This window comes from Oncorhynchus masou, chromosome 19 (genome assembly GCF_036934945.1).
Source record: "Oncorhynchus masou masou isolate Uvic2021 chromosome 19, UVic_Omas_1.1, whole genome shotgun sequence".
In the NCBI taxonomy this organism is placed as follows: domain Eukaryota; kingdom Metazoa; phylum Chordata; class Actinopteri; order Salmoniformes; family Salmonidae; genus Oncorhynchus; species Oncorhynchus masou.
In genome coordinates this window covers 10,879,746-10,951,834 of record NC_088230.1, presented here as the reverse complement: position 1 = coordinate 10,951,834, position 72,089 = coordinate 10,879,746, and the positions used below count along the sequence as shown (strand labels likewise).

The window sequence follows — 72,089 nt, the reverse complement described above, 5'->3', positions numbered from 1 at the left end:
GGGGACATCAACAACTGTCCGTGCTCAAGCAGGAAAACAAGACCAAGCCATTTTTCATCAAAACCTGATTCAGTGGCGTGCCGTGGGCCTTCAGTGAGGTCCTACACAGTCCCACCCGAATTAATCCACCTCTTATTACCATCATTATGATGCCATGGCTCTAGACACTATACATTTAGACAGAAACGCAGTATAAAACCAGGCGTTGCGTCACCTTGAAATTGACATTTTTATTCATAGAATTGCAGGGGAAGAGTACAATACCTTTTTATTGTGCAGCTCCCGTTGCCCTGCGTGCTCGGGTGTCCCCAAAAGTTTTCAAAAGCACCATTGCTTGTAATTGCCCAGCCGTGTCTCATTGCTGCCTTGGTTAGACAACTCAAGTTTGCAAAGCCAGTGTGGCTCCAAACATCAAATCTATCACTTGCAAATAATAGTCATTCCCAGCAGTACAGTTTGCAGTGCTTCTCGGAGCCTGTGAGCCATTGATAGCGCTCGTAGTTGGAACTTTGAAAGTGGTGAACGAACCCCTTTCCCGCCTGTGACAGGCTTTGTAGCGTCATGTTTGGGCGACCTCTCCTGACAATGTCTAACTTTTCTTGAAAAGTTTGTCTTGAGAATGGCGTTATAATTATATCCTCGACCAAATCGATATCTTCTCCTCCTTCCGCCATTGTGGGTTAAAAAAACAGCTTAGTAGTACGCAAATTAATTAGTTTATCAAATTCCTAGTTCTGAGGTTTGCATAGACCTGCCCATATAGAACCTGCCTCTCAATATTGGTAATCCAATCAAAAGACGTGCACGCACTACGCCTGCTAGCTGGCTCCTGTGTAACACAGGCGTACAATAGCCAACTCTAAAGCTGATTGGTTGACACTAAATTTTAATTTCCATTCACTTTAAGCTACAAGCGCCCGCACTGTTGATTCTGAAGGCCCTGAGGGCAGATTTTAGACCCCTGGCAACACATGATGGCTGAATATGATTGGATAAAAGATCTAACATAAAGACCAGCCCTCCAAATCTCAACCTGGGGCTGGAAGCAGTGCAACCAAGAGGAAAGCTATGAAATGAGTATAACTCTTACTCTGAGGAATAATTTAATACATATTTGTGGGAAAATATATTTAAAAAAAAAATTATATTCTGATGATGTTTAGGCCAGTAGAGAAGGCCTTCCTTTTAACTGATGGTAAAGACTCAAGGTAGTGGGAGTAGTAGACGCTGACCAGACCTCCAGTTGTGCGTGTCTCTGCCTAATGGCTCTAATCATGGGAGGAATGTTTCTCTGAATCAATCAATTTTATTTATAAAGCCTTTTTTAAATCAGCTGATGTCACAAAGTGCTATACAGAAACCCAGCCTAAAACCCCAAACAGCAAGCAATGCAGATGTAGAAACACATTGGCTAGAAAAAACTCCGTAGAAAGGCAGGAACCTAGGAAGAAACCAAGAGAGGAACCATGCTCTGAGGGGTGGCCACTCCTCTTCTGGCTGTGCCAGGTGGAGATTATAAGAATACATGGCCACTTAAGGCCAAATTGTTCTGCAAGGTAGGCCGTCATTGTAAATAAGAATTTGTTCTTAACTGACTTGCTTAGTTAAATTAAAGTTAAACAAAATCAATAAATACAAGATGTTCTGGTGAATCCCCCAGAGTTCTAATCGCACCTGCCTCTTTGCGAATGAAAGGAATCATGAACAGTGGTTTGTTTGTTATGTTCACCTTCGTCCCCTGGATTTGCCTTGTTGAGCAGCGCATTCACCTCTCTCACAAACGGCTAACTGCACACTCTCATGGCACAGGCCGAAGGCCTGAGACGTGAAAAGAAACTACCCCAGTTAGATTCTAATAATTCATGTGAATAGGATCATCTGTGTGCTCCATTAATGTCTGTTTGTGCAGAGCTTGATTAGTAATGCCTGGGGAAAACAAATATGCAGTCGGTAACCCGACTGCTCGGAGGCGTCCGCATGGTCCTAAATCACACAGTTGCCTTGTTTTGTATCTCATTCCAATGAAAACATTTGGGGCGACAAAAAATGCCTGATGAAGAGCATCTGGCCTGACTGACATTTCTCCCTGGCCGTGCTATCTATGCTCCGCCTTCTCAAGCTACTGCCTATCCAAACTGTCTCAATGCTCTATCATCTGAAGCTGTGGAAGCCAATCACCCAAGAAGCCAGATCCTTAAATTAGTTTTTGTGTTTTAGTAAAGCAACTTTGTTATCCAGTTTGTAATGAAAAGCACAATATAACAAAAATCTATCACCATTATTACTATTCATATTTTCTTCCGTTGTTGAATACTGTTACTGAGTTTTTGTTTGGCATTTTGAGGAGTAGCTGTTTCCAAAAGCCTGCCAGTGTACACGGTGCTATCATCAGTGTCTGGCAGAGAATGGCCTCTTCTCCATTTGGCCTTTCACTTATTATTGTCCTGCAACAGATTGTTTTGTTGACAGCCTGGAATTTCAACTATGAGCGAACAGGTAAAGTGAAAGCAGAGCAAGTGGCAGCAGAGTCTAAGGCAATTTCAACATTTCAGTTCCTACCTCCGATTTCTCCTTGTGTGTTTGGGGCCATTGCGTCACAACCCCCAGGCAGCTGTTTACACAGACACATTCTCCCTGACCATAAAAGTCCTTCCTCCTGTCAGGACTAAGGCTGGGATGTCTCAGAGGAGACGCTGCACCTCCTCCTTATCATTTTAGTCTGGCCTACGCAGAACACAGACAACCAGTAAAAGCATCAAAACAAAGCCATTTTTATAGACATTCATCGACACTCAATCTCACCAGTAACCAAAGGAATTTTATGACCCACTTGTTAGCTCTTCCGGCTTTATTCTTAGTGCTCTGTGGGCGTTGGTGTTAATTTCCAGTAACAGGAGGAAGTTTCTATATATGTGTCGTAGCAACTACACAGTCACAAGGTGACCTGGACCTGGAGCTTGAGGCGAATGAAAGCATACAGTGTCAGTCTTTAGGTTGGCTACACAGGAGGTGTTGGTGGAGAGGCAGACAATCTCATTCAATATCAAAGAGCATCTAGTTAAAGAGAATAAAGGCTTGCCCCGGATCTGTTTGTTCTGTGTAGTTAACTATACATAGGAGTTGACCAGACGGCACAATCAAATCAAACTTTATTTGTCACATGCGCAGAATACAACAAGTGTAGACCTTACTGTGAAATGCTTACTTACAAGCCCTTAACCAACAGTGCAGTTCAAGAAGAGTTAAGAAAATACTTACCAAATAAGCTAAAGTAAAAAATTATAAAAAGTAACACAATAACATAACAATAACGAGGCTATATACAGGGGGTACCGGTACCGAGTCAGTGTGCGGGGGTACAGGTTAAAGATAATTTGTACATGTAGGTAGGGGTGAAGTGACTATGCATAGATAATAAACAGTGAGTAGCAGCAGTGTACAAAACAAATGGAGGGGTGCGTGGTCAATGTAATAGTCCGGTGGCCGTTTGATTAATTGTTCAGCAGTCTTATGGCTTGAGGATAGAAGCTGTTATGGAGCCTTTTGGTCCTAGATTTGGCGCTCCGGTACTGCTTGCCATGCAGTAGCAGAGAAAACAGTCTATGACTTAGGTGACTGGAGTCTCTGACAATTTTATGGGCTTTCCTCAGACACTGCCTATTATATAGGTCCTGAATTGCAGGAAGCTTGGCCCCAGTGATGTACTGGGCCGTATGCACTACCCTGGTGTTTAGTCCCAGGATCCTTAGCGGACTGATGAGCATCGTGGGCACTATGGTACGCTGAGTTGTAGTCAATGAACATCATTCTCACATAGGTGTTCCTTTTGTCCAGGTGGGAAAGAGCAATGTGGAGTGTGATTGAGATTGCGTCGTCTGTGGATCTGTTGGGGCGGTATGCGAATATGAGTGGGTCTATAGGGTTTCCGGGAGGATGCTGTTGATGTGAGCCATGACCAGCCTTTCAAAGCACTTCATGGCTACTGACGTGAGTGCCACCGGGCAGTAATCATTTAGGCAGGTTAACTTCGCTCCCTTGGGCACTATGGTGGTCTGCTTGAAACATTTAGGTATTACAGACTCAGTCAGGGAGAGGTTGAAAATGTCAGTGAAGACACACAGTTGGTCAGCGCATGCTTTGAGTGCACGTCCTGGTAATCCATCTGGCCCTGTGGTTTTGTGAATGTTGACCTGTTTAAAGTTCTTGCTCACATCGGCTACTGAGAGGATTATCACAGTCATCCAGAACAGCTGGTGCTATCATGCATGCTTCAGTGTTGCTTGCCTTGAAGTGAGAATAAAAGGCATTTAGATCATTTGGTAGGCACGCATCACTGGGCAGCTCACATCTGGGATTCCCGTTGTAGTCAGTCATAGTTTTCAAGCCCTGCCACATCCGATGAGCGTCAGAGCCGGTATAGTAGGATTCAATCTTAATCCTGTAATGATGCTTTGCTTGTTTGATGGTTCATCTGAGGGCCTAGTGGGATTTCTTATAGGCGTCCGGATTAGTGTCCCACTCCTTGAAAGCAGCAGCTCTAGCCTTTAGCTCGATGCGGATGTTGCCTGTAATCTATGGCTTCTGGTTTGGATATGTACGTACAGTCACTGTGGGGACAATGTCGTCAATACACCTATTGATGAAGTCGATGACTGAGGTGGTATACTCTTCAATGCCATTGGATAAATCCCGGAACATATTCCAGTCTGTGCTAGCAAAACAGTCCTGTAGCGTAGCATCTGCATCATCTGACCACTTCCATATTGATCTAGTCACTGGTACTTCGTGCTTTACTTTTTGCTTGTAAGCAGGAATCAGCAGGATATAGTTATGGTCAGATTTGCCAAATGGAGGGCGGAGGAGAGCTTTGTATACATCTCTGTGTGTGGAGTAAAGGTGGTCTAGTTGTTTTTTCTCTGGTTGCACATGTGACATGCTCGTAAAAATGTGGTAAAACTGATTTAAATTTGCCTGCATTAAAGTCCCCTGCCATTAGGAGCGCTGCTTCTGGGTGAGCATTTTCTTGTTTGCTTACGGCTTTATAGAGTTGGTTGAGTGCGGTCTTAGTGCCAGCATCGGTCTGTGGTGGTAAATAGACCGCTACGAATAATATAGATGAGAACTCTCTTGGTAGATAATGTGGTCTACAGCTTATCATAAGGTGCTCTACCTCAGGCGAACAATACCTCGAGTCTTCTTTAATATTAGACATCGCACACCAGCTGTTATTGACAAAAAGACACACTCCCAACCCTCATCTTATCAGACGTAGCTTCTCTGTTCTGCCGGTGCAGAAAATTCCTCCAGCTCTATATTATCAGTGTCATCTTCAGCCACGACTCAGTGAAACATATCTGGGACCAGATCTGGGACCAGTCCACAAGATGTGCATAAGGTGACAAGAGGTGGACCACACTGACCTGGTCAGGTCTGTGAAAAGTTCCACCACCTTGGGGGTCCAGAAGATCCAGTCAAGGAAAAGACTAGACAGTGATGGATTTCCTGTCCAAAGTCACCATGGGAACAAGTCTACAGGAACTAGAATCACATGGACAACTTCCCCCAGTTTCTTTTTCTGATAAGTGAACAACTGTAGGATTTTAATTTGATCACTCTGTTGCAGGAAAACTGTCATACTTGCTTTTCACTTACGAGAAATGTATCAACACTATAAAAATGTCCAACTATTATCCATATAATAATTCACACGTCCTGTTGCTGCAGGATTATTTTCCTGTTGTAGCAAACTGGCTCAGCTTAAGATCTGTAATCACTAATGTCAGGTTGGGTGAGCATCAAACTTAATCAAACGGTGACCAGAGTGCTTCAGTAAAGGGTAAGCACAACAGACTGGTGCCTGGTGCCTGGAGAAGTCAAGTGCTGTGTCATTTGGCTTGTATTTTGCTAACAAAGGTGAAGATGCAAGACACTTCATAAACACTGTATGAGCAGACTCTTTGGATACCTACAGTATATACAAATCTTGATGTTATTGATAAATCCATTTGATAAAAACGTGTGGGAGTGGTATTCTTTCACATGAGGCACTGCCTTACATGGAGTGAATAGAGAAAATAACACATTGGGCTAATTCACAAAAGCTGTCTTTCTACTCTTTCTACAGCCTAGAGTTTAATAAAATATTATCGTTCTGCAACTTCTTTTCCCAAAGAAGTGTAGAAAAATAAATGCTGATATCCTTAGAGCACGATTCATGTGATTTTTATTTGTCATATTCTGAATAACAAAGCACTGCCACCTTCTGGGGGGATAGCTAGCATAGCCAGGAAACTGGATCAAGGACAGTGAAGTCCAGATATGAGAAATAGTTTTGCCGGCATCTGATCTATATTAGCTGATTCGTCTCAGACAAATCTGTTTACACCTGACAGAGACCCTTTAGTCTGATATGGTATCGAAATCTCATCCATATGAAGCTCACAGCAGCAACCAGATTACAGCAGGAAGAACCCAATCTGCTCCTAGACGTTAAAGGGTCATTCATATAAGTGGGAAATGATTTTACCTGATACTGATGTAAAACTGAGTGAGACCAGTAGAAACCATCTGTCATAGAGCCATCATGGAGGGCACATGTGATAATTGGAGTTAGCCGAGTCTCATCCACCATGTCAGGAACCAGTAATGAGCAGAGGAATGGGCCATCAATCTCCTTTGCAGGTTAAACAGGGGATTGGAGCCCAGATTAATCAGAGGAAGAGCCAAAGGCAAGCGGCTGCTACAGAGAACATCTCTCTCCTTCACCTGAGTTATATTGTTCTAAATGAGAAGATGCGAATTTAGCTTCTATTTTAACGAGACAACAAATGTGCTCCTTTACTTAACGGGTATATTCGTACCTCTTCTTTCTGAATTCTTCCAGGCACTTGAGCAGCTTCATAGCATGCTGTTATCATTGGAAGCTACATTCTGTAATTAAACCTCTTGAACCTGTCTTGGAATCTATTTATTATTGCCTACTATGGTCCGCCTGTACCACTCAGTTCTTGGCACTGCCAATGGGACAGCTCAATACCAGTTACCATGGTGACAATGGCATGAGTATAGGGAAACTGTCCTGAATGATGGGGTTGCCACAGGTGCTTGGGTGGCTTACCCATAAGAAGGAAAACTCAACAATATAATTGAAATCATTTTTCAGTGTTAGGCTATGGAAAAATTCATCAAGGTCAATAGAATTATGTTATGTTTGGATGTGATATTGGTAACACTATGGAAACCATATTACTCTATCACATTACTCTGAGAAAGCGTTGATATTATGAAATATCTTGCTATTGCATGAATGAGAAAAAGTGACACATTGGGCATGACACACTTATGTAAATGATCAATATGCATTGCTTTGGTGCTGTTGTTTTGGGTTCATTTGACAGATACCTTCTGTTGACTTTCAGTTCAATGGCCAATCTGCTCTCAAGCATCTCTTAGCAGGGGACACAACCACATCTATCACGCTTAAGTGGATCTGCCTTTCATCCATCTAGCAGTTTTACCGCCAAATCATATTTGCACTGTATGACAAGAAGTGGGCTGATTTATTAAAAACAAGGATGTAATTTTTGGTTTTACATTTGGATTTGTCACCCGAGCTGAATTCAATTGTGATATGCAGTGGGGCAAAAAAGTATTTAGTCAGCCACCAATTGTGCAAGTTCTCCCACTTAAAAAGATGAGAGAGGCCTGTAATTTTCTTCATAGGTACACTTCAACTATGACAGACAAAATGAGGGGAAAAATCCAGAAAATCACACTGTAGGATTTTTTATGAATTTATTTGCATATTATGGTGGAAAATAAGTATTTGGTCACCTACAAACAAGCAAGATTTCTGGCTCTCACAGACCTGTAACTTCTTCTTTAAGAGGCTCCTCTTTCCTCCACTTGTTACCTGTATTAATGGCACCTGTTTGAACTTGTTATCAGTATAAAAGACACCTGTCCACAACCTCAAACAGTCACACTCCAAACTCCACTATGGCCAAGACCACAGAGCTGTCAAAGGACACTAGAAACAAAATTGTAGACCTGCACCAGGCTGGGAAGACTGAATCTGCAATAGGTAAGCAGCTTGGTTTGAAGACATCAACTGTGGGAGCAATTATTAGGAAATGGAAGACATACAAGACCACTGATAATCTCCCTCAATCTAGGGCTCCACGCAAGATCTCACCCCGTAGGGTCAAAATGATCACAAGAACGGTGAGCAAAAATCCCAGAACCACACAGGGGGACCTAGTGAATAACCTGCAAAGAGCTGGGACCAAAGTAACAAAGCCTTCCATAGGTAACACACTACGCCGCCAGAGACTCAAATCCTGCCGTGCCAGACGTGTCCCCCTGCTTAAGCCAGTACATGTCCAGGCCCGTCTGAAGTTTGCTAGAGAGCATTTGGATGATCCAGAAGAAGATTGGGAGAATGTCATATGGTCAGATGAAACCAAAATAGAACTTTTTGGTAAAAACTCAACTCGTCATGTTTGGAGGACAAAGAATGCTGAGTTGCATCCAAAGCACACCATACCTACTGTGAAGCATGGGGGTGGAAACATCATGCTTTGGGGCTGTTTTTCTGCAAAGGGACCAGGATGACTGATACGTGTAAATGAAAGAATAAATGGGGCCAAGTATCGTGAGATTTTGAGGGAAAACCTCCATCCATCAGCAAGGGCATTGAAGATGAAACGTGGCTGGGTCTTTCAGCATGACAATGATCCCAAACACACCGCCCGGGCAACGAAGGAGTGGCTTCGCAAGAAGCATTTCAAGGTCCTGGAGTGGCCTAGCCAGTCTCCAGATCTCAACCCCATAGAAAATCTTTGGAGGGAGTTGAAAGTCCGTGTTGCCCAGCAACAGCCCCAAGACATCACTGCTCTAGAGGAGATCTGCATGGAGGAATGGGCCAAAATACCAGCAACAGTGTGTGAAAACCTTGTGAAGACTTACATAAAACATTTTACCTCTGTCATTGCCAACAAAGGGTATATAACAAAGCATTGAGAGAAACTTTTGTTATTGACCAAATACTTATTTTCCACCATAATTTGCAAATAAATTCATTAAAAATCCTACAATGTGATTTTCTGGATTTTTTCCCCCTCATTTTGTCTGTCATAGTTGAAGTGTACCTATGATGAAAATTACAGGTCTCTCTCATCTTTTCTTTTTAAGTGGGAGAACTTGCACAATTGGTGGCTGACTAAATACTTTATTGCCCCGCTGTAGAGTATACACTGAATGTACAAAACATTAAGAACACCTTCCTAGTATTGGCTTAAAAATCCTTCTTTAACCTGTTTCAGCTATTTCATTTATACTGATCGAAGTGGATTTAACAAGTACCATTAACAAGTACCATCAAAGCTTCCACCTGGATTAATCTGGCCAGTCTATGTCATGGAAAGTGTAGGTGTTCATAATGTTTTGTACACTCAGTGTAAGACATTATTTAATAGGCTAGGGGTGTGTTGAGTTACATGATTGGACATGGGATTTCTACCATAGTACATAGTGGCACATCAGGTAATTCATAAAAATCACATTGAGAAAATGGGAACATTACGGACATTACGGAAATAAAGTGCAAATATTGTGAAGTCTAGATTACTTCCTACTGTATATTCAGGAATATGTATTTTTGGTAAATTGTGTTGCCCAGTAAAGGGCTTAATGGCATTTCACAATTGAATGCACTTTCATTGATGCAATACGGTGAGGAAAGCAGCATGTACTGTATCTAAGCCATGGATTCTGGCATGTTGCCTTGTGTGTGAATATGACCACTGGGGTTTCTAGGGTTGCTCTCACACACAGAAAGTGAGGACAGTAAAAAAAGAATGGGAACCAACATGATATCAGAGGAAAAGGTAATCTTCTCATGTTTTTTTAAAATGTCAATTTGATCATATTACTCCAGTGCTAGCCTCTCTACACTGGCTTCCTGTCAAAGCAAGGGCTGATTTCAAGGTTTTACTGCTAACCTACAAAGCATTACATGGGTTTGTTCCTACCTATCTCTCTGATTTGGTCCTGCCGTACATACCTACACGTACGCTACGGTCACAAGACGCAGGCCTCCTAATTGTCCCTAGAATTTCTAAGCAAACAGCTGCATGCAGGGCTTTCTCCTATAGAGCTCCATTTTTATGGAACGGTCTGCCTTCCCAAGTCAGAGACACAAACTCGGTCTCAACCTTTAAGTCTTTACTGAAGACTCATCTCGTCAGTGGGTCATATGATTGAGTGTAGTCTGGCCCAGGAGTGGGAAGTTGAACGGAAAGGCTCTGGAGCAACGAACCGCCCTTGCTGTCTCTGCCTGGCCGGTTCCCCTCTTTCCACTGGGATTCTCTGCCTCTAACCATATTACAGGGGCTGAGTCACTGGCTTACTGGGGCCCTCTCATGCCGTCCCTGGAAGGGGTGCGTCACCTGAGTGGGTTGATTCACTGATGTGGTCATCCTGTCTGGGATGGCACCCCCCCTTGGGTTGTGCCATGGCGGAGATCTTTGTGGGCTATACTCAGCCTTGTCTCAGGATGGTAAGTTGGTGGTTGAAGATATCCCTCTAGTGGTGTGGGGGCTGTGCTTTGGCAAAGTGGGTGGGGTTATATCCTTCCTGTTTGGCCCTGTCCGGGGTTGTCCTCAGATGGGGCCACAGTGTCTCCTGACCCCTCCTGTCTCAGCCTCCAGTATTTATGCTGCAGTAGTTTGTGTCGGGGGGCTAGGGTCAGTTTGTTATATCTGGAGTACTTCTCCTGTCCTACTTGGTGTCCTGTGTGAATTTAAGTGTGCTTTCTCTAATTCTCTCTTTCTTTCTCTCTCCCGGAGGACCTGAGCCCTAGAACCATGCCCCAGGGCTACCTGACAGGATGACTCCTTGCTGTTCCCAGTCCACCTGGCCGTGCTGCTGCTCCAGTTTCAACTGTTCTGCATTATTATAATTCGACCATGCTGGTCATTTATGATCATTTGAACATCTTGGCCATGTTCTGTTATAATCTCCACCCGGCACAGCCAGAAGAGGACTGGCCACCCCACATAGCCTGGTTCCTCTCTAGGTTTCTTCCTATGTTTTGGCCTTTCTAGGGAGTTTTTCCTAACCACCGTGCTTCTACACCTGCATTGCTTGCTGTTTGGGGTTTTAGGCTGGGTTTCTGTACAGCACTTTGAGATATCAGCTGATGTACGAAGGGCTATATAAATAAATTTGATTTGATTTGATTTGGAAGTCCATGGATCCGGAAGACATGCTGCACCATGAGCTGAGCCATCTCCTTGGCTGAGGGAAACTTGGGAAGGGGAATAAAATGGGCGGCTTTAGAAAACCTATCCACCATCGATCATGGTGATGCCATCTGACAGAGAAATACTTGAAACACATTCCAGGGATATATGGGATCAGGGGAGATGAGGAACAGGAAGTGGTTGAAGAAGGCTAGTCGGAGCTTGCCGCAGAGTCTTATTTTTTGCACACACAGTGCAGGCGATGACGAATGCAGAGACATCAGGAACCATGGAAGGCCAACACAAGCATCTTGTGATGAAAGCCAGGATACAACGGGAGCCTGGATGGCAGGTCAGTCTCAAGCAATGTTCCCATTCCAGGACCGGGGAACGAGCAGAGTTCAGGACAAACATCTGCGCCTTACGGACCAGGCTCTCTATAACCCAGACAAGTGCAGCCGCTAGGCAGGGGGTAGGGAGGATGGTCTTGTGGTCAGACGGAGTAGCAGCAGGGCTATACAAATGTGAGATTGCGTCAGGCTTCACAATGTTGGACCCCGGGCGGTAGGAGGTGGTGAAATTGAACCGGGTATAATACAGGGCCCAATGAGCCTGCCTAGAGTTGAGACGCTTGGCAGTGCGGAGATATTCCAGGTTCCACACTAAGGATGGGTGTTCCGCCCCCTCCAAACAGTGCCTCCACTCCAACGCCATCTTGACGGTGAGGAGTTCCCACATCATAGTTCCTCTCAGCAAGGGTAAGACGATGGGAGAGAAAAGCACAGGGGTGCAGCTTTTGAAGTTAGAAAATCCCAGCAAGTGTTGCAGCTGCACTCTGAATGTGGGTTGAGGCCAATCCACCTCTTCTCTCACCTTGTCTGGATACATCCATATATGTTCAGCAGCGATGACGTATCCAAGGAAGGAGATGGTGGAGCGATGGAATTCACACTTCTCTGCTTTAACGAAAAGCTGGTTATTGAGGAGACGCTGAAGGACCTGTCAGACGTGGAGGACATGCTCTTGAGCTTAACAGGAAAATACAAGGATGTCATCGAGGTAGACCAACCGGTTCAGCATGTTCCAGAGCACTTTGTTGACCAGGGCTTGGAACACAGTTGGAGCGTTGGTCAGTCCGAATGGCATAACCAAGTACTCATAGTGCATGCTAGCCATGTTAAAAGCTGTCTTCCACTCATCTCCTTCCCGTATCCAAACCAGAAGGTAGGCATTCTGAAGGTCCAACCTCGAAAAGATGGTCTCTCCCTGAAAAGGTTAAAATGCCGAATAGATGAGTGGTAGAGGGTAACGATTTTTAACCGTGATGTCATTTAGGCCCCGGCAGTTGATACACAGGCGCAGGGGTTTGTCCTTCTTCTATACAAAGAAGAACCCTGTGCCGACAGGAGAGGCAGCTGGATGAATACCCCCTGCAGCGAGTGAGTCCTCAATGTACTCCTCCATAGCCATGGTCTCTGGACTTGACAGGGAGTAAAGCCGCCCCCGAGGTGGTGTAGTGCCCAGGAGAAGGTCAATGAGGCAGTTGTAGGGTTGATGTGGAGGGAGACAGGGATCCGGAAGATGTGTTGCATCGTGAGCTGGGCCCTCTCCTTGGCTGAGGGTAACTTGGGAAGGGGAATCAAATGGATGGCTTTGGAAAACCTATCTACCAACATTTGAATGATCAGTGACAAGGTCCAGGGATATATGGGACCAGGGGTGGTGAGGAACAGGGAGTGGTTGATGGAGTCCAGCCGGAGCTTGCCGTGGTCTTATTCTGAGCACACACAGTGTATGCAGCGACAAATGCGGAAATGTCAGGAACCTTGGTGGACAAAAGCCAGGGTCTGACTGACGCCAGGAAGTCAGGTGAGTCTAGAGGAATGTGCCCATTCTAGGACTGGGAAACAGAAAGATTTTGGGACAAACATTCGGTTAGCCGCTAGACAGGAGGTAGAGAGGATGGTCTCAGTGTCACATTCTTGGACCCAGGGTGGTAGAAGATAATACAAATAAAACGAGTGCATAACAGAGCCCATCGAGCCTGCCATGAGTTGAGGCACTTGGCGGTGCTGAAATATTTTTGGTCAGTCAACCCTAAGAATGGATGTTCCACCCCCTCTAACCAGTGCCTCCACTCCTCCAACTCCATCTTAACCGTGACTAGTTCTCGATTTCCCATGTCATAGTTCCTCTCAGCAGGGGTAAAGAAGATGGGAAAGGAAAATGCAGGAATGCAGCTTTTGGTCCTGGGCAGAACGCTAAAACAGGAGAGCCCCAAATCCGATATCCGAGGCGTCGACTTCCACAAACTGACGGGACGAGTCCGGATGGATTAAGATGATTATGTTAGGTCACCTCCAAGCCACAGAAAAACACAGCCATTTTTTCCAGCCAAAGAGAGGAGTCACAAAAAGCAAAAATAGAGATAAAATGAATCACTAACCTTTGATGATTTTCATCAAATGACACACATAGGACTTCATGTTACATGTATGATAAAGTTCATATTTATATGAAAAAATCTGAGTTTACATTGGCGCTCTACGTTCAGTAGTACTAAAACATGCGGTGATATTGCAGAGAGCCACATCAATTTTCAGAAATACTCATAATAAACATTGATAAAGATATGACTATTATACATGGAACTTTAGATAAACTTCTCCTTAATGCAACCGCTGTGTCAGATTTCAAAAACTTTACGGAGAAAGCAAACCATGCAATAATCTGTGTACGGCCTTTAGACAACAAAGCAGCCAAAAAAGATATTGCCATATTGGGTAGTCAACATTACTCAGAAATAGCATTTTAAATATTCACTTAGCTTTGATGATCTTCATCAGAATGCACTCCCAGGAATCCCAGTTCCACCATAAATGTTTTGATTTGTTCGATAATGTCCATCAGTTATGTCCAAATATCTTCTTTTGTTGGGGTGTTTGATAAACAAATCCAAAAGCGTGTTCGGGTCGCGCCGAACGTCGGACGAAAAGTTCAAAAAGTTCCGTTACAGCCCGTAGAAACATGCCAACCTAAGTATAGAATCAATCTTTAGTATGTTTTTAACATAAAACTTAATTAATGTTCCAACCGGACAATTCCATTCTGTACAAATTAAGTGGAACGTAGCTACCTTTCACGTGAGCGTGTCAGACCGATGGCTGTGGCACAATGCCAGACCACGCACTCAAATAGCCCTTATGAGCCCCTCCTTTAGAGTAGAATCCTCAAAACAGGTTCTAAATGTTGTTGACATCTAGTGGAAGCCTTGGGAAGTGAAACATAACTAATATCATCCTGTATCTTCAATGGGGGCTGAGTTGAAAAACTACAAACCTCAGATTTCCCACTTCCTGGTTGGATTTTTCTCAAGTTTTCGCCTGCCATATGAGTTATGTTATACTCACAGACATCATTCAAACAGTTTTAGAAACTTCAGAGTGTTTTCTATCCAATACTAATACTAATATGCATATATTAGCATCTGGGACAGAGTAGGCAGTTCACTCTGGGCACGCTATTCATCCAAATGTGAAACTGCTGCCCCCTATCCCAAAAAGGTTAATGGGGAACCAATTACTTGTCTCCACAATGTCTGTATGGCAATCACTCCCTCCTTTGGCGTCAGGGGAGATAAGGTTTGAGACAACAGATATGTGTGGTTGTGTCTGGAACCATTGTATGTCATCTCTGATGTTGCACTTATCCTGGGATAGTGTATGACCTATAGGCTTGTTGGTGCTTTTGTGCTATGAAGTACCAGGAACGAGATCGGAACCTCGTCTTAGGTGCCAAACTGAACGATAATTTCTGGCGAATGCTATCTGGCTACAGCATACTGCTTACTCATTTAAAAAGTCTCACCTTGTGACCCGGTTTGTTATGTAGAACTAGGGGGTGGATCTATGCTAGAAAAGATCTCATTAGCCTTTGTGTTGTGGCTCTCAATGAATCATCGGAGGGTGATTCGTCAACCAGCCATTGCTATTGCAAAGCTCTCACTAATAAAGATTCAGTTTAAGTATAACTCTGACTTGTGTGATAAGTGTGTCTCTCATTTGATAGTACAGAAAATAACCACCACACTTGTCTTTAACCCCCTCCACCACACACACCCAAACACAGTGAGAGTGAGAGCAGAGGAGAGGGAGGATGCTGTGCTGGACTCACCTGTTGACCTAGCTAATTTTAGTGAGCTACATGGTTGACACTACAACTAGCTAGCTAGCTTCGCCAGCATATCCAGTGGCAACCTAATGTTATAGCTAGTTAGTTGTTGACACAATTATCTGATAAATCTGTTCACTCTTTATGCCAATCATGACAAGGTGGCTAGTTAGCCAACAAGCAGAGATCATATGGGGAGCTAAAAACAGGAATTTAATCTTTATCTGTCAAATTCTGTCATTTAGCTATCAGCTACATGTACCTGCCCTCAAAACACAATTCCAACAGCAGAATTATATCTGAGAAATACTTATCTTACTCCAGAAATATATAATATTGCAAAGGCATAAGGTTGTTAATGTGCAACTTACCTCTGATCGCGTTGGAACAAAAATATCCTCAGGAGCAGGAGTTGGAACTGGTTCAGAACCAAAAGCCATAAAAGAACGGCATTTTTCAAGGAACAGAACCAGAACCTGGAACGAAAGTGATCCATACAGTTCCGGAACAGAACAATTATTTTAAAAGCATGGGAACCGGTTAATAACGTTATTTTACATCCCGGGCATTTTTGTCTAGTCCTATAAAACTATGCAACAAAGCCTCTATGCAAAGCCCTCTGTCACTCAGAAATGTATTCCAGTGTCTGTCTGCAAGGTGAAAATCTTTGCCAGTGTGTGTGCACATTTAGGCTACCTGCCCATCCCTCCTCCAAAGCATAGGCTACTGTACTGAAGTTACAGCGTGATTCAGAAGATAGGGAGTGAGATATTTTACTAGCTAGAGAAGAGTGGATGAACGTTTTCATTAAGGATACTATAGGGCTAGTTATCACGTTTCACTACAAAAATGGAAGACGTGTTTTTAATTATGCTACCGATCTGCACACAAGCCTGTTCGCTAGCTAGCTCAAAGGACTTTCAAAGTTCCTCCATAGATGCTGCTCCTCCTAGGTATAATTTCTATAGCTTCCAAAATATGTTTTTCTAACGGTGGGGAGTGCCAAGATAGAGGTGCGGTGGTTTCAACACAGCGCCCCCTATCAGCCATCTAGTGTAAATAGAAATAATTGGGTTTGATGGACAACTTTGAAAGCCAATGGAATTCCATCAGAAAGTTTAACCCACAGAGAGTAACTAGAAAAGTATGAGTTCCTCCAAAAGGCAGGGAGCCAGATTCAAACCCATGCTGACACTGGCATATGTGTGCTGGGATCAGCAGCTGTAACCACTAGACCACACAGGCACTGAGGTATCTACATTTTTTTCAACCCATTGCTTGTCTTAAACATGCAATAAAATAATTTATCTAAAAAAACAGATTTCCCCTGATGAAAAATCCATCTACCCCTACAAATATGTTCATTTATTATAATCCATATAGGAATTCTGTAGCCTGCACATATTCAGGCTACTTGAACTGACACGTTGTGGACATGAAGCCTAAGTTATTGTATAGCCTACAAATACCAATTCCAGCTGCCCTCTGGCAGCAATTCTAATATTCAATATTCATTCAAATCCTTCTAAAATTAAAGGGGTCAAATTAAGATCCGATATCTGTATGGAGAATAGGGTGCCATTTGGGACACAGATTGACTGTTCCCAAACAGTGACTCTATTAATGCAGTGTGTTTGACATCCTCGGGCCTGCTCTACGGTGTGGCAGGCAGGAACGCATCAGAGATTTATTTAAATTTTATTAGCCTCCCAGCCTCCATGTTACACCTAATGGGTTGCTCACTGTCTGGCTGCTTTAATTTAGAGAGTGACTTTGCGGTTTGGAGATGTGCATGCCCCCTGTCTGATGAGTAACAGGCTACGAATCTCACCGCTAACATCAATGTGCACAAAGGGTAGACTGTCATGCACTGATCTGTTTCACCTGTTTTGTGATTGTCTCCACCCACCTTCAGGTGTCACCTGTTTTCCTCATTACATTTACATTTACATTTAAGTCATTTAGCAGACGCTCTTATCCAGAGCGACCTACAAATTGGTGAATTCACCTTCTGACATCCAGTGGAACAGCCACTTTACAATAGTGCATCTAAATCATTTAAGGGGGGGTGAGAAGGATTACTTTATCCTATCCTAGGTATTCCTTGAAGAGGTGGGGTTTCAGGTGTCTCCGGAAGGTGGTGATTGACTCCGCTGTCCTGGCGTCGTGAGGGAGTTTGTTCCACCATTGGGGGGCCAGAGCAGCGAACAGTTTTGACTGGGCTGAGCGGGAACTGTACTTCCTCAGTGGTAGGGAGGCGAGCAGGCCAGAGGTGGATGAACGCAGTGCCCTTGTTTGGGTGTAGGGCCTGATCAGAGCCTGGAGGTACTGCGGTGCCGTTCCCCTCACAGCTCCGTAGGCAAGCACCATGGTCTTGTAGTGGATGCGAGCTTCAACTGGAAGCCAGTGGAGAGAGCGGAGGAGCGGGGTGACGTGAGAGAACTTGGGAAGGTTGAACACCAGACGGGCTGCGGCGTTCTGGATGAGTTGTAGGGGTTTAATGGCACAGGCAGGGAGCCCAGCCAACAGCGAGTTGCAGTAATCCAGACGGGAGATGACAAGTGCCTGGATTAGGACCTGCGCCGCTTCCTGTGTGAGGCAGGGTCGTACTCTGCGGATGTTGTAGAGCATGAACCTACAGGAACGGGCCACCGCCTTGATGTTAGTTGAGAACGACAGGGTGTTGTCCAGGATCACGCCAAGGTTCTTAGCGCTCTGGGAGGAGGACACAATGGAGTTGTCAACCGTGATGGCGAGATCATGGAGCGGGCAGTCCTTCCCCGGGAGGAAGAGCAGCTCCGTCTTGCCGAGGTTCAGCTTGAGGTGGTGATCCGTCATCCACACTGATATGTCTGCCAGACATGCAGAGATGCGATTCGCCACCTGGTCATCAGAAGGGGGAAAGGAGAAGATTAATTGTGTGTCGTCTGCATAGCAATGATAGGAGAGACCATGTGAGGTTATGACAGAGCCAAGTGACTTGGTGTATAGCGAGAATAGGAGAGGGCCTAGAACAGAGCCCTGGGGGACACCAGTGGTGAGAGCGCGTGGCGAGGAGACAGATTCTCGCCACGCCACCTGGTAGGAGCGACCTGTCAGGTAGGACGCAATCCAAGCGTGGGCCGCGCCGGAGATGCCCAACTCGGAGAGGGTGGAGAGGAGGATCTGATGGTTCACAGTATCGAAGGCAGCCGATAGGTCTAGAAGGATGAGAGCAGAGGAGAGAGAGTTAGCTTTAGCAGTGCGGAGCGCCTCCGTGATACAGAGAAGAGCAGTCTCAGTTGAATGACTAGTCTTGAAACCTGACTGATTTGGATCAAGAAGGTCATTCTGAGAGATAGCGGGAGAGCTGGCCAAGGACGGCACGTTCAAGAGTTTTGGAGAGAAAAGAAAGAAGGGATACTGGTCTGTAGTTGTTGACATCGGAGGGATCGAGTGTAGGTTTTTTCAGAAGGGGTGCAACTCATTAGTCCCTAGGTACTTATTCCTGTGTTCCCTGTTCGTCTGTTGCCAGTTCATCTTGTTTTGTCAAGTCAACCAGCATGTTATTTCTGTGATCCTGCTTTTTCATTTTTTCTGTTGTTGCTAGTCCTTCCGGTTTTGACCCTTGACTGCTTTGACTCTGAACCTGCCTGCCTGCCCTGACCTCAAGCCTGCCTGCCTGCCACCCTGTACCTCCTGGACTCTGTCCTTATGATATTTTGCCTATCCACGACCATTCTCTTGCCTGCCCCTCGGATTATAATAAATATCAGAGACTCAAACCATCTGCCTCCCGTGTCTGCATCTGGGTCTCACCCTGTGCCCTTTTACAGACAGCTAAAGCAGAAGACGACTATGCTTGTTCTCTGGAGTAAAGCAGGCTAATTGTAATAGATGAAGAGTATCATTCAACTTGTAAAATCTCTTAATTATTTTTGTAAGAGTATCGGCTAATGTGTGATGTCCACATGTAAAGAGGCTACATAAAAGGCATAATCCATTTGGACATTGTGGATGCCTGTGCATGGAAATGTACCCAGCGTTTTGTGAGAAAGCTGTGTGTGTGTGTTAGCCAGTTTTGCTGGGGAGTTTAGGGAGAGATAAAAAGGTGTGCTGCACTGGGAACGAGAAACACTGTATCCTTGAGAGGGAAGTAGAGATTCATCGCTATGGCAACTGTCTCTTGTCTCATCCGGGGCTCATTAAAACGATACTGCACAAAAACATAAATGCAACATGCAACAATTTAAAAGATTTTACTGAGTTACAGTTCATTTAAGAAATCAGTCAATTGAAATCAATTCATTAGGCCCTAATCTATGGATTTCACATGGATGGGCACAGCTGGAGAGCCAGGCTAAGCCAATCCGAATTAGTTTTCCCCCACAAAAGGGCTTTATTACAGACAGAAATACTCCTAATTTTCATCAGCTGTCCGGGTGGCTGGTGTCAGATGATCCAACAAGTGAAGAAGCCAGATGTGGAGGTCCTGAGCTGGTGTGGTTACACGCGGACTGTTGTGCGGCTGGTTGGACGTACTACCGAATTTTCTAAAACGTTGTTGGAGGCGGCTTATGGTAGAGAAAGGAATATTCAATTATTTGGCAAACGCTCTGGTGGACATTCCTGCAGTCAGCATGCCAATTGCACACTCCTTCAAAACTTGAGGCATTTGTTGCATTATGTTGTGTGACAAAACTGCACATTTTAGAGTGTCCGTTTACTGTCCCCAGCACAAGGTGCACATGTGTAATTATCATGCTGTTAAATTAGCTTCTTGATATTCAACACCTGTCAGGTGGATGGATTATCTTGGCAAATGAGAAATGCTCACTAGCAGGGATGTAAAAAAAATGTGCACAAAATTGGAGAGGAAGAAGCTTTTTGTGTATATGGAACATTTCTGGAATCTTTTATTTCAACAAATGAAACATGGGACCAACACTTTACATGTTGCGTTTATACTTTTGTTGAGTATTTGGCTTGGAATGCAGTTTGGGTTACAATGTGTTGAGCAACTATAACGAGGGAGAAAGATAATCTTATATCCAAATATACATTCAGACCGACATAAAAATGGTTATGGTTACAGAAGTCACATCAAGAGGCTTGGATCCAAGTGAGTTCTAAGCGTGATAAATCTGGTTTCCACATGTGAATATCTGTGAAAAGTGGATTGCTATACAGAATGGAAACAAAAATAACAAGCGGTCACAGTGAACATCAAGTTCTGTAAATCGTACATCCCGTTCATGTGGATTTGAGGTCTAATAGGGGTGTTTAAGGGAAATAGTTTTAGTGTACCCATACTTTATTTGATATGAATTTGCTCGGAAAGGATTGTCTATTCAGCACTCAAAGCTCACTTAGGAAGAAAAGGGAGAACTAGATTTACTTGATCCAAAACCGATAGTGTCAGGTGAACTATATTTTCATGGGGTAAGTAAATAAATCTAAGATCATTAGGCATTCTGTTTCTAGAATGTTTGTCATAAACTCCTAACTTTGGGCAGATGTCTTTAGAATACAGTGACCTCTGTGGAGTAATGCTTTGAAGATAATGCTTTGAAGATAAAAACATATCAGTGTTACTTTCCATACAATGATCTCCAAACGCTTCGATTGGCATGTTACAAAGGTTTTGTAGGAATATGGTACGTCCTTTAGGTGATTTCAGAATTGACCAATTAGCTCAGAGGTTATTCAGAGTTGACTATACAACACTGTATACTATTTTCTAGAATCCGTTCAATATTTAAAGCTTCATCAGAAATGTTAACATTTTTACGTAAAATCAACAGAACTTATGTACAAAATATTTCATATTTTTACCTTTGGCTGCAGTAAAATGACCAACATATTACACATATTCAATTCTGTATTTGTATTTGTCCCTTGTCTTTCAAAAGCATGGACAAGATGTCAATGCAATGCAATAATCATTCACTCCTCTGTATCAGTGTAGCCTTTCAGAGCGGTTATTGGCTGTTGTGGAGTTCTGAGATTATGTCGCTCTCAAGTTTCTGAGCTTATGTTCAAATATCTTGTGCAGCAACTTCCTCCTGCTGGCAACACTTTATCATGGCTCCCACCACTCAGAAAGTGAAGGCGTACACCACTCCCACAACCACAATGTTCCCAATGGTGGCGGTGATGGCAATCCAAAGCCAGATGGCGTCGCGGGACATGGGCTCCCTCTCCGGCTGGTCATGGGCTGCCATGGAGGCCGCGTGGACGCTGGCTGAGGAGTTGAAGAGGGAGTGGTCCGTGCTGTAGTCATCGTTGGGTGACGAGTCCATGAAGGCCCCCGCCATTACAGACTGGAAGAGAAAAGGAAGTCCATTAAACTCAAAGTGGGCAAAATATCTGAACTTTGCACAGCATCATTTTATGTATAACCCCAAACACTCCTTCCCTATCAATATAGTCCAGTGGCCTAATCTTCTTCTATTCAGTTCATTTGTCTCCTTTCCAATATTAAGTAAACAGTCTGAAAACATTTCTGCAATGGCTCTGATTCATTGTGAATGAGGAACCCTTATCTGGAAGGTGAAGCTAGTCCAATAGGCCATTGGAGCACATATAATCATTTAAAACTCTTTCACTGAAATGTATCTACAGTAAAGCTATTGGATTGCCAATGGAATGCTTTCCAGCGATGGTATGGAACCTACATATTCCTACACTTACGCATACACATTCAGAACATACACGCAGTATCTCAATACCTATCTACAGCAGGGAAGAGGATGGCAACTATGCTCAGAAAAAAACACACATAATATATGAGTTGTTGTTTAGGTAGCCAAACCCCACAAATATGACAGTGGGACAAGAAAGTTGTTCTCCTTCACACAGTTGTATCCTACACAACACAGTCCGTAGTAGAGCGTCACCAATTGCAGCAAATGACCAATCTGTCACGAGGTCCGTTCTCATTACTCAGTACAATGGTGAAATACGTGTTCTAATGTGATGAGGCTGCTACCTGTATCTTTGAAACCCTTCTGTGGAGATTAGTCTGTCACATATAAAGTAAATATTCAATGGAGGTTAAGAGATACAGTATACAAAATGGATTTTGTGAACATTGTCTCAAAGGGGGGATGGAGTCTGAGATCCTGTATGAGTTACGCCAGGGCAGGGTAGCCTAGTGGTTAGAGCGTTGGACTATTAACCGAAAAGGTTGCAAAATCAAATCCCCAAGGTAAAAATCTGTCGTCTGCCCCTGAACAAGGCAGTTAACCCACTGTTCCTAGGCCGTCATTGAAAATAAGAATATCTTCTTAACTGACTTGCCTAGTTAAATAAAGGTATAAAGTCCTTTATGAGTACCTTATTTCCTTTGATTCTTATAGAGATGTTGTTTGTTCATAGCAAACTAATGAAAAAGAGAGGGTATTGTGTAGTATGGGTACAATAAAGGGACAGACAATTTCATATAGAGAACTGATCAAGGAAAGGGCTGTGATGAGTGTCCCATAGATGTGTCTGTTTTTCAGGTTTCCACTTGACCGCGTCATCTTTTCACACCTCACAGATAACGTAAGGAGAGGAATTAAGAGACAATTCACTTGCATGTCAAACGTATAGACTTAGGATAAACAATTCCTTCTACACATTGAAATGTACAAAAGCTTCTCAAAGACACTTTCCCTCAAACAAAGGAGAACTCATCTCACTGAAGAAACTATGCCTTCAAGAAGCTTACCTTTTATCTTTCACTTGTATATAGAATCAGCCCAGCACATTATATGGTTCAGAGAAAATTTTAACCATTTAGAAACAGGAGTGGGGAATGTGAACAAATTATACAATTGTTCCTCAAACATGTTCTTTTTTTCATTCAAAGCTGTTTACCAATGCAAAGCTGACTGTCGCTGACTGTTGCTGATAATGGAGTACACACTGTCCATTTGTGGACTGGACATCAATTCCAATGCGTCACTCAGAGGTGAACTGCTTGATTGCTATTCAATGCTGTCAATACTTTCCATTTAATAAATACCTTACAAGGTAACTAAGACATAAGAGTGTTGTTTTTAATCACCGTTCCTTATTGCCTCTGCTAAACATCACTGTCATACACGTGCACACATGCATGTTGACAAAACACTTAGGCGCACAACAACTCAGACGGCCCCAAACACCTTTCCTCAAAGGGACAATTCAGTGTGCCTATGAAAACAAACCGCTCTGTCCAAATGAGCGATGGCACTCCCACATTGCTCATTTGTTCATGCATCGGATTACACAAGTTTTTTCTCCAACTAGCCATTAAAGTGCTATGTTCAGGGTAATAGAGGTGCCTGTCACCGCCATAACGGCTTTTTGAAATCGCTTTCTGGCTAGAACAAATGGATCTTGCATATTGGTTTCCCAGTGTAGACTGTGCTAAATCACAGCTGAGACAATAATTAAGAGATCAACAAGATAGGAAGGTTTGGAGCCTCGGTACTGCCCTGGCTAGATTACCTGGATTTATTAACTAAATTCAGTTGATTTCTGCACTCATTTGCTCTTTGTCACTGTCACAATCCCTTTCTATGTAAATCTCCAAGAGTACAGTTGGCTTTTTTAGTCAATATACCACGGATAAGGATTGTTATTAATCACGACGCATAGTGGAGTGCCTGGATACAGCCCTTACCCGTGGTATTTTGGTCATAAACCACAAACCCTTGAGGGGTCTTATTGCTATTATAAACTGGTTACCAACGTAATTAGAACAGTAAAAATGTATTTTTGTCATACCCGTGGTAAAGGTTCTGATATACCACGGCTGTCAGCCAATCAGCATTCAGAGCAAAGCATTTCAAAAGAGCGTCCATAGGAGTGAACATCAACAGAGTACAAACCATATCCTCATATGAGTCTCAGGATAGTCCCTGTATATAGGTTGCTGTCTCCAACCCTACAGCCTGAACAGGAGCATATGTGTTATTGAGCACTTTAGGATTCCCCTTTATAACGCAACTGTCAGAAGCAGTCAACGTCTTTATGTTTCTACAGTCAGTTCCTCAAATAAGCCTCCAGTCGGTTGTCAGTCATGGCACTCTCTGTTCACCAAATGATCTTCAGTCCTATAGCCAGAGGTTTCAGCATGAAGAAAAAGGATGTAACATTTTGTATTCTATTGTAAGTACAGACTAAATATCCCAAAGCTTGCTTAGCAGAACCACTGAATGAGCACTCACATGCCCACTTTGGACTTAGAGCATAGTAATGACACTGAGCACTTCCATCAACTGTAAATTATTCACCTGTGAAGTGCACTTTCTCTTATTTCCCCTGGTATCCCAAAATAATCCATCTCTCGTACAAATGGACTACTGAGACAATGGGTAGCAACAGTGAGATTCTCCTCTATTCTTCTAAACACACTGAAAATATCATCCATTAACTACAGGCTACTGTGCACGCCTATGGTAATGTTCCAGGCCAGGTAATGCTTTTATTCATACAAACTAAGCAGGGAAAGCATGTGTTTACTGTCACGTTCTGACCTTAGTTCCTTTGTTTTGTCCTTTGTTTTAGTATGGTCAGGGCGTGAGTTAGGTGGGATGTCTATGTTAGTTTGTCTATGATTTTCTATTTCTGTGTTTGGCCTGGTATGGTTCTCAATCAGAGGCAGCTGTCAATCGTTGTCCCTGATTGAGAACATATTTAGGTAGCCTGTTTTCCATTGTGTTTTGTGGGTGGTTATTTTCAGTCTTTGTGTGTCTGCACCATACAGAAATGTTTTGGTTGTTTCTTTGTTGTTTGTTATTCAGTGTTCAGTTTTTTCATTAAATAAGATGAACACTTACCACGCTGCGCTTTGGTCCTCACCTTCTTCCCAAGACAGCCGTTACATTTACAGAAAATGCCCCATGTGATTACAGAAAAAAAAAAATGTAAAATAATGCTATTTGAAGCGTCCACACAGCATCAGTCACGACTACCTCTCTCATAGCTGCCTCTTATTCTCTCACAAAACAAAAAGGACCCATCAATCAAAAGGTATAAAATGTCTAAAACTTGAGAAACCAATATGATATCCTCTCTAACAAAGCATAAAGTGAAACACTTCAATCTAGTAAAAAAAGAGGGTCATTGGATGGTTCATGGATGCACACGTATAGCAAGTTTGGCCCTCGTATACGCATTGACTTTTTTACGGACTTGAATATGGAGTCCAATACCTATAAAACCCTGCTTCACATCACGATAGAACTCTGAGCTTTACCACTATTTTCCTATATAGACTTTGATATCCTGTATGCTATTACAGACTAGACGTTTAAACCTGCCATATCCTGACCTATGTACATTTATGGCTACAAACTCATTCCATGTCTCCCAGTGAACTCTGTTACTACGGTAACATATTATATGCAAATCAAGCAAAGGACACTGTCAACTTCAGGTACAGTAACAAGGACTACACTATTTCGCATAGTTCACGACCAACCATTTCATTTGGAATATGTGTTGCAATTATTGGATTTCTGCCTCCACAATCCATAGACAAGGTATTTTCCTCAGGTCATATCCAGCCTACCTCAACGTAATGGGTGTGGCATGTCATTTATAGCATGGAAAGCAATGCTGGAAGATGCAACCAATTTGACATTACAAAGTAATATCTGGAGAGTTACCATTTCTCAAGCCTGTCTGGTTGAGTGCCATCACACTACTGATGGTGGAGAATCTTTGGCAAAACAGAATCTGCCAGCTATTTCAGCTTTTTTTCTCTCGTTCCAAATCACTCATATCTGTAACAGTACTATGTGCCTGCCTGGGCCCAGCTCTTCTTTTATTATATCTTGGCTCTGTAAGAATTACACAAGGCTGTACTAATCACTGGCCTATCATTGCTGCATGCCCCTTTTAACATTTTATTTTTTATTTTTTTTACCATGATGCCCTCTGGTCTCTCTTTAGACGTCCTCGCCGTCTTTCTATCTGTCCCTGGATGAGAATGGGCATGAAGGAAAATAGAAAACGTGAACAGTTTTTTTGAAAAGTGTAGACAAGTAGGAAGAATAAAAACATATCATTATATATGCCACAATATTATCACGATATGACATGCTATCAAGATATATCACAATACATCACCCAGTAAAGGTTAAATAAAATGTAAAAAATGCCCGGTACCATTTTCATATTGAATTATCAATATTATTTTGGTGCCCACCACTACTAATTTCCCCTAAAAGTGTTTGTCTGGGCTCAGATTGGGGCTAACCACATCCCTGTAACAGTGGTGGCCAACCAGCAAACTGAACAAGAGTGATTAGTCCACTCCTGCTGGCTCACCGCCTGGGTGAGTCTTCACTGTAGTGTGTAGCCAGGTGACGCGTTAATCATATAGAGGGGCATGGGATCTCAGAGATAGCGTTAGCACCGCTCTGGGGGCTGGGCTTCATGTGATGTAAAAGCTATCCACTGGGCTACATTATAGGAAGCAGGCTGCTTAGTGTGAGGACATTCACAGGTCATTTCTCCATTTCTCCACAGGACACACAATGCCAGGAGGAATAACAAAATGCCCTTACACACACCCACACGCATACACACACGCAAACAGACACACACAAACAGGTCATTTATCCATTCTTCCCTAAGTCACACAATCAAACAAGGGAGCAACAAAACCCCAACACACAACGGCACCTGCACGTTTTTCTATGAATAATAATCACATAAAGACTGTACATCGACAGTCTCGACAAGCTAATGAAAATGTGTTTGCTTCATTATGTACCTTACTGAGAAAATGTCTTCCAAAGAAATCTCTTGCTAGAACCTACAACATATGAGTTGTGTTTGGGAAGAAATAAACAATGTCATACCGGCAGGTGTGGCGATCGTGACATTTTGTCAACCGGTGATTGTCAATCAAATAACTGCTGGTTTCACGGTAATTGACCGTTAATTAACAGAAACACATTTAGCATCTTCTGGCTTCCACCCATAGTCCACAAGACACTGATGCAGACCTTTGGAACGTCTACTTTTAAAAGTGTAATAAATCCATGTAATATAGCCAACACCATCAAAAGATATCCATTATTTATATTAGACAGGTCTAAAGAAACATGAAGAAGAATACAATTGAACATAGTTGAATAAAATACAAAGGATATTTTCTCCAAAAGGTCTGAGGGATTGCGCTCATGCTTCTATTCTGTGTTGAGCGGTTAACAAAGAAACAGGTCCTCCTACATGCTTCATTTAGAGTTATTTATGTAACTTTAGTTGTGATACAAATGTTGGGCTATGTGTTTTAATTTTCAATACATTCTAAGGCTGCATGATGTGACTCTAATGATATGATATGCATTGTTTCAGTCTCTCATTCACAACTGGACAAGCACTTGATAAAACAAGCACTTGATAATGACTCAAATTTCCCGGCGGCATCCCTTTTGTGTGGCCGTAATGCCCCCTAAAAAAATCTATGACTTTTGCGGCCAGTAGCTGTTGTGCACTTGGGCTGAATATAATAATTATATTTCCCTTCTCCCGGCTGCATGCTCCAAAGCACCTCTCACTCTCAAGGCTCTCTCGGAGGTTCTCAATTCTTATTAGACAATGCCTGTAAAGTGATCTGGTCTTTCTCACAGCATCTCGGGATTTACATTTTTATTTATTTTATTTCAACTTTTTTAACCAAGTTGAGAACAAGTTCTCATTTACAATTGCGACCTGGTCAAGATAAAGCAAAGCAGTTCGACACATACAACAACACTTTTTTGGGGAAAAAAGAAACATTTGCTATCTAACTGGGAGTCTTGTGAGTGAAAACATCCGAAGCTCATCAAAGGTAAATTATTTAATTTGATTGCTTTTCTGATGTTCGTGACCAGGTTGCCTTCTGCTAGCTAGGCATAATGCTATGCTAGGCTATCAATAAACTTACACAAATGCTTGTCTTGCTTTGGCTGTAAAGCATATTTTCAGAATCTGAGATGACAGGGTGATTAACAAAGGGCTAAGCTGTGTTTCAATGTATTTCACTTGTGATATCATGAATATGAATATTTTCTAGTAATATTTATGTCCGTTGCGTTATGCTAATTCGTGTCAGTTGATGATTACCCTCCCGGATCCGGGATAGGTAGTTACAAGAGGTTCATTAACACCACATGTTGAATAATAATTTCTGATTTGGTAGAAGGGCATTCTAGAATGGGCATTAACACCTCTGACTTTGAATCACAAAAAGACTTGGGGAAAAAACAGTCAGAGGAATGGGGAGAGAGAGAGAGAGAACCCATACTTTTGGACTAACATTAGATAACACACTTTTCCAACGAGCAATAGCTTCCAATTTCCCTGAGAAGGGAGTGTTTTCAGTAAAGTGGCACTGAAGGAATTTGATAGCAACCATAGCCCCTGTGGAAATAAGCGTATTTGCCAGGACTTTCTGTAACAAACTGTTTATGTATTAATAGAGATACGTAGGGAGAAAATATTTAACTGATTGTTATTCCTCAGATGTGGCGCATACCCAGCACAGTTCACGTTTGAGTAGTTTTCTGCTTTGCATTTGAAAAGTCATTGAATCATGACACCACAGACCTCAAGTTCAACTAGAACAACTATAGTCAACACGTTACACACAGGAGTGAACGAGAACTGAACGTGGCCACCTTTAGAATCATCTTGGTTGTGTCCCAAAATCGCACCCTGTCTCCTATACAGTGAACTGCTTTTGACCAGAGCCCTATGGGCCATGGTCAAAAGTAGTGCACTATATAGGGAATAGGGTGCCATTTGGGATGGGCCCCTTCTCTGGGTTGGTACTCCTGCTACAATGGCAATTTCCAGTATTCCTCAGTGCAGAAGGCTATTGGGGTGATCCAGATGACTCTCCTTACTGTACTCCTAGGCCCTCTTTTATCATACTGTTCATGATGAGATAGTAAGTCTGAGTTGAACTCTATGACCAGTGTATAGACCAGGAGCAGGACTACTGTATGGGGCAATGGATTTGTTCTCTACACCCTGAACTATGTTTGTTTGAAGCACTGGAAGTAACCCCTGCTGTGGTGATGATGAGTTACACAGGATGTGGAAGCACTGTCCCCAGACCAGTTGCGTCACTGCATGGATTCTACTGTAGTATACCAGGGTAGAATGGGGACCTCTGACTCCGGCAAGACACCAGGTCAGACAGCCTTTACGATGCAATATATAACCTTAGAAGGGCATAATTTAAAGGTTCAGTAGTTACAACACAATTTAAAAAATGAAGAATATCGTCTTTAAGCAAAGACAGTATCTGTGAATACATTAAATATGCTAAATTATGATGTGAAACAGTTTAGTCAATCAATAAGGATTGTTCCCATTCAATAATAACTACAGACTACAAAAAAATCATGTTGACAAATCGTCATCTCTGGGGAACATTGGACTGGCAACATTTCATTTAGATTTCTATACTAACTCACCAGGTCGAAAAAGATAACACAATACTGTATATGGATTATGAACGCAGTAAATCACTGCACTCATCAGATATCGCAGATCCTTTGAAGAAAATGTACATCCCGACCCAACATCCATATCATTATGTTCCCTTTGTGCGCTCCTTGGAGAATTCTTAATTTTACAAATGTATATACGAGTCGTGACTCGTGAAAATTTATCAGTGCCCATTAATAACTCAAAATATGGTTGTTAGGATGGTTTTGCAATGGCTGTTGAATTTTTTGCATTATCAGTTATTTTACTTTATGTACATCTGGTAATGTTAATGGGGGGTAGAACTACTGCCTGATGCACTTCTGTGCAAGTAAGGTAGACGGGCATTTCCTTCTGCTTTGTAAGGCTAAATATTGTAAGTCATGGACATGCTTGTTCATTCCCAGCACATTGCTATTAACAGCGAGTAGAAGAATGATGGATGACTAAACAAGATGATCTAATGTATGACCACAGTCCTATTGATTAACTTGACCATGCCTGGAATAGGGGCCAAAATGCATTTTAAGAAATGTTTATGTCGATTAAGTTTGGAAATAGGGCACCCTGCTTTGGATGCTTCCTTGCGAAGGCAGCTTGGAGAGAAAGGCCCCCTCTGGATACAGGTAATGGCTCACTAACTCTATGGCATCCCACACTGCCATTTTCATTAGCACTCCAATTTCCTTTCTCTACAGGGTAAACAACCTACGAGCGTTATGGGTGTACATCCTCATGTATTTACACGCGGAGGCATCGTGATACCTGGATATCAGCATAATCACCCTCTCTAGAGAACACACCGGAAAACCATGAAACATGTGACACGTTTATAACATAAACATCAGTGTTAAAAACTTAAACTTCAGGCATTTAGGTTTGCCAATAGACGGGTTAGCTAACAACGTCAAGAAAATTATGTGCGCGCTTCCATGGGGCAGAAGTCATTGTGTTGTGATTCTGGATGGCCAGATTGCTAGCAAAAATGACAAGAAACTGCCATGTGGGTGGGCAACGGTAAGCGGCTCGTTTCAGCTTGTTTCATCTTGCTCTTGATACCATGTCTTGCTTTGAGGTGTTTTTGATTCCAAATCAATGCTAATATAGGAATAATTTGCTAGCTAGCTAGCCAACAACTGTAACGATGTATTTGAGAGACAATAAGTGCTAATTGCGCAATTTTATTTAGGGTTTCAGTAAACATTGGAGACTAAATATAGCATCTATAAGTGTTCTAATCTTAAACACAGGCGTTTAGAATGTAAGATTAAACACGATAGTCCGCTTTCTCCAGTAAGTTTCTAACCAGAACAACTAAATCTCCTAAGTGTTCAGATTTTAAACACTAGTGTTTACTTTCCCATCGTCCTGTTTAGAGTATATTTAGTCATTAGAAATGTATGACTTGCCATGCCTTTTACTCAGATCAGTGTTAGGACTGCCATCAGACTGTTAAACTGCCAACACTAACACAGAGAGGTTGCTGCCTACAGTACATACAGACATGAAATCATTGTCCACTTTAATCCATGGATCACTAGTCACTTTAATAATCCCACTTTAACAATGTTTACATATCTTTCATTACTCATCTCATATGTACTGTATTGTAATACCATCTATTGCATCTTGCCTATGCTGCTCTGTCATTGCTCATCCATATATTTAAATGTATATATTCTTATTCCATTCCACTCATTCTGATTGCAGGTGGGATAAAACATATTCAAATTCTTGGATATCCTTCCTCTGGCTGGATTGCAATAGGATTTTCAGGCCACAATGTCGAGGATAGCTAGGCCATAACTAAAGGCCTTATGAAAAGTATGTCTTTGTAACAGGTTTACTTTTAATTGCAACACATTCACTTAGACAGTCACTTGGTGGATGGAATGGGAATAGAAGGAATAGAAGTTATTGAATTCAAAACCGTGTCTCTGTCACTAACAAATAGTGATGTTAAGTTTGATACCGGAGCACTGAGGTATGCATCAAAACTGCTGAGCAGTGCCTGTACAACTTTATCAGAAGCACATGATCAATGACGTCCGAAGCTTCATTTCGCCAAACAACCACCTGAATGGTTTGGTATTGGTTTCGGGAAAGACAAAAAGTCTACTCTGCGCACAATACACCGTGTGGGACGTCATCTATAATCATTTGGATGCTCTACATTCTTTTGACCAGCAGTAGCTACTAGTGTACATTGTGTTGATCAAAGCCTTAATAAACCTCTTTTCGGCACAATTGGCTGGAAAGAGTTCAATGCTTTAGGAAGCTTCATTTCCCCATCACTACTAACAAACACAGTAATGGTTGGGTATCTCTTACATTCACTCAAAAGGCATTTATGGAAATATGAAAATATGGCTTTACATCCTACAGTGTTGAAATAACACCCCCAGTGTTTAGTGTTTAAAACCTAAATGCCTTATCCTGAATAAACATGTACATATGCTTTAAAAAGTATAATAGCAAATAAGCATGTTCTTGTGTTCACAATCAAAACACTGTGACGAGTTTTCATTGATATTCTAAATGCCTTGACGCATTTAAAAAGTGTTACAGATTTTTTTTTAGGTATGTGTCTTAAACACTTGGTTTAACCGTGTATGCTGATCTCTTGTTGCCATAGCTCCAGTCACTCTGATTCAGATCATTATGTATTGATCAGATATCCTTTCATGCACTGTGTCAGCAGTCTACTGACAAGAAACAGTCATAATCCAAGAAAGATCTCACAACTGCTTAATCTTTTCTGTGCTTCCTGTCCACACACAGGGAGCTTGTGCCCCACCCTGGGAGCTGTTGTCGTCCCGCAATATTTCACCCCTTGTCTGTAAATTCACCCATTCAGAGAGAGCCAGCTAGCTCGAGCATGGCACATTACTACTGGAGAGCTGGGAGCCAGAAGCCATCATTCTTGCCCCGCTAATTACAGTACATGCACTCTGACACACCACTGGGCTAAGCTGAGGAAAATTGTATTGCCGCCTGTAGCTTAGACCCAAAGACAAGCACTTGGTTGGTGTGATAAGGAGGATGGTGTCAAGGTCTGAAAGTAATTTTATCTGGTGACCAGTCGAGTGGGCCAAGAAGTGACAAACCCCTCCCTGATCCTACTGTACACACACCCATATAGCTAGTGGTGTAAAGTACTTAAGTAAAAATACTATCAAGTACTACTTAAGTAGTTTTTTGGAGAATATGTACATTACTTTACTATATATGTACACTTTTACTTTTCACTACATACATTTTTAAAAATGTTTTACTCCATACAATTTCCCTGACAACCAAAAGTACTTGTGTCAAATTTAGCCTCTGGCCTGGCGGACTCACTAAACACAAGAGTGTGCCCCTGGCAATACATTCTTTTTAAAAACAAGAAAATGGTGCCGTCTGCTTTGCTTAATATAAGGAATTTTAAATGATTTATACTTTTACTTTTCATACTTTAAGTATATTTTTGCAATTACATTTGCTTGTTAAACTTAAGTATATTTAAAACCAAATACTTTTAGACTTTTACTCAAGTAGTATTTTACTGGGTGACTTTCACTTTTACTTGTGGAACTTTCTGTTAAGGTATCTTTACTTTTACTCTAGTATGCAAATTGGGCACCTTTCCCACCACTGCATATAGCATGTGTAGATCCAGCAGACGCAGCACGTACAGTATGTCTACTATAACCGTCACTAGCTGGTTGTCTGGCTGACTGGCTGGCTGATTAGCTATGTATCCATGGGATCTGCAGCCACAGCCATCCTCACTATCAGTTCCTTTCAGATAGGGTTTTGTTTCAGTACCAGTTGTAGCCTACCCACACTCTACAAATCTATGGAAGCCACTAACAAGCATCCCACTTACTGACAGCTGATGTGTGCTGTAAATTAATTTAGTAGCAGACAACATTAATGATCAAAACCAAGGATGTATAGAATAGTATGAGAGCATTAAATAGAAAAAAGAAATGTAGTAGATTGATGCTAAAATCAGTGTATGTGACATATAACAGAAACAGCATGAGTCTTGCACAAGCAGTATAACTATTCCTTTGTAGTTGAGGGTATAAAAATGAAATTGCCATAAGCAGTGGTCAAACAGAAAGGAGAAATTCAATAAGAGTTGAAAGAAGCATCGGTATCAGTGGCAAGAGATAAACGGAATGGCTTAATTAGGAATAATGGGAAATCTTGATTGCGATCATGGATATTGTATGAAAAAAAATTTGCAAACTTCAAGCATCCTTCATCATCTGTCAAAACTTCAAAGGAATATAGCCCACGGTTAATTTGCATCAAGGGCACAAAATGAAGGATATGATTAAGAGTAAAGTCACTTGGTAAAACATTAGGACTCATTACATGGTGGCTCCTATTTCAGATTAAGGCTAGCAGAGAGAGAGTGGAACAAACTCCCTCACGACGCCAGGACAGCGGAGTCAATCACCACCTTCCGGAGACACCTGAAACCCCACCTCTTCAAGGAATACCTAGGATAGGATAAAGCAATCCTTCTCACCCCCCCCCTTAAATGATTTAGATGCACTATTGTAAAGTGGGGTTCCACTGATGTCAGAAGGTGAATTCACCAATTTGTAAGTCGCTCTGGATAAGAGCGTCTGCTAAATGACTTAAATGTAAATGTAGAGAGAGAAAAATGTGCAAAGAAAGCACAGTAAATGTTAAGACTGTTTATACCACCAACAGCGTAATGAGTTGAGGTGCGATCCAGATGATTGCTCCCTCTCGCTCTGGTTTCCAATGGGCAGGTAGACTCTAAAAAATGCTGGTTTAAAAACAACCCAATTTGGCTAAATATTGGACAGAACACATGTTGGGTTAATGTGACTCAGCCAGTTGGGTCACAAACAACACATATTTTCTATAAATTGGGTTGTTGATGCTGGGTTATTGAGCTATGATCCACCTAGTCAGTACAGAATACTGGAGGCGTGGCTTAGAAGGGGCGTGACTTTCAGATCGTTATTTTGGCTACCTTTGAGAGTAAATGTCATTCCAGTTAATCTGTTCTGTTGTATTGTCAGAACATGTTGAGCACAGACAGGTTTGTATCTTTAATAAGGCTTACACAAGATTGAGTTCCTATGCATATCCGTGCTTCAACACCTGCATTGCTTGCTGTTTGGGGTTTTAGGCTGGGTTTCTGTACAGCACTTTGAGATATCAGCTAATGTACGAAGGGGTATATAAATAAATTTGATTTGATTTGATTTGATATCCCAATGTTGGTATAGTTACCACTTTGTTATAATATTTAAATCTGTTGTAGTTTTTTTTAATAAATGTCACATTAAAATGTGTAATGTGATAAAAATATTGAAGGAAAATAAACATTTGCAGTGTACAAACTTGATGATGAATATGAATTACATTTATTCTCACAGGGGGCCAAAAATAACTATCTGAAAGTCATGCCCAGAATAGGCCACGCCTTTGGATTACCGAAACATGGGTTAATTTAACTGTAAATTGGGTTATTATTCACTTTCATGTTGCGTTGACCCAGCAGATGGGTATTTGTTAACCCACTTTAGTCAATTACAGCAGCCCCATGAATATCGAACTAGCATAATATAAACATCCCCATAAAAATCTGTCTGTTTAAGCTAAAGATATCCTCTCTCTCTATATATATATACTGTATATACACTGCTCAAAAATATAAAGGGAACACTTAAACAACACAATGTAACTCCAAGTGAATCACACTTCTGTGAAATCAAACTGTCCACTTAGGAAGCAACACTGATTGACAATAAATTTCACATGATGTTGTGCAAATGGAATAGACAACAGGTGGAAATTATAGGCATTTAGCAAGACACCCCCAATAAAGGAGTGGTTCTGCAGGTGGGGACCACAGACCACTTCTCTGTTCCTATGCTTCCTGGCTGATGTTTTGGTCACTTTTGAATGCTGGTGGTGCTTTCACTCTAGTGGTAGCATGAGACGGAGTCTACAATCCACACAAGTGGCTCAGGTAGTGCAGCTCATCCAGGATTGCACATCAATGCGAGATGTGGCAAGAAGGTTTGCTGTGTCTGTCAGCGTGTCCAGAGCATGGAGGCGCTACCAGGAGAGGGGCCAGTACATCAGGAGATGTGGAGGAGGCCGTAGGAGGGCAACAACCCAGCAGCAGGACCCACCTCCGCCTTTGTGCAAGGAGGAGCAGGAGGAGCACAGCCAGAGCCCTGCAAAATGACCTCCAGCAGGCCACAAATGTGCATGTGTTTGCTAAAACAGTCAGAAACAGACTCCATGAGGGTGGTATGAGGGCCCGACTTCCACAGGTGGGGGTTGTGCTGACAGCCCAACACCATGCAGGACGTTTGTCATTTGCCAGAGAACACCAAGATTGGCAAATTCGCCACTGGCGCCCTGTGCTCTTCACAGATGAAAGCAGGTTCACACTGAGCACATGTGACAGACGTGACAGTCTGGAGACGCCGTGGAGAATGTTCTACTGCCTACAACATCCTCCAGCATGACCGGTTTGGCGGTGTGTCAGTCATGGTGTGGGGTGGCATTTCTTTGGGGGGTCGCACAACCCTCCATTTGCTTGCCAGAGGTAGCCTGACTGCCATTAGGTACCGAGATGAGATCCTCAGACCTCTTGTGAGACCATATGCTGGTGTGGTTGGCCCTGGGTTCCTCCGAATGCAAGACAATGCTCGACCTCATGTGGCTGGAGTGTGTCAGCAGTTCCTGCAAGAGGAAGGCATTGATGCTATGGACTGTCCCGCCCGTTCCCCAGACCTGAATCCAATTGAGCACATCTGGGACATCATGTCTCGCTCCATCCACCAACGCCACCACAGACTGTCCAGGAGTTGGCGGATGCTTCAGTCCAGGTCTGGATCCCTCAGGAGACCATCCGCCAACTCATCAGGAGCATGCCCAGGCATTGTAGGGAGGTCATACAGGCACGTGGAGGCCACACACACTACTGAGCCTAATTTTGACTTGTTTTAAGGACATTACATCAAAGTTGGATCAGCCTGTAGTGTGGTTTTCCACTTTAATTTTGAGTGTGACTCCAAATCCAGACCTCCATGGGTTGATAAATTTGATTTCCATTGATCATTTTTGTGTGATTTGGTTGTCAGCACATTCAACTATGTAAAGAAAAAGTATTTAATAAGAATATTCATTCATTCAGATCGAGGATGTGTTATTTTTGTGTTCCCTTTATTTTTTTGAGCAGTGTATTAAGATATATATTTTTTGCATTGGCTCCATCTGAATCCACTGCATCCTTTCATGCCATCCCTAGGAGGGGTGCATCACTTGATTGGGTTGAGTCACTGACGTGATCTTCCTGTCCGGGTTGCCAAACTATTATGACTCCTCTATTGTGATTACTGTTTTGTTCTAGGATGTCCCTAAGCCTCACAAGACTCGCCTGAAGGTAGCCCGGTACCAGTAAAATGAATGAATGGAAGTATATATGGAAGTTTCCTGATCTTTCTTATATCCCTCAGATATAGGACAGACACTTCAAAAACAAAATTCCTTTAGTTTTGTTTTTCCATGTATGATGCTGTTATTCAATGCATTTATGGGCTAATAGCTAATAGCAGTAAGGCCAAATTCAATGTTTCATCAAATATTTGTTTTTATACCTAAAGGGATCCTAAAATTTCAAATAAAATATCTAAATGATCCTTCATATGACCATCTTAAAACAATTCCACATGTTAGCTTAGTAGAACCCCCCCATAGGCTTAAACTATAGTTATTTGCAGGAAGAATGGCCTATTGGCGACGATAAGTCTTTTTGGCAACCTGTGGGAGTAAATGTCATTCCTGTTCATCATGTTATTTTTGTACATTTTTGTACACATTTAAATTTCCCTTCAATATTTTGGCACATTACATAGTTTAAATATACAATTAATAACATTATTTAAATATCATAACAAATTGGTAACTATCCCAACACTGGGATATGCATAGGCACTTGAGGAACTCAACTTGTGTAAGCTTCAATAAACTACAAAAATGTCGGTGCTCACCCTTAATGCGTTTGACAATACTACAAAACAGATAAACCGCAATGACATTTGCTCTCACCGGGGACCAAAAATAACGACCCGAATGCCATGCGACTACTAAGCCACGTGCTTTCAGTGTTCTGATCTGACACGGTGGATCATAGCTCAATAACCCAACTAAATGACACAACTGGCTGGGTCAAAAATAACCCAACGTGTGTTCTGTCCACTATTTACCTGGCGATGGGTTGTTTTTACCCCAGCATTTTTTTGTGTACAAAGGCATAATAAGACAGAAGAGAGAAATGTAATCAGAATGTGATTAATGTAATACGAATGGGAGTAACGTAATAAGAGTGGGAAGTGAGAAACTGAGGCAGTTAGTGCTTATGCTTAAGCCTGCAGAGTTACCAAGTTCTGTCATAGCAGACCCATGTTGGAACAATATGGCAATGGAGCATCTCAGTGTGCTCTCCAGCATTAATGTGAAAGTGACTAGCTCCTGCCTGTCAGCCAGGGCATCGAGGGCGAGATGACACTGAGCAGAGTGGAGAGCATCGTGGAGAAGTCAGGCAGAGAAACTTGGCGCCCAGCTCAGAGACTAATGGAGAGCTTTCTCAACGTGGCAGGCAGAGCCGTGTCACCATCTCTATCTTACCGATGCCGTCCTCCCAACAGCCATCGCTTCCTCGCACCGTCGCACAGCTGTCTAGAGCCGTGGAGGAAAACCACCTAAATATTTCCCGACACATGACTTCCCAGATCTAGACTCTGAACACCCACAGCAACAGAGAAAGCCTTGATTAATACTGTTTTGTAGTTGACAGATGATTGAGGATGTGTCCTTGATGAGTACTGTATGGATGGATGTTGAGGGGAATGAGTGGTGACATGAAGATATATGATGGTGTCCTAGCTCATGGTTATACTCGTATGATTCAGTAATATCAGTCTTTATTTTGTATTTCCCTACAGTATCCTGAAAGTTCTGTATGTTGATTGCACAATGTGTTGACCAACACATTCAATCTGGGCTTTGTGAGATACTATAGTCAGCTTTATTGAGGATTTAAAAACTTTCATCCCTGTCAGAAAGTCTCTAAATACAAGAGAATTCAGCTGATACCACTCTACATTCCAAGTTATCAGGCACCTGGCTAACTAAACACTGTGTAATATGTTTGGTTTCAACAAATTATTATTAACTGGTTCCACTTCTTTAAGCCCAAGTGTTACCTGAACTAAAAACAAATAGTTGGCGCAAAATTAGCTCCAACTTTTAAAAAACAGGCAGAAATTCAGTCAACTTAAAACGATGTTTTTGCTAAAATTGACTCAAAAATATGACATACCTAAAAAAGCCTGTGGGGGAACTATTGGCTTAACATACAATGTTTTCATATTTGACATGTAGACAGTAATTAATATTCCACATCCTCACCTGGGATTTGAACTCACAACCTCTTCCAATCTTCTTGCTACCACAACCATGTTCATGTCAATGACTTATTTCACCTGCATTGCTACACTTTGCTCTTCAAAGTAAATCTCAGCTCTGTTAAAGATACACTCAAGCAAAACTATTGTATTTATCATACTGATTACGGAGTAACATTAAAACAGATTAATATGCCCCACCAACAGCAGACAACTCCACAGAAAAACCTACAATTGCTGAAATAAGTCAATAATATCAATGGTGAGAGAATAGTTAGTTAAACTGACACTTGACTCAGATATGGTGGCAAAGCTGGAAGATTGGAATGCCAAGAACCAAGAGGCTGAGAGTTCAAATCCCAGAAGAGGACATGTTGAATAATAACTACTGTATAAATGAACATGCACAATGTAAACATGTATGTCTAATATACATTACCAGTCAACTATTTCATCACACCTACTCATTCAAGGATTTTTCATTATTTTCTACATTGAAGAATAATATTGAAGACCTAAAAACTATGAAATAACACAAATGGGATCATGTAGTAGGCAAAACAAAGTGTTAAACAAATCAAAATATACATTTATATTTGAGATTCTTCGAAGTAGCCGCCCTTTGCCTTGATGACAGCTTTGCACACAAAAAAATATATTTTGATTTGTTTAACACTTTTTTGGTTACTACATGGTTCCATATGTTTTATTTCATTGTGTTTAAGTCTTCACTATTAGTAAACATGTAGAAAAAGCCTTGAATGAGTAGGTGTGTCCAAAGTTTTCACTGGTACTGTAACCAGTTGCACAGACTCTGTGTGTCTGTAACCAGTTGCACAGCCATTTTTAGTTAAGATGCCCAAATAATAATTTGTAGTTTTTATTTATATTTTTTTTATTTCACCTTTATTTAACCAGGTAGGCTAGTTGAGAACAAGTTCTCATTTGCAACTGCGACCTGGCCAAGATAAAGCATAGCAGTGTGAACAGACAACACAGAGTTACACATGGAGTAAACAATTAACAAGTCAATAACACAGTAGAAAAAAAGGGGAGTCTATATACATTGTGTGCAAAATGCATGAGGAGGTAGGCGAATAATTACAATTTTGCAGATTAACACTGGAGTGATAAATGATCAGATGGTCATGTACAGGTAGAGATATTGGTGTGCAAAAGAGCAGAAAAGTAAATAAATAAAAACAGTATGGGGATGAGGTAGGTGAAAATGGGTGGGCTATTTACCAATAGACTATGTACAGCTGCAGCGATCGGTTAGCTGCTCAGATAGCAGATGTTTGAAGTTGGTGAGGGAGATAAAAGTCTCCAACTTCAGGGATTTTTGCAATTCGTTCCAGTCACAGGTAGCAGAGTACTGGAACGAAAGGCGGCCAAATGAGGTGTTGGCTTTAGGGATGATCAGTGAGATACACCTGCTGGAGCGCGTGCTACAGATGGGTGTTGCCATTGTGACCAGTGAACTGAGATAAGGCGGAGCTTTACCTAGCATGGACTTGTAGATGACCTGGAGCCAGTGGGTCTGGCGACGAATATGTAGCGAGGGGCAGCCGACTAGAGCATACAAGTCGCAGTGGGGGTGGTATAAGGTGCTTTAGTGACAAAACGGATGGCACTGTGATAAACTGCATCCAGTTTGCTGAGAAGAGTGTTGGAAGCAATTTTGTAGATGACATCGCCGAAGTTGAGGATCGGTAGGATAGTCAGTTTTACTAGGGTAAGTTTGGCGGCGTGAGTGAAGGAGGCTTTGTTGCGGAATAGAAAGCCGACTCTTGATTTGATTTTCGATTGGAGATGTTTGATATGAGTCTGGAAGGAGAGTTTACAGTCTAGCCAGAAACCTAGGTACTTATAGATGTCTACATATTCAAGGTCGGAACCATCCAGGGTGGTGATGCTAGTCGGGCATGCGGGTGCAGGCAGCGATCGGTTGAAAAGCATGCATTTGGTTTTACTAGCGTTTAAGAGCAGTTGGAGGCCACGGAAGGAGTGTTGTATGGCATTGAAGCTCGTTTGGAGGTTAGATAGCACAGTGTTCAAGGACGGGCCAGAAGTATATAGAATGGTGTCGTCTGCGTAGAGGTGGATCAGGGAATCGCCCGCAGCAAGAGCAACATCATTGATATATACAGAGAAAAGAGTCGGCCCGAGAATTGAACCCTGTGACACCCCCATAGATACTGCCAGAGGACCGGACAGCATGCCCTCCGATTTGACACACTGAACTCTGTCTGCAAAGTAATTGGTGAACCAGGCAAGGCAGTCATCCGAAAAACCGAGGCGACTGAGTCTGCCGATGAGAATATGGTGATTGACAGAGTCGAAAACCTTGGCAAGGTCGATGAAGACGGCTGCACAGTACTGTCTTTTATCGATGGCGGTTATGATATCGTTTAGTACCTTGAGTGTGGCTGAGGTGCACCCGTGACCGGCTCGGAAACCAGATTGCACAGCGGAGAAGGTACGGTGGGATTCGAGATGGTCAGTGACCTGTTTGTTGACTTGGCTTTCGAAGACCTTAGATAGGCAGGGCAGGATGGATATAGGTCTGTAACAGTTTGGGTCCAGGGTGTCTCCCCCTTTGAAGAGGGGGATGACTGCAGCAGCTTTCCAATCCTTGGGGATCTCAGACGATATGAAAGAGAGGTTGAACAGGCTGGTAATAGGGGTTGCGACAATGGCGGCAGATAGTTTCAGAAATAGAGGGTCCAGATTGTCAAGCCCAGCTGATTTGTACGGGTCCAGGTTTTGCAGCTCTTTCAGAACATCTGCTATCTGGATTTGGGTAAAGGAGAACCTGAAGAGGCTTGGGCGAGGAGCTGCGGGGGGGGGCGGAGCTGTTGGCCGAGGTTGGAGTAGCCAGGCGGAAGGCATGGCCAGCCGTTGAGAAATGCTTGTTGAAGTTTTCAATAATCATGGATTTATCGGTGGTGACCGTGTTACCTAGCCTCAGTGCAGTGGGCAGCTGGGAGGAGGTGCTCTTGTTCTCCATGGACTTCACAGTGTCCCAGAACTTTTTGGAGTTGGAGCTACAGGATGCAAACTTCTGCCTGAAGAAGCTGGCCTTAGCTTTCCTGACTGACTGCGTGTATTGGTTCCTGACTTCCCTGAACAGTTGCATATCGCGGGGACTATTCGATGCTATTGCAGTCCGCCACAAGATGTTTTTGTGCTGGTCGAGGGCAGTCAGGTCTGGAGTGAACCAAGGGCTGTATCTGTTCTTAGTTCTGCATTTTTTGAACGGAGCATGCTTATCTAAAATGGTGAGGAAGTTACTTTTAAAGAATGACCAGGCATCCTCAACTGACGGGATGAGGTCAATGTCCTTCCAGGATACCCGGGCCAGGTCGATTAGAAAGGCCTGCTCACAGAAGTGTTTTAGGGAGCATTTGACAGTGATGAGGGGTGGTCGTTTGACTGCGGCTCCGTAGCGGATACAGGCAATGAGGCAGTGATCGCTGAGATCCTGGTTGAAGACAGCGGAGGTGTATTTGGAGGGCCAGTTGGTCAGGATGACGTCTATGAGGGTGCCCTTGTTTACAGAGTTAGGGTTGTACCTGGTGGGTTCCTTGATGATTTGTGTGAGATTGAGGGCATCTAGCTTAGATTGTAGGACTGCAGGGGTGTTAAGTATATCCCAGTTTAGGTCACCTAACAGAACAAACTCTGAAGCTAGATGGGGGCGATCAAATCACAAATGGTGTCCAGGGCACAGCTGGGAGCTGAGAGGGGTCGGTAGCAGGTGGCAACAGTGAGAGACTTATTTCTGGAGAGAGTAATTTTCAAAATTAGTAGTTCAAACTGTTTGGGTATGGACCTGGAAAGTATGAAATTACTTTCCTTAATTCTCTGCAGTAGACTGCAACTCCTCCCCCTTTGGCAGTTCTATCTTGACGGAAGATGTTATAGTTGGGTATGGAAATCTCTGAATTTTTGGTGGCCTTCCTGAGCCAGGATTCAGACACGACAAGGACATCAGGGTTAGCAGAATGTGCTAAAGCAGTGAGTAAAACAAACTTAGGGAGGAGGCTTCTGATGTTGACATGCATGAAACCAAGGCTTTTTCGATCACAGAAGTCAACAAATGAGGGTGCCTGGGGACATGCAGGGCCTGGGTTTACCTCCACATCACCCGCGGAACAGAGAAGGAGTAGTATGAGGGTGCGGCTAAAGGCTATCAAAACTGGTCGCCTAGGGCATTGGGGACAGAGAATAAGAGGAGCAGGTTTCTGGGCATGGTAGAATATATTCAGGACATAATGCGCAGACAGGGGTATGGTGGGGTGCGGAGGTAAGCCCAGGCACTGGGTGATGATGAGAGAGGTTGTATCTCTGGACATGCTGGTTGTAATGGGTGAGGTCACCGCATGTGTGGGAGGTGGGACAAAGGAGGTATCAGGGGTATGAAGAGTGGAACTAGGGGCTCCATTGTGAACTAAAACAATGATAACTAACCTGAACAACAGTATACAAGGCATATTGACATTTAAGAGAGACATACAGCGAGGCATACAGTAATCACAGGTGTTGAATTGGGAAAGCTAGCTAAAACAGTAGGTGAGACAACAACAGCTAATCAGATAGCACAACAACAGCAGGTAAAATGGCGTTGACTAGGCAACGGGGCCGTTGAATGGGGGCCGTTGAATGATCATATGAGACAACTTGAGCAAGGACATCATTTTGAATTGACAAAATGTTTGCCTACGTTTTCTTAAAATAAAGCTAAGTTTGAGACAACAATTTTTTTGGGGGGGGGGTTCCCCTTGCCCACCCTAATGACACTCATGTTTTCTAAATATAAATATGCATGCATGTGCAGCCCTGAGGGCATGACACTCATAATCAGAGAAATGTAAATAGGCTAGCAATGAAAATCATGGTGAATCGTAAACATTGTCCATGGTCCGGTGTGTTATTGTCATGTTTCATTTATTAGAGTCGTTATGCGGAGTTACAAGTTCAAGATAATTACATTTCGCATTGCAAATCACATATTTGCACCATGGCATGGTAGCCTGCCATATAATACCTAGAATAACCTATCTTAATAGATATTGATCAACTCCAAGTCTATTATAATTGCATATATCTCAATCTGGGCTGATTACATTTGATTACTTTAATTATCCTGTTGATTACAAAGTTGTCTGACATCTCAGTCAAATATAAGAACTGCATTGATGATCAGAGGAACATCTGCGTGGACAAAATAATAGAAAATGAATGAAAACATGTATGCATGTGTTAAGCTTTTTTTATATGATGACATGTACTAACTTTAGCCTAATCTAATTCGTGCTAAAATCGTATCATTTCCTGAAGCTTAGCGACCAAATGTTATATTTTGAAAAAAAACAACAACAAGTTGTATTACAGTCGGTTTAAAAAAACGACATTGATCTCAAGATTTAGGGTGGGATGCGTGTTTACACCTGTTTATCCGCGAAAGGTTTTAGCTTGTTGGTGACAAAATCAAGTTCATCGGGCGAGAGAGAAACTTCGTGCGTATGTCGGTAGGACATAAATAACCCATACAGACGCCATATAGAACTGGTTTACTCTTTACTGCCTTCTGCACATTAGCAAGCTTTTGACAACGCATTTGGCCTATTCGTTCTAATAATTATTAGCCGATAATTGCATGGAAACCACACATAACTTCTTGATAACCAATACCAATAATGTCACAGACTTACCTGCGCAGCCATAAATGAGAGATCCATTGTGTTACGCGTGTGAGAACAGTACACCGTTGACTATCTTGAAATAGTGTCGAGTCGCCCTAGTATTCTCCAAAATGTAATTAGAACGTTTTTCCCATCTACATTCTCAGATCCAGCCAACGTTAATAGCGTATGCAAGTGGCGTAGCCGAGTAGGCGACTATTGTATTGGAACATACGACAACCTTACAGAGAGGGAAAGAGCGCAACAGCCTTACAGAGAGGGAAAGAGCGCAACAGCCGTGTGTTTCTGTGTGAGTGTGTGAGAGGGAGAGATTTTTAATAGCCTACAGTGATGTTAACACAAACGGCTAATCATGCAGTGTTTTCGAGAGTAGTTATGACAGTCTAATTGAGTTGTCTCGCCTACTCTTAGCACATTTATCTGTGCATTTTGAAATACAACAAGAGCTTGTGCTTCAGAAACCATGTCTGCTTGCAATATTTAAAGAGCACCATATTTCATGAAGCAATTAATCATGCACTGTCTGAGTACCTATGTTAGTTGCACAGGAGGTTGTATGATAAATTATTGTCTGATGGATTAGTAAATGTTTAATGTACTGTGTCTGTGGTCTATTTTCAGGATCCCCACTCTGGGTGACATCCTTCATCTTATTCTAAATGATACTTTGCCACCGGACCTGGACTCAAACCCGGGTCCAGCGACTGTCAAGCCAACACCTTATTAACTGATACGGCAACAGGTATGAACCTCTTACTGAGGTTGCTAGGTTTAGTTTAAGGCCATGACATTGTCTCCTTCCTCTGGGGGAGAGTGTCCCCACGCTTCTCTGTACCAAGACTCTCACGTGTACACGCCTCTTTTGATGGCCACACAGGCGCCACCCCACCTTTGACACCAATGTAGTGAATTCGGGGGGTGGGGGGTAGCGCCGACCGGAACTCTGCGACTGTCAAGCCAACACCATAACCATTACGCCAAGAGGTCCGGACGTAGGTGTTGGGTTAAAGTCGCTACCATACTTTCTCATATGAGAGCACGTGGCCTGTGAATAACTCAAACGCTCATTGTGAGTATAGAACAAGGAAATGCAATGTCTTAAAGGGAAAGAAGTTGATGATGGCAAAGCGATGAGAGGCGCCAACATCAAGTTCATAGAACGCTTTGCCTAAAACAGGTCATGAACTCCGTAGTGTAGTGTAATAGCCGACACTTTATGTGTCTGCCAAATAACTCTCCGTCAGGGAAATGACCCAGATGAGAGCTGTAACAGTGTGTTCACAGTTTTATGTCTAGCCATTTGAACAAAGTACTGTATTTTCCATCTTGGCCATTACATCGTTAATGTCCACTTGCCTACTCCGCCTCTTCTGAAAATGTTATGGAATATGAATAACAGTACAGATCTTCCAGCTGATTTCCTATTCCAATGCAAACTATTAATATTGTGTGATGATATTCTACTGATAAATTATAACAATGCATCCACTCACGGACCCATGGGAAATTGGCCATGGGATTTGTTAATTCCGGTCTTTTAACGTACCAGAACAATTGCACTGACACACAATCTTTTAAACTCATCAATATTTCATCAGAGTTCCAAAGCATCTGGCACACTTGAGGTCAAGGCGATTTACTCTTGAGGATAAAAACTTGCTACATAACCTTTTAAAGCATTCCAACTATGTCATGCAGTGAGATACCTAATGTACTGTGCAGTTTGATTCTGGACAGGAGGCTTTATAGATACAGTAGATAAATTGCTGCCTCCGTCGAGTGCCACTACCTTTAGCTATTGTACCAGTTTATACACTAGATACTGCCAAGATTGCAAGTACCACTCACACGTGGTCTGATCTGTTATTACAGTATACTAGTTTCACTTTTTTTGTGATATTTGTATCATACACTCACACAATTTGTTTTTCTACCTAGAGCCTAAACGGGTTCTTCTGCTGTCCCCATAGCAGAACCATATGAAGAATCCTTTTTGGTTCCAGGCAGAAAAACCTGTGTGTGTGTGAGAGGAGTCAGACATGAGTTCCATGTAGAACTCTTTACCTGGAACCAAAAAGGGTTCTCCTATGGGGACAGCCAAAGAACCCATTTGAAACAGCAACTGTTCCCAGTAAACATAGTTAATCTTTGGTAGCATGAATTTGCTGGTCATTAGACTGTGGCAGCTGTGTGGGAGGGAGTCTATGAATACCATCATTAGCCAAGAGTAGAAGACGGGGCACAATAGTTTAGCATCTATTAGATTTTATATGTAGAATCCGGCTTGTCGTTGGAACTGGAACACGACAGAGGAATAAAATATCTGATAGGGGGGAAATGTAAAGGAAGTGTTGCGATGTTAATGAATATATGCTTGCTGTAGTAAAGGTTTCTATTGGAATGTGTTGGTTGTTTTGGTTGATAGATTCTTAAAGTTTCCAGAAAGAGGGAAGAGGACAGCAATGCCCAAGAAGGACTGCAATTATGATAATTTTTCATCCCGACTGTAGTCTTTGTCTGCTGTGTTTCTTTTTGTAGCTCAAATTGATGACCCCCTACACCTTCTGTCCAGTAACACCCTTTAGTAACTGAACAGGCACTGTATACCGAATGTTTAAGATATTAACTTACAGTACAATACAGAAAAGCTGCATTCCGCTTTGTATGACAGCAGTGGATGCAACCTTATTGCTTCTCACATGGCCACATGCAGTTATGACTTACTCTTCTCCTTTACAAGTCATTGTGCCCATGATTCTGGGTGAAACAATATACAGCCACTTCGAAGCACCCCATACCAGCTCTAACTTTCACCTTAAACCCGGTATGGCATACCTACTGTATAACACGGTCTATTAAGTTATCAGCAACAAGAGACTGCCTCTGGGCATCCAAAGCGGGCAATCGCCAAAGTTATAATTAAGATACTAGAGATAAGTCCCATGCTCCCTAGCAACTTCCCTTTACATTTTTTTTAAATAATAGAGATCCCAGTTGTCTATTTAAATCTTGTGATCACCGTGGTGTAGTTGGTGTAGTCATTGCAGTTTCAGAGTTTTTTAGCAGTGTTGGATGGCAGGAAACTTGGCTACCTTTTATAGCGCATTGTTGTCAGATGCCAAGCAGTTGCCATACCAAGCAACCATGCATCCAGTCAGGATTCTCTCGATGTTGCAGCTGTAGAACCTTTTGTGGATCTAAGGACCCATGCCAAATATTTTCAGTCTCCTAAGGGGGAATAGGCATTGTTGTGCCCTCTTCATGACTGTCTTGGTGTGTTAGGACCATGATCATTTGTTAGTGATGTGGACACCAAGGAACGTGCAGCTATCGATCCGCTCCACTACAGCCCTGTCGATGTGAATGGGGGCGTGCTCAGCCCTCCTTTTCCTGTAGTCCACGATCAGCTCCTTTGTCTTGCTCACATTGAGGGAGTGGTTGTTTTCCTGGCACCACACTGCCAGGTCTCTGCCCTCTTCCCTATAGGCACTCATCATTGTCGGTGATCAGGTGTTGGAGTTGGTGAACAGGGAGTAGAAGAGGGGACTAAGCACCCAACCCTGCGGCGCCCACATGTTGAGGGTCAGCGTGGCAGATGTGTTGTTGCCTACCCTTAGGCCGCCCCCAGATGTTATCAGGAAGATGTTTAGTCCCAGGGTCCTTAGCTTAGTGATGAGCTTTGAGGAAACTGTGGTGTTGAATGCTGAGCTGTAGTCAACGAACAGAATTCTCACATAGGTGTTCCTTTTGTCCAGGTGGGAAAGGGCAGTGTGTAGTGCAATAGAGATCTTATCATCTGTGCATCTGTTGGAATGATGGTGTTGATGTGAGCCATTACCAGCCTTTCAAAGCACTTCATGGCCACAGATGTGAGTACTACGGGGCGGTAGTCATTTAGGGAGGTTACCTTGGCATTCTTGGACACAGGGACTATGGTGGTCTGCTTGAAACATGCATGTATTACAGACTCGGTCAGGGAGAGGTTGAAAATGTCAGTGAAGACACTTGCCAGTTACTCAGCGCATGCTCTGAGTACACGTCCTGGTAAATCTGTCTGAATGTTGACCTTTAAAACATACAATATACTTGCAGGGAAGCCGCTCAACAACTACATCACATTAGTCATCTAACAAACTCCCATTCCGAGTGACACACAGAAGCAACCAGAGTCAACGCCCTGCTCAAGGGCACGCAGACAGATCTGCCACAAGGTCAACAGCGATCCATCAGCCATCGGCCCAAGCTCCTAACCGCCAGGCTACCAGCCCTCCTAGATCCCCCCACAGTTCCCAAACAGCTGCCCCTCAACCCTCCGAGACACCCCCCCCCTCACAGTCTGAATGTTGACCTGTTTAAAGCTCTTACTCACATCAGCTACGGCGAATGTGATCACACAGTCGTCCGGAACAGCTGGTGTTCTCATGAATAGTTCAGTCTTGCTTGCTTTGAAGTGAGCATAGAAGGCATTTAGCCCATCTGCTAGGCTCGCTTCACTGGGCAGCTCGCGGCTGTGTTTTTCTTTGTAATCCGTAATAGTTTGCAAGCCCTGCTATATCCGATGAGCATTAGAGCCAGTGTAGTAGGATACAATCTTAGTCCTGTATTGACGCTTTGCCTGTTTGATGGTTCGTTGGAGGGCATAGTGTAATTTCTTATAAGCATCCGGTTTAGTGTCCCTCTCCTTGAAAGTGGCAGGTCTAGTCTGTAGCTCAGTGTGGTTGTTGCCTGTAATGCATGGGTTCTGTTTGGGATGTGTACGTACGGTCATACAGTGCCTTGCGAAAGTATTCGGCCCCCTTTGAACTTTGCGACCTTTTGCCACATTTCAGGCTTCAAACATAAAGATATAAAACTGTATTTTTATGTGAAGAATCTACAACAAGTGGGGCACAATCATGAAGTGGAACGACATTTATTGGATATTTCAAACTTTTTTAACAAATGCAGGTGCATTTATACGGAGACTTGATTACACACAGGTGGATTGTATTTTCATCATTAGTCATTTAGGTCAACATTGGATCATTCATAGATCCTCACTGAACTTCTGGAGAGAGTTTGCTGCACTGAAAGTAAAGGGCTGAATCATTTTGCACGCCCAATTTTTCAGTTTTTGATTTGTTAAAAAAGTTTGAAATATCCAATAAATGTCGTTCCACTTCATGATTGTGTCCCACTTGTTGATTCTTCACAAAAAAATACAGTTTTATATCTTTATGTTTGAAGCCTGAAATGTGGCAAAAGGTCGCAAAGTTCAAGGGGGCCGAATACTTTCGCAAGGCACTGTATATACCTTTGGGGATGATGTCATTGATGCAGTTATTGATGAAACCGGTGACTCCCAATGCAGTTGGATGAGTTTTCTGGAGACTTCCAGTGGGAATGATAATGAGTTCGCCCACTGTTTGCGCTTTTGGTAGCCTTGATTGCCTCCAAACTGAGGAGAAATAATCACACAATGCCTCTCTTACATCTTCTTCAGGTGGTCAGCCTGATCTGAACAGACCTCAATATAACTTTTGTGCGTCTAGAGCTGTCTTTTCAATGCGATCATCGTATTCTGAAAGCAGAAGTCTTATCTAAGTGTTATGTGTAGACATGCTTTATGTATGTGTTTCGAGGGACTCGGCAGGTTCAGATTTTCTGCTCCGGTTGGTCCACTGCCATGTGTGAGGATGACCTATACTTAGTGAACTGTACAACCACTAGCAATAATTTAATGAGCACTTGCGAAAAACTGGACCAAGGCTATTGTACTTACACATAATGGATGAATATGGTATGGTACATTAGGGTAAAATAGAATACAGATGCTCTTCCCCTCTGCTCCACTCCACTCTCAAACTGCACCCTCTGTGTAGCAGTTGGAATGTCACATTGACACGACACTGATGGCAAAGCGACATGTATAGTGGAGCTGAAGTGTGAGAGTAACCTTCAGCATGTCCACTAAAGTTCTTTCTGCATGGTAGGTCTAGTTTTCCCGAGCGTCAGGAAGTGTCTAGTTTCCCAGAACGTCACGAAGAGGCTCATCGGGTAGGTTTACAGACGTAGCCTTGAGTGGAAGGGAGAAGAAAGCTCATTGTGCAATGCCACAGTCAATAACTCCAACCCAGATACAATCACAGCATGCAGGGAGATAGTATCACACAATGAGATGTACAGTATATGTCTCTGTTGTTGAGAGGTTGTTTGGGTATGAGATGTGTTTCAGAGATGTTGATTAGTTATGGAAGAGACTGGGTGGCATAGATTTATTGTAGTTAGTATGATAAATCAAAAAAATAAAAGAGTTAAGAAACATGTAACCCCGGAATAATATTGATATTCAATGCATTGTTATGGATGACTGTTTGGAGTGGACACCCTTTGTATATGCAATAAATACCGACGCCAAAGACAAACCCCCCTCCCAATCTATTGACCAATACACTATTACCACCGTTTCCCAGTTCACCTTGAGGAAGGACAACTCCTCCCGCGGCAGGGTATCCTAGTGGTTAGAGTGTTGGACTACTAACCCGGAAGATTGCAAGTTCAAACCCACCGAGCTGACAAGGTACACATCTGTCATTCTGCCCCTGAACAGGCAGTTAACCCACAGTTCTTAGGCAGTCATTGAAAATAAGAATTTGTTCTTAACTGACTTGCCTAGTTAAAAAAAGGTAAAAAAATAAAAAGCCAACCATTGATGATGTACGGCTGCATGCTAGGTCTAATTATACCCTATTGCGCAAGAGACACACATGGAATGCCACGGTGGAACCAATACAGAGAGATGGAGCATGATGTGTGTAAGCATGAGGAAATACGCCAAGGCCACCAGTCAATAGAATCGCTGATGGAGCAGGACTCTCCCGTGTAATAAGGAAAGACAATAAGTCTGACGATTTCTTTGTGTCTTCACTTTTACTTTTTTTTGATGCAGTAAGTAAAATACATCATATCATCTCTATTAAATAGCTAGCTTTTTGCCGTTTTAGTGTGTTCACTTCTCCTTCCTTTGGTATGGCAAGTGAAATACTGCATATAAAACATCCTCACACAAATGTCATTTTCAGATGTTTTTCTACTGTTTACCGAGGCTATGTGATTGTAAGAGTAAGTTTTAACTTGCTCTTTAAGTCAGAATTGCGCTGAGTATAAAAGTTGGCTTCAGAAATCCCTTTGCCATTTCACCCTTATCTTTTCTTCAGAGTCAACAAAGTAAAAAGCCTTTGCTCTACCAAATAACTTGAAATTAACATCTTGGACAGGAGCTGCCTCTCGTAATGTGTGTGTTGTGTGTTGAATTTGAACTGAAGTAGTAAAGAGGATACAGAATTGCATTTTGAATTTGAATTAAAGGAAATATAATTGAAATTCAAATTCCTCTTCTATTCTATATTAGATGTAGTCTATACAAATACACATTCTGTACATAAAACGTCAAACATGTCTTTATATACATGCATCTAAAATATTGTTGAAACAATTGATTTTCAGGATAAACTTCATATGAATGATCAAGGAAAACCAAACCCGAATGAAATGAATCGATTAAATTCTGTTCAGTATGGGGAAAATACTACATTTCAGATTCAATGAAACTGTCATGTTCTAAGACTGAGTGGCATTTATTTGAATTGTACTAAATTAAATTCTACTTTCTGTAACTCAAACTCAAATGTATATTCTTCATCCTGTAGGGTGTGGCCAATTCAATTTGAATTTCAACTCATACGTTGAATGGGAGTCAATTCCCAAATTCTCAATTGAGCCCAAACCTGGTGTGATTCTGATCAGACACAGACACCAGGGGAAGAGTTGCTCTCTTGGGCACAGATGGCTTAGAAGTTAAACACATATACTGTACTGTAACTCACAAGAGGCATCCGCACAGGGAGTCGTCTCAGCTTGTTAAAGCCCTTCTCCAGGTCAAGAGAAAATGTGTTGACCGGGTTCTAAGTCCTTCTGGATATCTGGTCACCTTAAGTGTAGTGGTGAATCCCTTTGAGAAGCCACTGGCACAGGTTGAGAGCGGTTCATGACTCGTCCACAAGAATCATCTTTCCAAAAGCTTTCCAGCTTTCGCATAGGTGAAAGAGTCATTTGTTTGGCTCCCTGATTTGCATACTGCTTTTGAGTTCAAAACAAAGTTTTTCTTCAGATAAGTTACAAAATAATTATCTGAAGATGGTGAATCCACACTGCAGAAACAGTAAATAGTGGGGAGAGCACTCAATCTGGTCCACGCAAAGTTTTTCAGTGCATGAAAAAAGCATAATTTGCTTGTAGCCCATCTAATAATTTGACCAGGTAAACATTTGTTTGAATGCGCATTTCACGATCTGACATAATAGTAGCCTCCCTCTTGCGCTTTACATTGGAGATTTGAAAATTTTTCCATGGTTCTAGCTCAAATTTTAAGCATTTTGAATGAAGAGCCGTTTTAGAGCCAACTGAGCTGGCTCTTCTATGTCAATGGGGCCAAATAGACTTGGAATTCCTATCAATACTGGTCACCAGTGCTACCTATGTGACCAGTGACCATTGACCCAACATATAGTGCCCTCTAGTGTACAAAAATAAGTTAAACGATCCCGAGATAGACACACTGTACACAACACATTAAATGACACATAAGCAGGCCAAACCGGCTCCTTGGCTTACATCAATTATTAGTGCACTTATTACCCTATTGACTATCATTAGGAAATTAACATAAAAAAGGAGTCTCAGATTCCCAAAAGAACTAAGGATTTAACAAATTCCTCTGTGAATGAAGCCACTCAACCAAAGACAGGTTGGTTACTCCCAAGCAAACGTAATCATGGAAGTGGTTTTCTGCAAAAATTGGATTTGCAAATAAATCTGTGTACATTTTCACTTCTTATAAAAAAACATTGAAATAAGGACATCTCATGAATAACAATCTGAACTGGCTGGTGGTGGATAAGGCGGCTCTGTGTTTATAGAGAGGCGTAAGGGTCTATGGCATCCCCTGCCAAGACCAATCATGCTCCCTACACCGATGGGAACCGATGGTGTGAACACACCTTTCACTTCTAATATCCTTCCTCTCCTCTCGGATCAGCAACAGTGTGCTGTTATCGAGTAATTACCTACTAGGTTTTCTTTGTCTCTGAAGTTTCTGATGTGTCTGACGTTCTTAGTTTTTTAAGCAAAGCAGATACGCTTTTCATTCTTTATCTTATACCGTACATATATCCAAAGATTAAAGGATGATCCACGCACATGTTCTTGGCTCACTTCGAGTCAAATAGAGTGCTCAACATGAATGTAAAGATTATCATGAAGGGTTTTGCATGAACAAAACCCTCAAAGGCACGAGGGTTATCTCAATTAAACCCCCTTTTCATTACTGTCTCCACACGAGTGTCAGACCCGATAATCAATGGCCTTATCCCACGCCGTCTCCTATAACACAAGTAGGACTACATCAAAGGTCTGCTGTACTTCATTATAACTATTTATATAAGGTGACCTGAGTGTGCATTGGCTTACAGTCATGTCTCTGAGGCCTGCCAAGCTTATTAAACTGATGAACAAGAACATCAAAAGCAGCAGCCGTGCACACATTGTGTATTCTTGTCTAATCTACATTACATGCCCACACAGTATACACGAATACCATATACAAACCTGGGTTCAAATAGCATTTGAAATCTTTCAAATACTTTTAATATGTGAGCCATTTCAGGAAGCTAGGTGCATGTGGCACGTCACTCTTTCACAGGAGAGGTATTTGAAAGTATTTTTATTTTATTTTGATCAAAATGCGTGTTTTTTTTGTGCCAGAAATGCCTTCTGGAACATTGAACCTTCGTCTGCCTTAATAACAAACTTGTATTCCATCTGTAACTACGATTACAATTGTTAAATTACAAGCCTATTTGGTTTAGCCATGGAAAAAGACAGGAACCTTCCCGCTAGCCATGATTTCCCATTGTCCCTCAACTTCAATGTATGATATACAATTTCCTAGCTCTGAGTCTCTACTTTTATCCAATGTAAATAACACAGTTTCAAATTTTGCTACATGGGACTGAATCCAGGTGGTGGGTCAAATGCAGTATGTGCTTGATTCAGGTTGCCTGGGCCATGGAACAATGGTGCAGAACTAGCCTTTTTGGCACTCCAGGCTGGCTTGAGCAAACACTCACAGTATTTTTTAGAAAATAAATACCCTTTGAACCCAGAACCGGTGTACAGTAACTAATGTACCAATACAGTGGTGTTCCGGGCTGTAAATCTCAATGCAGCACTCTCCCTCAGCATACTTGCACTCTAACTTGTACAAAATCAGCTAAATGTGAATATTAAATTGAAGGCTAATTAATGACGTCTAACATGAAGAAAAGTTGCTCTGACTTAATGAATCACGCTGTAGTCTGAGGTTTGAAGGTCGAGGAGGTTTTAGAGTTGTCGCGCACTGATTTAACGTCAGACAGTGCATAGCAGACTGAAGCAGTCTAAAGCATTCTCTCAGGAAACACAATATGTCCCAGTAAATAAAATGCTGTCGTCAAACGGAGTTTAGCAAAAACTGCAGGGGTGCCAACCAAGCAGCCACCCCCAACCCACGTAAGAACTTGGAACACACCCAATCGGAGCATCTCGCTTCTCTGTCTGTCTCAATCTTTCTAACTATTGCTCTCTCTCTTTCTCTCTTTCTCTACGTGTCTCGATCTGTCTCAAGGTTCTCTCCCTATAACCCATCTCTCTCTTTCTCTCTGTGTCTAGATCTGCCTCAATGTTCTCTCTCTCTCTATATATATATATAACCCATTTCTCTCTGCCCTCTCGCTCTCTCGCTCTCTCGCTCTCTATTCACTGTCTGTCTCTCTCTTTCTCTCTCTCTCTCTCTCTCTCTCTCTCTCTCTCTCTCTCTCTCTCTCTCTCTCTCTCTCTCTCTCTCTCACTCTCTCACTCTCTCTCTCTCGCTCACTCGCTCTCTATTCACTGTCTGTCTCTAAGTCTGGGCTGTGATTTATTACTCGTCCCAGTCTGGTGCCACACATCGCTTTTAATGGAGAAATGCACACACACCAATAAAGACCCCAGGGAGCCTGTCTGATGAACAACACAGATGAGAGGAAAAATAAATAAATGGAAACAAGCAATTGTTTAGTATTTTGTATCAGCTGATCTCATTTGAATACAAATGGATAGATCCTCTCTGGTTTCGGGCTTCCATTTATTGTTTATTCTGTTTTATGCAACGGATCCAATTAAACAGCTCATCTCATTTGGATCGTCTGCACAAAAACAATGGGAGATAATGGGAAAGATCCAACAGAGTCTCTTAAGGGAAAATAAGCATTTAGTGTGTTTCCTTTATTAAAAGAGATGATAATGCTCACTAAATGAGATTGTAGTAGGCCTCCAGAGGACAGTAAAAGTAAGATCATTTCTGTGTATTTTTCTGTGTTCTCATCTAAAGTGTTGGCTATTTACACTTCATAAATACTTTATAAAAGAGACAAGTGTAATTTCTCACAAAAAGATGGACTGGCCATTGGTAGACATTCCAGCAGTACCTGATGCTCAAAACGGCCCCTAGACAGAGGCGATTTTAGCATGTAAATCTTGGTGAGTCAAACTCCCCATTTTTTTTAGATACATGCCAGCAAAGCCACTACATGACACTACACTACACTTCACTACACAACACAACACTTAACAATACATTAATTGCACTATAACAGTGACAAACGGTGCCCACAAACTGTTAGGGCCTACATAAAGCTGTCCCAACGGCAGAGCTTTCTTTTCAGCACCATGGAGTGAATCCTTACCACCGCCATACCTGGCTATCAGTGGAGCCTTGTCTGGCAGAGAAACAGGTTAATTCAGCCTCATTTACTGCCTTTAAAAAAAACATAGCTGATATGGCTGACTTGCTTAAACAAATGTAGTTTCTACTGACAAATGAGATGTACAAACTATGGCATAAGGGGACCCCGAGAGGATAAGAAGCAATCCGTAATTTTGATTAATACGTTAATGAGCTAAGACTGACGTAGTCAATATAACTATTTGTATAGCGACAGAATTCAGAACATGGCTGTCAAAAACATGGCTGTCAAAACCATATGATAAATAAAGGGGGCATACAATGAAATGCTCTTACAATATTCAATGATTCCATTTCTCTAAAACCACCAACAGCTAACAGCTTACTACACAACATACACTTAGGTATACTGTAGCTAAGAAAGTACTACTATCTCCCTGGCATATTACATCATTTATGCAGCAGCATACAATATATTTTTGGATTCACCTTATTGTGCTGTGATCACTTGAACAGGAAATTAATGTGCACCTTAATGTGCACATTTTGTCATCAAACTATTTGATCAAAGTCTGGCATTCTCTGGATTTATGGTGCTTTCAAGAAGCCTGGTAACACGGGAAAAACAAGGTTAAATCATGACATCAGTGATTTTCAGGTCGGAGCTCTAGTACGATGCCAGAGTTCCCGACTTAAAATTCCGAGTTGTTTGACCGTTCAAAAAGTATTTTCCCAGTCGGAGCCCGTTTATTCAGAGTTCCCAGTTGTGTTGAACTCACTGAAGTCTGAGATTTCCCAGTTCTGAGTTTCCAGTTGTTCTGAACGCAGCGAATCCCATGCGGGATTCACAGCATGGCCGATGTTGAGTGTATATCTTTTCAAGCTAAACAGGTGTGTCAGGATTTGGCCAGGGTTCTTCCGGGTTTTGGTCACTAGATGCCCCCATTGTGCTTTTTGACCTTATGTTTTTTCCCTTGTTCCCCATTATTATTTGCACCTGTACCTCTTTTTCCCCTGATTGTATTTAAACCCTTAGTTTCCCTCAGTTCTGTGCTCTGTGTTTGTATGTTAGCACCCAGCCCTAGTGTTCTGTGTTTTCTTGTCGATTCCGGTGGATGCTCTTGTGGAATTCTGTTTTTTGTTTTTGTTTAGTATCTCTTGAGGTCTTTTTGTGCTTTTCCTACCACCTTTTGGATTTGCCATTTTTTATTTAAGGACTTCTCCTTTTTACTTTATTAAATACACCGTCTTAAGTACTGCTGTGTCTGCCTCATCTACTGGGTTCTGCTGACTATTCGTGGCTCAGTTGGTTAAGTGACTGTTTCTCACTCCGGAGACCCAGGTTCGTAACCGGGTCCTGACAGAAAAACAGAGCCAAAAATGAACCCAGAGGCAGCCAGTTCCCAGGACCTTTTTGCCATGCTGTCCCACCACCAGGAGACTGTCCAACGCCACAAAGCCGCCCTGGTTCAGCAAGAGGCCTTAATGGCTAGACATTCTCATCTTCTGTCGGAGATGCTGACTTCCATTAAGCAAATATCTGATCGTTTTACCCCGGCAACAGTTCCCGTCCCAGTACCTCAGATTCACGTACCCATGGCAGTTAACCCCCTGGCTGAACCTCGTCTTCCACCTCCCCAACGGTTATCAGGTGATCCAAGTGCTTGTAAAGGGTTTCTCACCCAATGTTCTCTCTCCTTTGAGCTACAACCCTCGTCGTTTCCCACCGACCGGTCTAAGATCGCTTATATCATCACCCTGCTGTCGGAAAAAGCCCTGGCCTGGGCTACTGCTGTGTGGGATGCCCATAGTTCCTGCTGTGCCAGCTACTCTGCCTTTGCTGAGGAATTCAAACGAGTGTTTCAAGGCCCAAGCAGTGGTTCTGACTCAGCCAAACAGCTCCTGACTCTCCACCAAGGTTGGCGCAGCGTGACGGACTATGCCATCCAGTTCCGCACGGTGGCAGCAGCAAGTGGCTGGAACAACGAGGCGCTCACGGTGTGCTTTCTGAAAGGCCTTTCCGACACTATCCAAGATGAACTGGCCACTCGGGAACCACCGGACAATCTCGAGTCCCTGATCAAGTTGGCCTCACGCATTGACCAGCGTCTGAGAGAGAGAGAACTCAACCGTAGACCTCTAGCCCCTATCAGTCCCAGCTCCGAGTCCCCACCTTTATCCTCGCTGGCTCCACCGGAACCCATGCAGATTGGACGCATCTCCCAGGCTGAGAGAGACCGCCGGATGAGGGAGCGACGCTGTCTATATTGCGGCAAACCGGGCCATTTCCGTTCCACGTGTCCCGGGCTCCAGGGAAACGCTCTGTCCCGTACAGACCGGGGGGAACTGTAACGGGAAACATAACCTCCTCCCATCCGTCCAACTCCCGTCTGCTCATTCCAGTCACCCTCTCCTGGGACAACCACAAGCTTCACCTTCAAGCCTTGGTAGACTCTGGAGCCGCAGGTAACTTCATGGATGGTGTCTGGGCGAAGGAGAATGGCGTTCCCTCTGAACCTCTAAGTGAACCCATGAGGGTCACTACATTGGATGGAAGCCCTTTGGGATCTGGACTTGTCACTCATGTCACTACCTCCTTGAGACTTTCAGTTTCACAACACCAGGAATTGATGAACTTTCATTTGATCTCCTGTTCCGAGTTCCCTCTCGTCCTTGGATACCCCTGGCTTCACAGCCATAACCCTCACATCGACTGGTCTATGGGCACTATCAAGCAGTGGGGTCCTACGTGCCAAGCTACTTGTATTTTCCAGAATTCCCGAGTTCTACTCCCGAGTCTTTAGAATCCATCGACCTGACCCGAGTTCCCGAGTGTTACCATGACCTCAAACTGGTGTTTAGCAAACAGAGGGCCACCATGCTACCACCCCATAGATCTTACGATTGCCCCATCGACCTGTTTCCGGGCACTTGCCCCCCCAGGGGTCGGATCTTTTCCCTATCTCCACCCGAACGAGCTGCTATGGATACCTACATCAAGGACTCTCTGGAAGCAGGCCTCATGCGTCCATCCACCTCCCCGGCGGGAGCAGGGTTTTTCTTTGTGGCCAAGAAAGACGGTGGGTTACGTCCTTGCATCGACTACCGGGGACTCAATGCCATAACCGTCCGTAACCGTTACCCGCTACCCCTTATGGCCACAGCCTTCGAACTGCTCCAGGAAGCAGTTGTTTTCACTAAGCTTGACCTGCGGAACGCATACCATCTTGTGCGGATCAGACCTGGTGACGAGTGGAAGACCGCTTTCAACACGCCTACTGGTCACTATGAATACTTGGTGATGCCCTTCGGCCTGACCAACGCCCCAGCGGTGTTCCAAGCGCTCATAAATGATGTGCTTAGGGATATGCTTAACATATTTGTGTTCGTTTACTTGGATGACATCCTCATCTTTTCGAGCTCCCTTCAAGAACACACTAAGCATGTCAGACAAGTACTCAAACGCCTCCTAGACAGCCATCTGTACGTTAAGCCGGAAAAATGTGAATTCCATTCATCCCGAGTACAATTCCTGGGATTTGTAGTGGAACCCGGTCGAATCCAAATGGACCCCAGGAAGGTAGGGGCGGTAGCGGATTGGCCCACCCCCAAATCCGTTAAGGATGTTCAGCGTTTCCTGGGCTTCACAAACTTTTACCGCAAGTTCATCAAGAACTTCAGTTTGGTGGCAGCCCTCTCTCAGCTTTAACCAAAGGTGGCAATGCAAGGTTTTTTGGGGAAGAGAAGCTGAGACGGCCTTCCAAGGACTCAAGCAGCGCATCCTCTCTGCTCCCATCCTGATACTACCGACTACGGATGAACCATTTGTGGTGGAGGTAGACGCATCAGAGGTTGGTGTTGGAGCTGTCCTGTCTCAGAGGGGTGAAGACAAGAAGCTTCATCCGTGCGCTTTCTTCTCACACCGGCTTACCCCGACTGAGAGGAACTACGATGTGGGGGATCGTGAACTCCTAGCGGTTAAGATGGCATTGAAGGAATGGAGACACTGGCTCGAGGGGGCTTCTCACCCGTTTCAAGTGCTTACGGACCACAAAAATCTGGAGTATATCCAGCAGGCGAAGCGGTTGAACTCTAGACAAGCTAGATGGTCTCTTTTCTTCAATCGATTCCAGTTTATCCTCACCTATCGCCCGGGTCGAAGAATCTCAAACCGGATGCCCTGTCCCGAGTCTACGCTCCTGCCATTCGAGATGACACGGACATGCCTGTCCTTCCTGCTGCTAAGATTGTGGCTCCGATCTCGTGGCAAGTTGAGGATACCGTGAGACGTGCTCAAGCTAGCGAACCGGACCCTAAAGGAGGCCCTGCCAATCGGTTGTTTGTCCCCAAGGCAGTGAGGACTCAGGTCCTTCTGTGGGGGCACTCCTCTCGCCTCACCTGTCATCCGGGCGTAGGTCGCACCTTGGAGTTCATCCAGCATAAGTTCTGGTGGCCTACCATAAGAGAAGACGTTGCCACTTTCGTCAATGCCTGTCCCGTGTGCTGCCAGGGCAAATCTTCTCACCTCCGCCCTCAAGGACTCCTTCACCCTTTACCTGTTCCCCACAGACCCTGGTCCCATATCTCATTGGACTTTATTACTGGACTTCCTCCATCCCATGGCAATACTACTATCCTAGTCATAATCGACAGGTTTTCAAAGGCGGCCAGGTTCGTCCCTCTGACTAAGTTACCTTCTGCCAAGGAAACGGCTGAGTTGGTAATTAATCATGTGTTCCGAGTCTTCGGCATTCCTCAAGATATGGTTTCTGACAGAGGTCCCCAGTTTGCCTCAAGGTTTTGGAAGGCCTTCTGCCAACACATGGGGGCTTCTGCCAGTCTATCTTCAGGGTACCATCCGGAGTCCAACGGCCAAACAGAGAGGATGAATCAAGAGCTGGAAACCACCCTCCGATGTATGACTCGTGACAACCCGTCCACATGGTCATCCTTTATTGTTTGGGCCGAATACGCACACAACACCTTGCGCTCCTCCTCCACTGGTATGTCCCCGCACGAGTGTCAGTTTGGCTATGCTCCTCCATTGTTCCCGGACCAGGAGGCAGAAGTCAGAGTGCCTTCAGCCTTGAAGTTTGTCAGACGCTGTCGGCTTATGTGGAGGAAGACCCGTCTTAATCTTATGCGTTCCTCACAGAGGTATCAACAACAAGCCAACAGACGTCGCCGTCCCGGGCCTACCCTGCGCCCCGGCCAGAGAGTCTGGCTCTCCACAAGAGACTTACCTCTACGGGTGGAGTCTCGCAAGCTGTCCCAAAAATACATCGGTCCCTTCAAGGTTGCCAGGAGAGTTAACCCAGTTTCTTATCGCCTACACTTACCCAGATCCCTTAAGATTAATCCCACATTTCATTTCTTTGTTAAAACCTGTTGTTTTTTCTCCCCTTGTCCCGGCAGACAGACCTCCCCCTCCGCCTCGTGTCATTGGAGGCCAGCCGGCTTATACCGTCCACCGGATACTGGATTCCCGCCGGGTGCAGCGGTCCTGGCAGTATCTGGTGGACTGGGAAGGCTACGGTCCTGAGGAGCGCTCCTGGGTTCCTGCCAAAGACATCCTGGATCCTGACCTCATTCGTCAGTTCAGGGTCCTCCACCCTGAGAGAGCTGGTAGGAACGTCAGGAGCCGTTCCTAGGGGGATTCTGTCAGGATTTGGCCAGGGTTGTTCCAGTTGTTTGTCAGTAGATGTCCCCATTGTGCTTTTTGTCCCTGTGTTTTTTCCCTTGTTCCCCATTATTGTTTGCACCTGTGTCTCGTTTTCCCTGATTGTATTTAAACCCTTTGTTTCCCTCAGTTCTGTGCTCTGTGTTTGTATGTTAGCACCCTGCCCTAGTGTTCTGTGTTTTCTTGTCGATTCCGGTGGATGCTCTTGTGGTATTCTGTTTTTTGTTTTTGTTTAGTTTTGGTGAGTTTCTTTTTAGGTCTTTTTGTGCTTTTCCTTCCACCTTTTGGATTTGCCATTTTTATTTTAGGACTTCTTTTTCTTTATTAAATACACCGTCTTAAGTACTGCTGTGTCTGCCTCATCTTCTGGGTTCTGCTGACTATTTGTGGCTCAGTTGGTTAAGTGACTGTTTCTCACTCCGGAGACCCAGGTTCGAAACCGGGTCCTGACAGGTGGGGCTTAAAATAGGTGGCTTTTGAATGATTCACTGCCTCTAGAACATATCAATGGATGCTGTGATCACTTGAACAGGAAATTCCAAAATGTCACACCATTGTAATGTGTAACTCCAGACACACTTTTGCTGATCAAAATAATGTTTTTATCAAAAAGTCTGACATTCTCTGGATTTATGGTGCTTTCAAAAGCCTGGTAAACGGGAAAAACAAGGTTAAATCATGACATCAGTGATTTTCAGCACTGGATGCATTTAAAGCTTATAACATTTCTGACAGCAAATCATACATGTAACATTTCCACTTCATTCACCTAGCCAATTCATCAGTAGTAATGAAGGAGTTGAAATCCACTAGAGAATAACTGTCCAGTCCAGCCAGCTGTTGTCTGTAGGCTACATATCCCTATTTTATGATTAGTTCACGAGATTGACAACATTAGCAAAACATTCACAATTCAACTCTTCCTCAAATCCTTCCTTTCAAATACCAGTTCTGAGTTTACAAATACGAAGAAAGTTGTTTAAAAAGCAGCAGTAAAATCCGAGACTATATGCAGGTGGATTCAGAATCAGCATGGCACCGTTATGTTGTAATATGTACATGTATAGAATTATTTTATGCATAGACAATGACTAAACAGGTGGGGCTCAAAAGTCAGCCATTTGATTAGATGCGGAGTTCTATTGCCCCAGGTGCCCTGAATGGACCTAGATCACCTAGACTGCTCCCTAGAACATATCAATGGATAAACAGGAAGTTCGCAAAATGCCATGTGTTGTTGATTTATTTTAAAATATGTTCTAACATTTTATTCCAAAACAGTCTAATGGCACCATTGTCCAATTGTGTGATGTGTCACTCAAAACATTTATAAAGCTAGTAAAATAATGATTTTTGAGGCCCAAAAAAAAAAACGATTAGTAAATGGTTTATAAAGTATGAATAAACTATAAAGTGATCCATTATAAATGCTTTATTATGTGGAGTTAATATAAAGTGCTACTTAAAAGTCCACTTACTACTCATTGCGCCGGTCTGCCACAGGAGTCGCTAGAGCGTGATGGGACAAGAACATTACTGCCGGCCAAGCCCTCCTCTAACCCGGACAACGCTGTACCAATTGTGTGGAGCTCCATGGGTCTCCTGGTTATGGCCAACTGCGACAGAGCCTGGACTCAAACCAGGATCTCTAGTGGCACGCCTAGCACTGTGATGTAGTGCCTCAGACCACTGCACCACTCAGGTGGCCCTACCATACTTCCTAATATCATAAGCTATGTACAGTGTGTTTGCTGTGTCTTTCATCGTTTAGATGTAATTGTCTGATTGACTGTTAATCTAGAGAGGAAAATATAAATATCTGTGTCTTCATATGTGTGGAAATATGTATTTGTAGACGGATATATTGTGTTCTCTTAGTAATCACCATGTTTGTTTATAGAGTGCAACTATGTGAACAGTTAGGAATTACCTGGATTTCTGCATAAATTGGTCCAAAAAAATGTGATCTGATCTTTCACAACAATAGACAAACCCAGTGTGCTTATACTAATAACACACAAATTATTGTATTTTTCTTGTCTATATTGAATACATCATTTTAACATTTACAGTGTAGGTTGGGAAAAGTATGTGAACCCTTTGGCTAAAGTATCTCTGAAAGCCTTGATGTTCATCAGTAAGACAACTTGTCTATAAATGGAGAAAGTTTAGCACTGCTACTACTCTCCCTAGGTGTGACCGTCCTGTAAAGATGACTGCAAGAGCACAGTGCAGAATTCTCTGAGGTTAAGAATCCTAGTGTCAGCTAAAGACTTACAGAAATCTCTGGAACATACTAACATCTCTGTTGACGAGTCTATGATACGTAAAACACCTAACAAGAATGGTGTTCATGGGAGAACACCACGGAAGAAGCCACTGCTGTCCTAAAAAAAAAAAACATTTCTGCACGGCTAAAGTTCGCAAAAGAGCACCTGGATATTCTACCCCGCTACTGGAAAAATATTCTACGGACAGATGAAACTAAAGTTGAGTTGTTTGGAAGGAAGGAACACAAAGCAATATGTGTGGAGAAAAAAAGGCTCAGCACAGCACAGCACAACAACATCAAAACCTCATCCCAACTGTAAAGTATGGTGGCGGGAGCATCATGGTTTGGAGCTGCTTTGTTGTCTCAGGACCTGGACAGCTCTCTATCATTGACTGAAAAATGAATTCCCAAGTTTATCAAGGCATTTTGCAGGAGAATGTTAGGCTGTCTGTCTGCCAATTGATCCTCAACAGAGGTTGGGTGACGCAACAGGACAACGACCCGAAACACAGTAGTAAATCAACAACAGAAGAAAATACACCTTCTGGAGTGGCCCAGTCAGAGTCCTGATCTCAACCCAATTGAGATGCTGTGGCATGACCTCGAGAGCGGTTCACACCAGACATCCCAAGAATATTGCTGAACTGAGTTTTGTTAAGAGGAATGGTCCACAATTCCCCCTGACGTTGTGTAGGTCTGATCCGCAACTACAGGAAACGTTTGGTTAAGGTTATAGCTGCCAAAGGAGGGTCAGCCAGTTATCAAACCCAAGGGTTCACATACTTTTCCCACCCTACACTGTGAATGTTTACACGGTGTGTTCAATAAGAACATGAAAATGTATAATTGTTTGTGTGTTATTAGATTAAGCAGACTGTTTGTTTATTTTTGTGATTTAGATGAAGATCAAATTTTATGATCAATGTATGCAGAAATCCAGCTAATTCCAAGTGGTTCACATACTTTTTCTTGCCACTGTTTAGTAGAGTACACTATACTGTATATCATATGTGATTTATAGGTAATTGCCCATGAAGAATCTGTATGTGTGTCATTACACGCAATATGGTAAAGTCACCCAAGCTGACAAAATAATGTCTTTATCCTGTACGTTACTTCATCACTGCATGTTTAGACTGATAACAGAAAGTGTTTACAACAGTCTACCTGGTTATCTGACTACTCTTGACATTTTCAAAAGGTTGGTAATAATGACTTCTCAAGCTATTAAACAAAAATAATTGTTCATTCTTGATTATATTATGTCGGTCACCTCCTCTACCTCCTGTTCTCTCTTTATCTCTCACTTTCCCTCCCTACCACCCGCCATCTGATCCCTCTCTCTCTCCCTTCATCTTCTCTCTCTCTTCGCCCTTCTCTTTCTCAACCCCCCCCTCCCTAGCTCTCTCTGTGTCTCCCCAGCAGAAAGTCTATTGACTGTCACTGCGGTCAGATTAATCCAGTTCAGTCTGTTACTGTAGGAGCGACGGCTGCAGGGCTGATCAGATTGCCATTCGATAAGGAGGTGGACAGGGTGCGTCCCACTCACTTCACTTCACGGTCTCATTAACTCTACCCTGCGTGGTGTCACACACTTAACCCACCTACGGCATACGAGGATCAGAGAGGCTTGTTGTCAGTCCGTATAAACCTAACCGATTGATTTACAGACACTAGCCCATCGTTTTGATGAAGGTTGGACTTGATATTGCGAAACAGGGAGCTGATCACTGAGATGAGAAGTAGACAAGGGTAAAAACATCAAGGCTGTGTCTGAGACAATTCTACATCCGGGACATGCAGGTGTCTTTAGCCCAATCTCATCCATTCCTATGAGCAAGAACATATCTTACAGAAATAATGACAATACACTCATAACCTGACATTAGAAACCCCAGTCTAGTCCAGCATGTTCTACAGTGACGCCGTCTAAAATACTTGCCGTGCCCGCCACAAGAGGGTGGTTATAGATAGAAAAAAGGCTGCAAACTCCACTAGCATATATGATTAATATACATGTAAGTATAGGTGTATACATGGTTAGGTTCACCAAACCTGAACAAACATACACAAATGTTAGCTTAAGGGGTAGAAATGTGCTTCCAGGAGTAGGAGCAGTCCAGTATGGAGATGACTATGACAGTTGCTGTGTTGACCCTGATGCACAGCCAGAGTACACACTCTCCTCCTCATTAAAAAGCAACATGCTGTGCGCGTGTCTTCTGTGATTTAACTTCCTCCCATCACTGCAAGCCATCAATATTATCACCACACCGTGGACTGTATCTTCTGTACCTATGCCACCCATATTGGTAAACAAAACAGAAAACAATGACACATATTGTTTGCCAAGTGTCTACAGTATGTAAAGGGAGCATTATCAACTCTGTACACTCAATACAGGTTCAATGTACATGTAAAGGCATTTTTGACTTTAGTGACACACAGGCCCATACACCCTTTATCTTTATCATAAAGACTTCTTCTATACGTTGACTTATTAGTGGAAGGAATTCATACTTGTTCTGGTTGATATGTTGATTCCTCTTCCTCTCGTGTTGTCACCTGGCACAGTTGGCAGGATGGTCCCCTGATAGTCCATCAGTATGGAACCGTCTGACATCATCACCAGGGGACACAAGGCACACAGCAGGAAATGCATTCTCTTTTTATTACTGAACGGAAGCTCACCAAAATAAGTACTGAGTAAAGGGGGCATCAATGTATCCACAACAAGGGAGAAGCTGTCTTGAAATATGATTGCTCTACCTAAGGCCTTGATGAATATTGACGCGGCGGTATTTAATGACAGGCTGTGTACTCACAGAGAGAGACGTCTAATCAATGTTTTACCAGTGTTTCATTTCTTTGTTCAGTATATTTGATAGCAAATATTCAACAATAGAGAAATGTTAATGAAAGAGTATGAGTATTTAAAACCATGTCAGGCTTCTGTCTGAATCTTTATTCCACACAGAAAACAGAGCCTGAGAAAAAAAAGGTAATGGGAGAGATGGGAGAAATAAAACAGTGAAAGAGAGAGAGAGGGAGTGTGTGTGTATGTGTGTGTGTGTCTGTGTGAGTGTGAGTGAGATAGAAAAGCAGAGAAGGAAAGAGACATCAACATTAAGTACTGTTGAGTACACCCTGGAGCTCCCATACAGTGAGAATCCCCTACATTGTTCTCTACCTGAAGCCAAACTGCTCTTATCTGACTCACATCACAGATGGAGATCTGAATATCTTGGGGTCCACGTCACTCTGTGGCCCCTCATCATTTTCATACTACCATGCCGACCCGAACCACATTGCGCTGGTTGGGATATTTGATTTTCACCTTACCTTGGCTCAGCTTAGTCGTGTGAAAAGCATGTCACAGTATTACAGCTGAGCTACTGATCAACTTTTCCGACAGCAAAGTGGGGTTTTGCTCTCTTCCTCTTATTAACAGAGACACCGAGATTGAGGCTAAAGGGTAAAACTCTACCCAGAGGCACTGTGGAGCATTTAGGATGGGAGAGTGGGAGACAAAAGCCCTTTGTGGTGTTCAGCACCATGAATACCATGTGAGAGGTGTTTTAATCATCAGTGGCCGTGTGGCATATTGGACCTCCAGTCAGAGAGGGTATTAGCTCAATCGACTGCTCTGTTTGGTACCTAATCAACAGCAAGAGCATCCATCTGGCCTGGAGCAGAGTACACAGACTAACTCAGAAACTCACTTCCATAAAGATCATGCTGCTTCCAACTAACAGAGGTATTTTTTATTTATTTTACTAGGCAAGTCAGTTAAGAACAAATTCTTATTTTCAATGACGGCCTAGTGGCTTAACTGTGGCTTAACTGCCTGTTCAGGGGCAGAACGACAGATTTGTACCTTGTCAGCTCGGGGATTTAAACTTGCAACCTTCCGGTTACTAGTCCAATGCTCTAACCACTAGGCTACCCTGCCGCCGTACCTACTGTAAGTATGTAAGCGGGAGATACCTGAAGGAACTGACAAGGTCTTTTTCCTAATCTTTTATACAAGTAAGAGTCAAGAAGAATAAATATAACTTGATTGTGGTACATACTGTATAGCCAGGTATAATAATTTTCTGTGCCTACAATTGTGCATCTGCAAATTACAAGCAGTAGCTAGGTTTCCATCCAATTGGAGACAGATCTTCATGTGAGTATTTTAAAATCTGCATAAAACAAAATGTGTATTTTCCCACCAGACATACGTTTCCATCAAATTGACTTGTTGCGGATGAAAGGCTGTTCTTGATGACATAATGCACATAAAAGGCATTTTGCGAAGGCCTCCGAAGTGGCGCAGCGGTCTCAGGCACTGCATCGCAGTGCTTGAGACGTCACTACAGACCTGAATTTAATCCCAGGCTGTGTCACAACCGTGCCAGCATCAATTGGCCCAGCATCATCCAGGTTAGGGGAGCGTTTGGCTGGGGGGGCTTTACTTGGCTCATTGTGCTCTAGCGAACTGTGTTTCCTCTGACACATTGGTGCAGCTGGCTTCTGGGTTAAGTTGGCTGGTGTTAAGGAGCATGGTTTGGCAGGTTATGTTTTGGAGGATGCATGACTTGACCTTTGCCTCTCCTGAGTCAGTTGGGGAGTTTTAGCAATGAGACAAGATCATCATTTAAATTGGGAGAAAGAAAGGGGGTAAATTCCCATGTACCGAATAGAAAATACAAGTTAAATGGGTTTCCATCAGTTTTCAACTCTACTGATGGTTTTCTCACAAAACAATGTGCTTTATATAGGGAGTGTGCCCACTCTGTTACTGGCACGTGCACTCTAGCCAACAGCTCACAGATACAGTGGGGGTACAGCCTACATGATGAGATTTTTGTGGACAAAAGAGTGAGATAATTTTTTTTGTCAAATGGCAGCCAAGCATCAATGTTTTTGTCCTCCGGTGGCTAGCTAGCTAGCTAAAATTGGCCCTTTCCTAAATTAGCCATGGATGGAAATAGAGATTTGGACATTCTCAATACTGGCCAGTGATTATATTGATGATTCTGATCCAAACATTAATTCAAACATTGTGCCCTTGGCCTGAGAGGATAGCAGATCAATATGTAGCTAGATGTAGAAGGCTAATGTTAACTAGCTAACGTTGCCCATGAAAGGAAGTTAGGCAAGCGATCAAGCATGTTAGCCAGGTAGCCTATGACAACAAAAAGCATATTATATATGACAGAGTGGTAGACCATTTCATCAACATGAAAGGGAGGAGGATTGGAATATGCGTTTCTCTACGAGTATGAACACGCACGCACACTCACACACACACAGAACCATGGTCAGCCACATCATATTTAGCTTACGTCGATTGGACTACATTGTTTTTGGTATCTTTCAGTTGTCACTGTATTATAATAAGCATATGTGATTTATATTGTTGAAATGCTGAAGTTGAAATGGTGCTGGAATAGTGGAGGCAGCTCCTGTTTTCTTTGCGACTTATGGTAACTCTCTGTGGTTCTAAATCAATAGTTGTTAAGTGGTCGGAAAATGTCAGAAACATTAACTTGCTTGACCATGCTGTAGGTCATGTAACTGTTTGGTACGTGCAGTATGCTTTGTGGACTTCACCAGACATAGGTTGTTCTCTGGTTTTGCGATGAAACAAAGGTGTGGTTGAATTTATTCTGCCACTCTGTCTTGTTATTGTCTCGGCCTTAGGCCTATATACAGTCTCATGGTGGTAGGGAAGATTAACTAACAAGTTATAGAGCAAACAACACAATTATCACAACACATAGGTTGTAATATGGATTTTTTTGGGCTCCCCAGTGATTGTTCCCACGCACCGCTACTGTTCCACCGACATTTCTCACATTATTAATTTTACTGCCACAAAAAGATCACACCTGGTCTGGAAATTTTTTGTTTTAATCGACATTTGGAAAGTGTACCTACAAATGTTCTGTTTTCATCAGGACTGTCATGACAGTTTTTATCTAACATGTACTTTACTCACATTAAAAAGGTTGGGTGGAAACCTGGTTAGTGAGGAAAATCATCAGCATATTTCATATGCAATATGTAAATTACAAAACATCCACTGAATCCACATGAAAGAGTAGTTTTTCAATCTTTTTCAGGTATTCCAGTTCATGTGATCTCCAGTTCATGCTATCTCCATGTTAATGCTATCTCCACTTCATACCATCTCCAGTTCATACTATCTCGAGCTAATGCTACTTCAAGTTAATGCTACATGTAACACGTTAAGCTATAGTCCATCTTTTTGCATCCTGTATCCATTAAGGCCTATACAGTACACAGTAAAACCCAAGTGATTGTAATGTGATGTGTCTGATCTCCACCACCTCTTACAGGTATTATTGTCACTAAGGTGAGACAGAGGGTCCTAGACAGTGGCATAGTTTCATTTGGTTGGTTGGAAGTAGCTGGCTAGTTTCAGCGTTATTACTTTGGTCTCAGTAACTCCCAGAAATGTGGTGTGTCACAGAATCTCAGGGAGGTTCTGAAAGCCTTGTGTAGATATACACAACAATAATGAAGAGCAGATCTAGAATGATCCCGATGACTCCCGACATGGCCAGTATGGAATCCCCTTTATTTTCCGCCAAGAGAGGTCCGTTGTCTTCAGTCGGAATGGTTCTATTCACCATTTTACCAGCAGATGTTTTAGTCAAACATTTCCTTCTCTGGATAGACACAAAAACATGACAATCAAAAAAACAAAAAAAAAACAATGCATTAAATCCCTTTTCTGCTGAGAGAGATTTCCATAGGATCATTGTCCTCATGTTTCTCTGCCACTTCACTCCAGAATAGATCGGCAGTATGCGCCTAAAAACCTTCAGCATACCAAACCTTTGCCCCCTCTGTACATTTGTAAACACAGCCATCATGAGTACTTAATACAAGGTCATGTCAAACACATAAGACCCCGGAGTGCATGCAGGGCATTTAACTTCCCTCTCTAACTTGCACTCTTTTTTTGAAAGCATCACTGCTCAAACTACTGAGTCACCAGAGACAACAATGTCCATCAGATATTTAAGGTACAATCTGCAATATTTCCTGCTGTTCAGTTTTGTGGATTCCGTGACTGTACTGCTAACACTAAACAGGGACAAGAGTCAGGACAGTACTTACCTTACATGCAGCATCAGGAAGATGTGTCTAAGTCCGCCTCTGAGTGATGCCACAAAAGACCCAATGGTCCTCAGAGACAAAGGCCCCTCTCATCCTGTCGTGAGTAGATGAAACAAGGATAAGAGCAGAGGGGAGGAAAAGAGGAGGACAGGGGAGATAAGAGAGGATGAGAGGGGAGG

General features: G+C 42.9%; 1 protein-coding gene across 1 annotated transcript; it reads right to left on the bottom strand.

Moving 5' to 3' along the window:
• Positions 1 to 20,282: 20,282 nt before the first annotated feature.
• LOC135505538 (uncharacterized protein C14orf132-like) lies at positions 20,283 to 45,256 on the bottom strand. Its single transcript, XM_064924605.1, has 2 exons — positions 45,031 to 45,256; positions 20,283 to 21,715 (listed from the first exon to the last, which is right to left on the bottom strand). Exons 1-2 carry the CDS (start codon positions 45,055 to 45,057, stop codon positions 21,491 to 21,493), a joined length of 252 nt encoding a protein of 83 aa, XP_064780677.1. The 5' UTR covers positions 45,058 to 45,256; the 3' UTR covers positions 20,283 to 21,490.
• Positions 45,257 to 72,089: the final 26,833 nt, after the last annotated feature.

Bases quoted from the DNA above. Each gene is read 5' to 3' on its own strand.
- LOC135505538 (XM_064924605.1), bottom strand. From the start codon at position 45,057: ATGGATCTCTCATTTATGGCTGCGCAG. The intron at 21,716-45,030 runs GTAAGTCTGTGA...TTTCTCTTCCAG, and splicing joins TCTCATTTATGGCTGCGCAG to TCTGTAATGGCGGGGGCCTT.